This window comes from Nicotiana tabacum, unplaced genomic scaffold (assembly GCF_000715075.1).
Source record: "Nicotiana tabacum cultivar K326 unplaced genomic scaffold, ASM71507v2 Un00074, whole genome shotgun sequence".
NCBI lineage: Eukaryota > Viridiplantae > Streptophyta > Magnoliopsida > Solanales > Solanaceae > Nicotiana > Nicotiana tabacum.
This window is the reverse complement of record NW_027438312.1, coordinates 190,289-262,377: the sequence shown is the minus strand read 5'-3', so window position 1 is coordinate 262,377 and position 72,089 is coordinate 190,289. Positions and strand designations below refer to the sequence as shown.

Below are 72,089 nucleotides of genomic sequence, written 5' to 3'. Positions count from 1 at the left end.
ATTCTTGCTTGAAATACCCTGCTGCATATTTGCTCAAATTAACTATGTATTGCTTGGATGGTGATTCCGTTGGTTTATGCTTTAATCTATTAGTTTAGGTTTGAAGCACTTACTTAAGAATTCACTGTTTGAGCTCAAATATGATTATTTTTTTAACCTTTCCAATAATGACATGAATTTTTTATTGTTTAATGAATTTAAGTGACCAAGGATCTAGTCAGTGATGGTATGGAATAACTAAAGGGTTATTCCGCTCTCAATAACAAAAGCGGAAAGGAAGCAAAGATCTAGTCAGTTGCAATTCTTCTCACGTTAATATAATTAAAAAAAATATTTTAAAATATTGAATTTTGAGAAGCGAAAAACGACATAATTTGGGACGGATGGAGTATATCATACAATAATTTTCTTCATACATGGGTGATGTTTGGCCATAATTCATTATTTACCTTAGATTTTGGTGTTTTACTATTAAATTGTGCGACACTTGAGCTTAATTGAGTTATTTTTATGTGCAGTGTGGGGTCCATTCCATGAATGTGAAAGGAAGGCAAACTTCCTTTGACATAAAGTACCATGCTGCCAAATCTACAGGAAATGTGATTTGGGTTGGCAGATTTTTCATTGCTTTCTCAAGGTGAAAGTTTGACATTTATATTATGATAATGTCATCCATGATGCAAGCAAGGAGAATTAGACGTCTGTAAATAGATAGTTGAAGATACACAAAACAAAGAGAGAAAGAAAGAGTGAGGTTTCATAGACAAGGTATAAGAAAATAGTCTGTGAGAAAAATAGAGAGTGAGCGATATTATAGTAAGGTGGGAATATCAAAAGAGTTATATCTTTTGAGTGTTGTAGTGGTCTTTGGAGTATTTTACTCGGATCTACAAATAGTTAAATTCCTAGCTATAGTGATATCAGTTACTCATCTCGGGGTCATAGTTTTTTCCTTATCAAAAGGGTTTTCCACGTAAATATCTTAGTGTCGTTATCACTCTTTTATTCTTGCTAATTACCGTATCTCGGTGCTACATTATTATTTCTCTTTTATTACCGTGAATATTATTTCTGTAGGGAGTTTATTCCCAACAACTGGTAACAGAGCACAGGTTCTACTCGTTCAATGAAATACTATTCACTGTCAGTAGTACTATACTCGGTGAAAAACAAAAATGTCCGAGTAAAGTACGAGGTTGCAAAATTTAACGGAGATAGCGGTTTCTCAACATGGCAAATAAGGATGAGAGGTCTCCTCATCCAACAAGGATTACACAAGGTACTAGATGTTGATGCCAAAATGCCTGATACCATGAAAGCTGAGGATTGGGCTGACTTAGATGAAATGGCTGCTAGTGTAATCAGGTTGCACTTATGAGATGATGTGGTAAATAACATCATTGATGAAGATACCGCACGTGGCATTTAGACAAGGTTGGAAAGCCTATACATGTCCAAAACTCTAACAAATAAATTGTACATGAAGAATCAGCTATACGCCCTACACATGGGTGAAGGTAAGAACTTTTTGTCACATTTAAATGTGTTTAACGGACTAATCACACAACTCGCTAATCTCAGAGTGAAAATCGAGGAAGAATATAAAGCCATCTTGCTATTGAACTTGTTGTCATCTTTGTACGATAATCTGGCAACAAAGATCTAGCACGGTAATACTATCATTGAGTTGAAAGATGTCACATCGGTTCTTCTACTCAATGAGAAGATAAGAAAAAAGCCTGAAAATAAAGGACATACTCTCATCACAGAAGGTAGAGGCAGGAGTTATCAAAGGAGTTTGAGAAACTATGGTAGATCCGGAGCTCGTGGAAAGTCTAAGAACCAATCCAAATCAAGAGCGAGGAATTTCTACAATTGTGATCAACCAGGTCACTTAAAAAGCGATTGCCCAAATCCAAGGAAGGGCAAAGGTAAAACTAGTGGCCAGAAGAATGACGACAACATAATCGCCATGGTGCAAACCAATGATAATGTTGTCCTCTTTATAAACGAGGAAGAGGAATGCATACACTTATCAGGTCCAGAGTCGGAATAGGTTGTTGATACAACAACATCTTACCATGCCACACCGGTAAGAGATCTTTTTTGCAGATATGTAGCAGGTGATTTCGGCCTTGTGAGAATGGGTAACACAAGTTACTGAAAGATTACAGGGATTGGTGACATTTGTATCAAGACAAATGTCGGATGTACATTGGTTTTGAAGGACGTGCAATATGTACCTGATTTGCGGATGAACTTGATATCGAGAATTGCTTTAGACCGAGATGGATACAATAACTATTTTGCAAATCAATAGTGGAGACTCACCAAGGGATCATTGGTGATTGCAAAGGGAGTTGCACATAGTACATTGTACGGGACAAATGCAGAAATATGCCAAGGTGAATTGAACGCGGCACAAGATGAGATTTCTACAGATTTGTGGCACAAAAGAATGGGTCATATGAGCGAGAAGGGATTGCACATTCTTTCCAAGAAATCACTCATTTCTTACGCCAAATGTACAACGGTAAAACCTTGTGACTATTGTTTATTTGGTAAGCAGCATATAGTCTCATTTCGGACATCGTCTGAAAGAAAATTGAATATACTTGATTTGGTATATTCTGATGTTTGTGGTCCAATGGAAAATAAATCGATGGGCGGTAGCAAATATTTTGTTACTTTTATTGATGATGCTTCACGAAAATTATGGGTTTATATTTTTAATACCAAAGATCAGATGTTTCAAGTTTTCTAGAAGTTTCATGCTATGGTGATAAGGGAGACATGCCAAAAGCTAAAGCGTCTCCGAAGTGACAATGGAAGTGAGTACACTTCAAGGGAATTTTAAGAGTATTGTTCGAGCCATGGGATCAGATATGAAAAGACAGTTCCTGGAACCCCACAATACAATGGCGTAGCCGAAAGGATGAACCGCACCATTGTGGAGAAGGTGAGAAGCATGCTCAGAATGGTTAAACTGCCTAAGTCATTCTGGGGTGAAGCATTTTAGATAGCATGTTACCTGATCAATAGGAGTTTATCATTTTCGTTGGCGTTTGACATCCCAGAGAGAGTTTGAACCAACAAGGAAGTGTCCTACTTGCATCTGAATGTGTTCGGTTGCAGAGCTTTTGCACATGTACTAAAGGAGCAGAGAACAAAGCTTGATGATAAATCTGTTCCTTGCATATTTTTTTGTCTCGAGGAGAATAGTATGAAGGTATGTGAACAAAGAAAGTGTTCCAATTTCCAAAAGTTCTCTAAAAGCATTCTTTTTTTACAGTAGTAAAACAACTCTAACTTTTTAAGACCACTGCTTGATGCTGACTGTGTAAAGGTAAACTTCTGACTTTTTAAGGATCTTATTCTTAAGTTCTAGTCATTTTTTAGATGTTGACCGCAACTGTAGTAATTTCTGCCCTTTGACCTGTTCCTAGACTTTCCACGAGCTTTGGATTTATCACGGCTACTCGATGCTCTATAAAAACTTCTTTCCATGTTTTCCATGATAAGAGCATGCCCCTGATTTTTGGGCTTCTTCCTCTTCTTATCATTGAGTCGGATGTCTGATGTGACCTCCTTTAAATCGATGGTATCTCTACCATGCAGGAATGTTGTTTCCAAATTATCATAGGAAGATGGCAACGAGTTTAGAAGCATGATAGCCTTATCTACTTCAGTGATTGTTTCTCCAAGGTTTGCCAGTTGCGTGATTAATCCATTGAACATATTTAAATGGGACAAAAAATTTGTACCTTCACTCATATGGATGGCATAGAGTTGCTTTCTCAAAAACAACTTGTTTGTTAAGGATTTGGACATGTATAAAATTTCTAGTCTTTTCCAAATACCACATGCACTATTTTCATCCCCGACATTATTGAGTACTTCATCGGACAAGTGCAGTCTGATTGCACTAGCCGCCTTCTTATTCATGCCTGCCCATTCCTCGTCTTTCATGATTTCCGGCTTTGCCTTTTTTCCATCTAGTGAAATATCTAACCCTTGTTGGATGAGAAGGTCCTTCATCCTTCTTTGCAATATGGAGAAACCGTCATTACCGTTGAATCTTGTTACTTCATACTTTACTCCTGACATTTCTTTTTGTCACAGAGTAAAATTGACTGTAAAATAATATTTCTATGAATGAGCAGAACCTGTGCTCTGATACCGGTTGTTGGAAAAATTAACCCCCACATAAATAATATTCATGGTATACGACAATAATAAATGCGGATTACTAAAATATTGTAACCAACAGTAATAATAAGAGAAACAATGACACCGAATGTCACGACCCAAAATCCCACCACAAGCGTCGTGATGGCACTTAGTCTCTTAAGACTAGGTAAGCCGATTATAATAACAATTAAAGCCTCTTTTTTTAAATAGATAATCGAATTCACGTGTCGAAACCAACAACAGAAATATTCAAACAACCTCCCAAGACTGGTAATACTGAGTCATGAACTCTAACTGAATACATGGAACGATCTCGAGGACCGAATGTACAATACTGTTTGAATAGGAAATTAACAGTACAATAAAAATGGAAAGACTCCAAGGGACTGCGACGACCAAGCAGCTCTATCTTGAATACTTTCGATCACACTTTCACTCTATCCGAGTCCGATATCTCCAATACCTGGTTCTGCACAAAACAATGTGCAGAAGTGTAGTATGAATACACCACAGTCGGTACCCAGTAAGTATCAAGACTAACCTTAGTGGAGTAGTGACGAAGTAAAGTCAAGACACTCGCTAGTCTAATAACCTGTGCAATATAGTATACAAAATATAATAGGAAACAAATAACACTGATGGCAACATTAATCAACCAGTGATATACACAGCATGACAACAAGAACAACATTAATGTTGCTCAACAAATAATGAATATAACTGCAACCAATTATTCAAGTCCTTCAAATATAAATCTTTCACCAATATGCTTTTCAAATAATACTTTCCAATAAATATATCTCTAATATACTCCTTTCAAATAAATATCTTTCAAATATAACTCTTTCAAATAAATCTCTTTCAAATATAATTCCTTCAAATAAATATCTTCAAATATAATTCTTTCAAATAAATCTCTTTCAAATATAATTCCTTCAAATAAATATCTTCAAGTATAATTCTTTCAAATAAATCTCTTTCAAATATAATTCCTTCAAATAAATATCTTCAAATATAATTCTTTCAAATAAATATCATCAAATATAATTTTTTCAAATAAAAGTCACCATGTGACACCTCATTTAACTTTCCTCGTGTGAGAAATATATTCAATATATCACATCAAATGGAACTGAAATACATTCGAGCATTTGTCTCATTCTCACCCAATGTATATATGTAGATAAAATCAATTGGCACGACAACACCCTTCGTGCATTTGTCTCTTTCTCACCGTGCATACATATAACAATACCAAATAGATGGAAGAAATGCCAATAACAATAAAAGAAATAAAGTGGGAAGCACACATGAAGCAACAACGATTACAAATCACATAGAAAATATAGTTGCACAATAACATCTCAAGATAAATGACTGAATGAACACACAACAAAAAAATATCACAATATAATGTATGTCTCTTATCCTCGCCTGCACGGAAACACCCTTCGTGCCATGAACAAATGATGATATATATAAAAATAATGGCACGGCACCACCCTCCGTGCTTTTACTCTCAATTGGCATGGCATCACCCTTCGTGCTTTACACTCTCAATGGCACGACATCACCCTCCGTGCTTTACACTCTCAATTGGCACGACATCACCCTTCCTGCTTTACACTCTCAATGGCACGACATCACCCTTCGTGCTTTACACCTCAAATGGCATGGCATCACCCTTCGTGCTTTACACTCTTCCTTACCAAGCACATGTATATCGTTAACAAGCAAAGTAGGAAGCATAAATAACATCAAGGGGAGTGTTTAAACCACAACACAATGCAATAATTCATATCACAATTTGCCACTGACAACAAGCAAATTTCAAATATGTAGAAGAATCAATAAATTTCTCAACAAATAGCCCAAGGCTCCACACAATATATATAATATCTAAAAAACAACCACAAGGATGAGAAAATAACTCATCACGGGACGACGCCTTCTTTAATTCAACTTTTTGATAAAAAATATAAACGCCTCAATTTAATCTTATCTAATTAATTGTTTGATGATGAAAAATCCATAATATGATTATTTTCAAGAAATATCAATCAACAACACACGAAATTCACATAAAAATCTAAGTGACAGTAACACCAAATTATCATATAAATACAAATTCGACAAACGAGGAATGAGGCATGACAAATCAAGGATTTACTAAGTTCCAACGATTTTCCAATTTAATACATAAGGGCGTCTACGAATTTCAAACCGATATAATTTGCACATCTAAACCAAGTACGTACTCATCACCTTGCGTACATGGTTTTCAATTACACAATTTCCACACAAGACTCAATGCCTAAGAGGTAATTCCCCCACTCAAGGTTAGACAAGATACTTACTTCGGCGAAACTAAACCAAGTCTTTAAATGATCTTCGTGAGTGAAGCCACCTTCGGACAACTCAAATCTGAAATTCGACCCTTAATAATACTACTATGGTCCACCACACTAAACAAATTTCAATTCACAACAATGCAACACAATTGCACCAATATTAGTAAACAAATTTCTAGATTTTTGGTCATTTAGGCATTTTATCAAACACATAGAGTACATAGCATTTTACTACCTCTAGTAATGGTGTTTCTTCATCCAACAATCCCTCATTCCCACCAACAAGATATAATACAACATCCTTTGTACAATAACTACCTTCTTAGCATCGTTATAATTATCAATGAACTCACATCTACCAAATCTTACTAATTAACTCATTTCCAAATCTCTACAACACCCAATAATCTAGTTTAGTAATTATAGCTTCCAATCACCATCTTATAAGTGCTAGTACTTATTTATTTCTCATATATTCACTAACAATCCAAGCATGTAGGTTTAAGGGTGAAATATTACCCCTTGTAGACCAAATCTTGAAAGTCAACTTTTGGGGTGTTCTTGAGATTTTGAAGAAATCCTATGGAATCCAATACAAAACATTGTTGTAACTAGTGATTGAGAAGTGGAATAATCATAAAAACACACTTAGAAACTCACCTTAAGTGTGTATTGGAAGCCTTGACCGGATGTGTGATGGAGAGACAAGACCTAGTCTTGAAATCCCTTTATTCTTTTCTCTCCCCGCTCATGTATTAATAGGTCCATGTACAATATTTTTCCACTAGTGCTATCCCTGTGCTATAAGGCTTTAGCTCACTATTTTGCTAAAATCGGATACAATATATTTTTCACTGGTGCTATCCCTGTGCTATAAGGCTTTAGCTCACTGTTTTGCTAAAATTGGATACAGTATTTTTCCACTGGTGCTATCCCTGTGCTATAAGGCTTTAGCTCACTGTTTTGCTAAAATTTTCTGCTTCCCTCCTATGCTATAGTTGCGCTATGAGGAAATAGCTCACTGTATTTTCTTTAGTCTTATTGCTTTTTAATTAACATCCAAGGGTTCCCCTTTACTACAAACTCAAAGATTAATAAAACAATTATCCCCATATATCTGAATAACTTATCCACTCCAGAAATTCTCATGTGGTGCGGGTTTAAATTAAATTGTATTCCTAAGCTCGAAATTGCTAGAATTAGAATTAGAAATTCACGGGGCCTTACACATTAGCCTACTTCGGCACCACAAATCGAACTCATAAAATTTCAAATCTTCCAACTTCCAAACTCGATCGCACACGCAAGTCATAATACATGTTACGAAGTTACTCGGGACCTTAAGTCACTGAACGGGGCGTTAATTCTTAATACGACAAGTCGGGTCGTTACATTCTCCACCTTTTAAACATACGTTCATCCTAGAACGTGCCAAGAATCTTTCTAAGGACATTAAATTATTGAGTGTATTCTTACACACATACTCGTGGGTGATTCTATGTTCTGTAATTTAATATGGGTCCGACAACACCATCTCAGTTGAGATTATTTGCTTTATCCATACTTATAAACTTTAAAACCAATTTCTTACGCTCCAAACATTTTCAAAATGCCTGATTTTCACATCAACACACGGTATTAGTCGCAACTAGCTATAGCAACTCGTGCCTACGCACACATCAACTTTCTTGTTATTGTTAAAGTACTTCAAAAAAAATTCGGGGTGTTACATTCTACCCCACTTAGGATCATTCGCCCTTGAATGAGAAGTAGAGTCCGCCCTCAAATACATAACATAACTTATCTTTCTTCCGCACGTCTCAATCCCCCAAATTTTACTAACTCCGAAATATTTTAGAAATTTCAGCAGAGTCTCTCATATAATTGGGCCTATCCACCTGCCAGAGCAACACCAAAACAACTCTTAATAACACATCCACAACCAAACAAAGCACCACAATATATATATCAATAACACTAATCTCAGCATTACAAGCACTGCATTATCATAATGATATTTGGACATGAAACACATCATATGTATGCCCATAACCACATCTTTGGTCTTAATAGTTGTTCATAATCACTTACAACATCGCCAATTAACCTCATGTTTCCAACCCTCCACTTTACTAATAACGAGACACGAGGCATGAATACCTCATAGTTATTTACACAAATTAACGAGTCACATTTTTATGCTACCTGGGCACTCACCTCGTAAGCTAAAAATCCACAATTACAACACGAATTTGGCAAATTATGCATAGAGAAATTCATACAAGAATTTTTAAATAAGCCTAAAAGGTATGACTACCTATAAGTACTATAGTACAAGTTTAATTTCACAAGGGAGAATTTAAACACATTAATTTTCATCACAAGGATCTCGTCCTTATATAACATCCACCGTGGCTCGTAGCCCGGTTTAAACATATCCCATCATATTAAAATGCGAGGATCTCGTCCTCAGTTCTGAATCACAAGTAATATACACATCGTGCCAATCGAAACATTCCATTTTCTTCTTTTAAATAATTTCCGTTAAACAAAATCACAACACATAATGAACCCTCATACCGTTAGGGCATATAATTCACAATTGAAATCAATTATCCGGAAAATACATCAAACTCATCGAAATGATTAACAAAAGTCACTTTTAGCCTCACAACTATTTTTAGTGACCAACACATAATGATAGACATAATTATCTCCATATAATCTCCCAACAAGAGTATTCACATAAGTAGATTTCAGGATTACGAAGCTCACTCATGAGTGGAGCACATTAGGAGGACTTGCCTCAATACTCAGAACCGAATCAAGTTAAGGAAATTGTTACTTTATAATAACTCGAGATCGTACTTCTAATGACACTATCTGGTGTAGCGATCTCAACCATACTATAGCAAATATATCAATGGGTCGGGCCTCCACTTCTTGGGCGCCCTCTACCCGCCTGTCCTCCACCCCTAACTGGTAGTGTGGGTAGAGTAGTAACTATAATGGAGTCCGTGGCCTGAGTGTTCTGATGAAATATGCCTCTCCCAAGTCTGGGACAATCTCTCATGATGTGCCTAGTATCACCACACTAATAACAAACCCTCTGCAGGTTCGGCTGCTCATACTGAGTCTACGCCAGATAACTGGAATAACCATTATAGGAACCCTGTGTCGGTGGTGCATTAAAAGAACTTACTGGAGCACTCCGAGTATCCTTAAATTGTTTCTATGACCCCGTTGATACTGAAATGTAGAATTATTAAAGACGCGGGAATACCGCTAGTCCTAATATCATCCCGTACAAATATCGTCTCTTAATCATATACAAGTTTTGGAGAAGCTTTCAATACCACATATATACATCTCAGGCCAAAACTGATATAATACATGACCCTGCAATCTGATCATTTATAGTGGACTCCCTTCACTTGGCGTGAAGTCATAGGACACAATCCGATGTTCCACAATACTAGCCTTCATCGCTCGTACGACACGAATCATAAGACAATTCACGCCCTTTATTTGGCGCATGCCATCCTCGTGACAGTTAAACTCGTTTCCTCCAGTGCTATGGCTGCTAGTATGTACCCTTCGCTAAATAGAAATCCCGTATGAACCATATAATCTCTAATACCACCAACTATCTCCAGATCTACATCCACCTCGTGACCCTACCACGATTATGATGATTAGGAAACTAATTAAACCTTCTTAAGATCGTACTTATCAACCAGGTATCAGAACCTGTTACACCCCAATGTGCACAACTGAATGATCTCTCAATACTTTTGCATCCTCGATCTGGACGACATGTTGTAACAATGGTTGAGCAACCCTAGCTCCCTTATAACCCCCTCTGTAGTATCACGAACCGTCGGTGCATAGTTAATACCGAGTGCGCAATTTCATATACGAGTAGATATAAAAGAACATAAGATATATGCTTCAAGCTGAATAAATGCCGCACGATAAGGAATGAATGAAATGAAATTTATTTTTTCTACTAGCTCTGTAGCCTCTCGAAGATAAGTATAGACGTCTCCGTACCGATCCGCAAGACTCTACTAAACTCGTTCATGACTCGTAGAACCTATGAACCTAGTGCTCTGATATCATCTTGTCACGACCCAAAATCCCACCACAGGCGTCGTGATGACACTTAGTCTCTTAAGACTAGGTAAGCCGATTATAATAACAATTCAAGCCATTTTTTTTAAATAGATAATCAAATTCACGTGTCGAAACCAACAACGAAAATATTCAGACAACCTCCCAAGACTGGTAATACTGAGTCACGAACTCTAACTGAATACATAGAATGATCTCGAGGACCGAATGTATATTACTGTTTGAATAGGAAATTAATAGTACAATAAAATGGAAAGACTCCAATAGACTGAGACGACCAAGCAGCTCTACCTTGAATACTTCCGATCACACTTTCACTCTATCCGAGTCCTATATCTCCAATACCTGGTTCTGCATAAAAGAATGTATAGAAGTGTAGTATGAGTACACCACAGTCGGTACCCAGTAAGTATCAAGACTAACCTCAGTGGAGTAGTGACGAGGTAAAGTCAAGACACTCACTACTCTAATAACCTATGCAATATAGTATACAAAATATAATAGGAAACAAATAACACTGATGGCAATACTAATCAATCAGTGATATACACAGCATGGCAATAAGAACACCATTAATATTGCTCAACAAATAATGAATACAAGCGGAACCAATTAATCAAGTCCTTCAAATATAAATCTTTCACCTATATGCTTTTCAAATAATACTTTCCAATAAATATATCTCGAATATACTCCCTTCAAATAAATATCTTTCAAATATAACTCCTTCAAATAAATCTCTTTCAAATATAATTCCTTCAAATAAATATCTTCGAATATAATTTTTTCAAATAAATCTCTTTCAAATATAATTCCTTCAAATAAATATGTTCAAATATATTTCTTTCAAATAAATCTCTTTCAAATATTATTCCTTCAAATAAATATCTTCAAATATAATTCTTTCAAATAAATCTCTTTCAAATATAAATCCTTCAAATAAATATCTTCAAATATAATTCTTTCAAATAAATCTCTTTCAAATATAATTCCTTCAAATAAATATCTTCAAATATAATTTTTTCAAATAAATCTTTTTCAAATATAGTTCCCTCAAATAAATATCTTCAAATATAATTCTTTCAAATAAAAGTCACCATGTGACACCTCATTTAACTTTCCTGGTATGAGAAATATATTCAATATATCACATCAAATGGCACGGAAATACCTTCGTGCACTTGTCTCATTCTCACCCAATGTATATATGTAGATCAAATCAATTGGCACGGCAACACCCTTCGTGCATTTGTCTCTTTCTCACCATGCATACATATAACAGTACCAACTAGATGGGAGAAATGCGAATAACAATAAAAGAAATAAAGTAGGAGGCACACATGAAGCAACAACGACTACAAATCACATAGAAAATATGGGTGCACAATAACATCTCAAGATAAAGAACTGAATGAATACACAACAAAACGATATCACAATATAATGTATGTCTCTTGTCCTCGCCTGCACGGAAACACCCTTCGTACAATGAACATATGATGATAATATAAAAATAATGGCACGGCACCACCCTTCGTCCTTTTACTCTTAATTGGCACGGCATCACCCTTCGTGCTTTACACTCTCAATGACACGGCATCAGCCTTCGTGCTTTACACTCTCAATTGGCATGGCATCACCCTTCCTGCTTTACACACTCAATGGCATGGCATCACCCTTCGTGCTTTACACTCTCAAATGGCACGGCATCACCCTTCGTGCTTTACACTCTTCCTTACCAAGCACATGTATATTATTAACAAGCAAGGTAGGAAGCATAAATAACATCAAGGAGAGTGTTTAAACCACAACACAATACAATAATTCATTTCACAATTTGCCACTGACCACAACCAAATTCCAAATATGTAGCAAAATCAATAAAGTTTTCAACAAATAGCCCAAGGCTCCACACAACATATAAAAGATCTAAAAAAAAACAACCACAAGGATGGGAAAATAACTCATCACATGACAACGCCTTCTTTAATTCAACTTTTTGATAAATATATAAACACCTCAATTTAATTTTATTTAATTAATTATTTGCTGATGAAAAATCCATAATGTGATTATTTCCAAGAAATATCAAATCAACAACACACGTAATTCACATAAAAATCCAAGCGACAATTACACCAAATTATCATATAAATACAAATTCGACAAACGAGGAATGAGACATGACAAATCAAGGATTTACTAAGTTCCAACGATTTTCTAATTTTATACATAAGGGCGTCTACGAATTTCAACCGATATAATTTGCACATCTAAACCAAGTACGTACTCGTCACCTCGCGTACATGATTTTCAATTACATAATTTTCACACAAGACTCAATGCTTAAGGGGTAATTCCCCTACTCAAGGTTAGGCAAGATACTTACCTCGGCGAAACTAAACCAAGTCTTTAAATGATCTTCGTGAGTGAAGCCACCTTTGGACAGCTCAAATCTGAAGTTCGTCCCTTAATAATACTACGATGGTCCACCATACTAAACAAATTTCAATCTACAACAATGCAACACAATTGCACCAATATTAGTAAACAAATTTCTAGATTTTTGGTCATTTAGGCATTTTATCAAACACCTAGAGTACATCTTCGCTTCTTTCATTAGCTTTCTTGTTTTTGACGTTTCTTTCCTCCCGAGATGCATAGAAGTAGATAAACAGGAATTAGCATTTTACTACCTCTAGTAATGGTGTTTCTTCATCCAACAATCCCTCATTCCCACTAACAAGATATAATACAACATCCTTTGTCCAATAACTACCTTCTTAGCATCGTTATAATCATCAATGAACTCACATCTACCAAATCTTACTACTCATTACCAAATCTCTACAACACCCTATAATCTAGTTTAGTAATTATGGCTTCCAATCACCTTCCTATAATTGCTAGTGCTTATTTCTTGCTCATATATTCACTAAATCCAAGCATGCAGGTTTAAGAGTGAAAGATTACCTCTTGTAGACCAAATCTTGAAAGTCAACTTTTGGGGTGTTCTTGAGATTTTGAAGAAATCCTATGGAATCCAATACAAAACCTTGTTGTAACTAGTGATTGAGAAGTGGAATAATCATAAAAACACACTTAGAAACTCACCTCAAGTGTTTATTGGAAGCCTTGGCCGGATGTGTGATGGAGAGACAAGCCCTAGTCTTGAAATCCTTTTATTCTTCTCTCTCCCCGCTCATGTATTAATAGGTCCAGGTACAGTATTTTTTCACTGATGCTATCCCTGTGCTATAAGGCTTTAGCTCACTATTTTGCTAAAATCGGATACAGTATTTTTTCCACCGGTGCTATCCCTATGCTATAAGGCTTTAGCTCACTGTTTTGCTAAAATCATATACAATACTTTTCCACTGTTGCTATCCATGTGCTATAAGGCTTTAGCTCATTGTTTTGCTAAAATTTTCTGCTTCCCTCCTGTGCTATAGTTGCGCTATGGGGAGATAGCTCACTGTAGTTTCTTTTTTCTTATTTGTTTTTAAATTAACATCCAACGGTTCCCCATTACTACAACACTCAAAGATTAATAAAATAATTATCCCCACGTATCTGAATAACTTATCCACTCCAGAAATTCTCATGTGGTTCAGGTCTAAATTAAATTGTATTCTTAAGCTCGAAATTTCTTGAATTAGAATTAGAAATTTACGGGGCCTTATACATTAGCCTACCTCGGCACCACAAATCTAACTCATAAAATTTCAAATCTTCCAACTTCCAAACTTGATCGCGCACGCAAGTCATAAAACATGTTACAAAGTTGCTCGGGACCTTAAGTCACTGAACGGGGTGTTAATTCTTAATACGACAAGTCGGGTCATTACACCGAGATTTTTACCTGAAAAACCCTTATGAATAAGGGAAAAACCACGGCCCGAGAGAAGCAACTGAGTTCGCTATAGCGAGGATTTCACACTTTGTGGTACCAAGTATGTAACGATCCGACTTGTCATTTTGAGAATTAGCGTTCCGTTCGGTAGCTTAAGGTCTCGAGCAGTTTTGAAATGTGTATTATGACTTGTGAGGGTGGTCAAGTTTGGTTTTTCAGATGATTCGAGATTTAATTGAAAGAACAATTCTTGTTTTGGAAGCTTAAGTTGAAATAATTGTCCGGATGGTGAATTATATCAAAACTACCCCAAAATGGAGTTTTGATTACTCTAATAGCTCTGTAGGGTGATATGGGACTTAGGACCGTGTCCAAAACAATTTTGGAAGTTCGTAGTGGAATTTGGCTTGCAATGGCAAAATTTAAATTTTTGGAAAGTTTGACCGGGGAATTAACTTTATGATATCGGGGTCGAAATCCAGTTCTGAAAATTTTCATAGCTCTGTTATGTCATTTATGACTTGTGTGCAAAATTTGAGGTCAATCGAACGCGATTTGATATATTTTGGCATTTAATGTAGAAGTTGAAATTTCTTAATTTGATTAAGCTTGAATTGTGGTATGATTCGTGGTTCTAACATTGTTTGATTTAATTTAAAGTCTCTACTAAGTTCGTATGATATTTTAGGACTTGTTGGTATGAATTGATGGGTCCCGAGGGGCAGGGTTGAATTTTAGGATCATTGGTTGAGAGACTAGTAAAGTTAAGAATTTTGGGGGTTTGACCATGATCAATATCGGGTCAAGACGACCTCTTTTCAGTACTTTGAGTCCGCGAGCAGGTCCGTAGCATATTTTATGATTGAAATTCATATATGGTTTGTGTCCAGGAGGTTCCGGATGAGTTTCGGGGTGGTTTCGGATCATTTCGGGGAAGTTTGAGTCTGCTGGTTTCTAGTGAGGTACTGTTCATTTGCAATTGCGAACCATTTATCGCAATTGTGAACCATTTATTAGAATTGCAAAAACACTGTTCATTCGCAATTGTGAAAACACTGTTCATTCGCAATTGCGAACCATTTATCGCAGTAGCGAAAACACCGTTCGTAAGAGGTACTGTTCATTCACAAATGCGAACCTGAACAGAATGTTTAAGATCTGAAAATGGGACTTTTCCATTTTTGATGAATTGGAGCACGGGAAGAGGCGATTTTGGGATATTTTCAAGGAAAACCACGGGGTAAGTGTTCTTAACTCAATTTTGGTTAAAATACCTGAATCCATTGCTGTTTTTATCCCGAAATCAGTGAATTGGGTTGAAAATAGTAGAAATTTTATAGACTTTAACTGAGGTTTTGGAGGTCGAGTTGATGTCGGAATTTGATAAAATTTATATGGTTGGACTCGTGGTTGGACGAGCGTTCATATTTCATAACTTTTGTTGGGTTCCGAGATGTGGGCCCCACTGTCAATTTTTGGGTGAAATTTCAGATTTTTATGAAAAATTTGTATTTTTATATGGAATAATTCCTATAATTTTTATGGGCTGAAACGAATTAATTCTTACTAGATACGAGGCTTTCGGAGAACAATTCTTGAGGCAAGGGCATAGCGGAGTGAGAATTACATTGTTCGAGGTAAGTGACACTTCTAAACTTGGTTCTGAGGGTATGAATCCCCGAATTGGTGTTATATGAATTTCTTGGAGGTGACGTGCACGATAGTTGACGAGCGTGTGGACGTGCACCATTGAAACTGTGACTTGAATAAATTCTATGAAGTTGTAAAAATTAAAGAATCATGTTATTATCTGAACATTTCCCACGTGCTAGAGAAATTGAGTTGAGGCACTTATTAAAAATCACGTTTAGGCTACGTGCCGATATTTTGGGACCCATGGGGTCGTGTTGCTGTTAAATTAATTGTTTTCAAATATACATTTCATACCCAGTCATGCTCATCCATTGTGAGGATATTTATGGGATCGGGCTGCCCGCCTGTAACAGACCTTATTGGCTTTATTATTATATAGATCGGGGCTGCCCGCCTTTAGCAGGCCTTGTTGGCTTTATTATTATATTGACCTGGGCTCCCCGCCTGTAGTAGATATAACGGCCTGGCCGATCTTTTTGAGAATTCCAACCTCGCTTCCCCATTTACTGCTCAAATTGTACTTTACAGTTGTTGTGTGAATTGTCGGGGTAATTGGTTTGGGTCCGGTGAGGTTTTGGAATGAATTGGAACACTTAGTTCCAAGGTTTGAAGCTTAAGTTAAAATAGTTATCGGATGTCAACTTATATGTAAATCACCCCGGAATGGAGTTTTGATGATTCCAATAGCTCCGTATGGTGATTTTGGACTTAGGAGCATGTCCGAAAAATATTTTGGAGGTACGTAGTGGAATTTGGCTTGAAATGCCGAAGGTTAAATTTTTGGGAAGTTTGGCCGGGGGGGTTGACTTTTTGATATCGGGGTCGGAATCCGATTCTGGAAATTTGAATAGGTCTGGAATGTGAAATGTGACTTGTGTGCAAAATATTGAGGTCAATCGGACTTGATTTGATAGGCTTTGGCGTCGTTTGTAGAATTTGGAAATTTTGAAATTTATTAGGCTTGAATCCGCGTGTAGTTCGTATTTTTGAGGCTGTTTGATGTGATTTGAGTCCTGGATTCTGGAAATTTGGTGTATTTGGTTGAGGTCCCGGGGGCCTTGGGTGAATTTTGGATGGTTAACGGATCAAATTCGGACTTAAAAAAATGCTGGAACTGCTGCCTACTGGTGTGATCGCACCTGCAAAGCTTTTGATCGCAGGTGCGAAGCCGCACGTGCGTGAGATCAGTCACAGAAGAGACCAAGAGTGGAACTGGGCAGTGCTCGCAGGTGCAAAAATTTGCTCGCATGTGCGAGGCCGCATGTGCGAAGAGTATTGCGCATTTGCGCGCCCGCAGATGCGAGAATGGCGCCGCAGATGCGAGATTTTAGAAGGCCGGCTATTTTTGCAGGCGCGCATTTTTAAGCGGATGCGCAGGTGCGAGCCCAGGCACCGCAGGTGCGAGCCCAGGCACCGCAGGTGCGGAAATACCTGGGCAGTGTAAAAAATGAGGGTTCCGAGATTTTTCTTATTTTGGACATTTTGGAGCTTAGTTTGGGCGACTTTGGAGAAGAAGTTTTCCACACAACTTGTGGTAACTAGTTCTTGACTCCCTTGTGATAATATTCCATGAATCTATCTTCATTTTTAGCAATTGGTTGATGAATTTAAAGAGAAAATTGGGGGTGTTGGCCTAAAGTTCATAATACGAATTCTTGAGTTTTGAACATCGAATTGGAGTCGGAATTGAATGAAATTAGTATGGTTGAACTTGTAATGGGATGGGTTGTCTTATTTTGTGAGTTTCGTTGGATTTTGAGACGTGGGCCCCACGGGTGATTATTGGGTCATAATTTCGGATTTTTGTGGAAAATATTAGTATTTTGATATGGAATTAATTCCTATAAACTTTGTGGGCTGAATCAAATTAATTGTGATTAGATTCGAGCCGTTCGAAAGTTCATACGCGCATAATGGGATTTCTGGAGCATTGTTTGGCTTGCTCGACATTGGATTTGGCTTGTTCGAGGTAAGTAACTCTTTTAATCTTGGAGCTGAGGGTTTAAACCCCGATTATACGTGTTATGTATTTTGTGTTGAGGTGACGCACATGCTAGGTGATGGACGTGTGGGCGTGCACCGTGTGAACTGTGTAGTTATTTGTACTTGTCTGAAATCTCTACATACTAGAGTTATCAAAATGTAATTCATGATATAAACGATGTTTAGACTACATGTCTATCCTGTTGGGACCCACTGAGGTCATTTCTGCTATTAAGTTATCTGTTTTCATTGCATGTCATACTAAGTCATATGCATTCATATGCATATCATATCTCAGTCTCTGTTGTTATTTATTGATACATTATATCATCATTTTCGGGTTGTTTTTATGACATTGTGACCCCATGAGAGAGAGACTGGAGAGGTTGATGACTGAGTGAGGCCAAGGGCCTGATTGATTCTGATATTGATACTATGGCATGTAAGTTGTCCGTGCGGTTATTAGCGCTTGGGCTGAAGGAGCCCCTCTGAAGTCTGTACACTCCCAGTGAGCGTGGTTGATTATATTGAGGGATGGATCTTCCCTAGACATAGATCTTGTCCGAAGCAATTATATACCTGGAGATGGATCTTCTTCATGGGGCCTGATTGGCCTTCCTTGGTACTGAGTGACTGATGGTCAGTGATGTATATATTCCGGGATGGATATTCCCTGGGCCATATACAGTACCGAGTGGTTTGAGCATGATGAGTGGAAAGTGTGAGGCAGTGAGATTGAGTACTTTGAGAGTGTGAGTACATGATTCATTTCTGGGATACATTGCATTTACATGCACACATGACATACATGCATTGAGATGTATTTCCCTCATGTTGTACGGTATTACATCACTCATGATTTATCACACATGTTGACAAATGGGCATAATGATGCATTTGTTTTACACTGGTTATCTGGAAATCAAATGAAACATCTTATTTATTATTATTGAAAGGATTTTTGGGGAAAAAATATTGTTTTCAAACTTATTCATATTTTTCGCAACTTCGGTAAACGATTTGGGTTTCACTGATGTACTTGAAAAGGCAGAACAATTTTTGAAAATCATGATTTTGCTGAGCATCTTATCTCTGAGATTACTTCTTGTATTATTTGCCTTACGTTATTATGAACTGTTGTTAGTATTTGGTGGTGGACCCGACCTTGGTAAAATCTCGTCACTACTTTCAACCTAAGGCTAGGTTTGTAACTTACTCAGTACATGGGGTCGGTTGTACTGATACTACACTTCTGCACATTGCGTGCAGATGTTAGCTGTTGTTGTTGCTGTGCTCGATGGTTGCGGGATTTGAAGATCTACGTGCGTTCATGTTGTAGCTGCCTCATGTTCATGGTAGCCTTAGATTTATAAAATCTCTGTTTATGTACTATTCAAACAGACTATGTATTTATTTCATTTCTGCTTTGGAAACTCTATTCTTAGAAGCTCATGATTTGTACTACCAGTTCTTGGGGATTGTATAAGATTAAAAATGTTTATTTACTTAAATTGTTTTAATGATTATTATTGGAATTGGATAGTTGGTAATTGGCTTACCGAACGGGTTGGGTTAGGTGCCATCACGACTAGTTGGAATTTGGGTCATGACAAGGTGGTGTCAGAGCTCTAGGTTTATAGGTTCTACAAGTCATGAGAAAGTGTCTAATAGAGTCTTGCGGATCGGTATGATGACGTCCACACTTATCTTCGAGAGGCTACAGGGCATTTAGGATATATACTTCTCCTCTTTCTTTCCTTGTCATGAGAGATTAATTGAGCTTGAGATATAACTCTTTGAATTTCTTCCACGTATTCATATGCGCACATGAGCGCTCGGTATCAGCTGTGCATCGTCGGCTTGTGATTCTATGAACGAGATTCGAGATGTGTATTTTATGTTTTGGTGATGGGCTAGTCTGGAGGACTTGAGGCCATGGTTAGACCGTAGCTTGAGCTCGGTAGCTTTAGTTGTAACTTGTACAATTGGACTCATATATCCGGTAATGACCCTACAATGGAATTTGTGGCTCGATGAGCAGTGGAATGGCTTTGTGATGAGTATGATGTGACCACGGTATGTGTTAAGAATATTTGAACATAACGAGAAGTGTTTCCTTGAAATGTAAAGGAAAGACCATTGGGTGCTTGATTTTTTATTTGATGTGACGTAAAGTCTCGAGTATGAATGCTTTGAAGGATCTTTCACGTGTTTAAATTTTGGGACAAATTAAACTCTCGTGCCTGGTTGATGAGTTTGGACTCAGATAGACTAAGTGATTGCATAGTAATTATGATTGCAAAAGGGTATAACAAGATACCAGTTTGAGCCTAAGCATGAGGGTTATCCCCTACGGAGTAATCTACGTATGTGTATTCCTTATGACGTGAGTAGAGAGTTTCTTTTCTGCCTACGGGATGTATATGTGGAGATTTGAATTTGAATCTAGCTGAGAAGGTTGACTTGATTGTCAAGAAAATAAATGCGAGCTTAGCGGATGATTGGGGTATTTTTATGGTTGGCGTTGCATGAGTTGGAAAAGAAGTTTCGTTGAACTGACTGTGGCATTATGGCAAGAATATAGTATGGGTATTGTGAGTTGTGGAATGTTTTAATCTATGGCTTTGAGCCAAGTGGGGGAGTCTGCTATTGACAATTTGATTTCATGATTATGTGTTAAATTTTAATTTTGGTCTGAGGCATACTTATGGGTTAGTTATGACTTGCAGAGGTGGAGTTCGAGAATGACTCGAGTAAGGGAATTTCTGGATACGGGTTATGGCACTTGAAGAGTACATGAAAATCATGGGATGAGTGCGTTGTTATTTCTGAAGAATGTAGTGCACAGAGTATGAATTTGATATGTGATATTAAAGTAGAGTTACTTCTTTGAGTGTTGTTGTGCTAATGGGGCACGTGTCTTTTGGCCCATTTGGGCGGTGCAATTATATTTGAGCAAAGTGGGTGACTCCCGAGAAAATTCTAGTGGGGTTGAGAATTATATATAACAATTGAGAATGTTTTCGGACTTGCGTATGGATAAAATCTGAGATTTTCATATGATGGTGCCTGGACTTGAGGAAATTTTGTATGACTATGGATTCTACATTTTTGTATAAGGAAGATAAGAAGAACAATTTTAAATTCACATAGGGTATTCTCCGAGTGAGTGTTACAATTGCGGTGTTTTTGAAGGTTCTTAAGATGAATACAGTTGCTTATGGGCCGTAGGGCTTTGTGGTTCTATGCTAGGTTTGTGGGGTGAGTTGTGGTTAAAGATCGTGGTGTTTTAGCAAGGAGAAGTATCAATTTGAAGATAAATTCGGAAGAAACTCTGAGAAAATAAGACAACTGGGTAGTAGGGTGGATCAGTATGTTAGGTAATGGATATGATCGGTTCTTTGGGTGCTTATGATGTGGGGGGTTTCTACAGGTGCTTTGTGGTAATACACCTGGGTTTGGCGACCTGCGTGGCTTGGTTGATCTAGATAGATTCACTCTGATGGCTTGATTATGTGCAAATGAGTTTCGAAGAGTTTTCAATAGTTACTACCATGGTTCGAGGTGTATATTTCCTACCGGTGTGTGGAACATGTTGCGAATAGGGATTTTCTCCCGGGTGAGATCAAATGGAAGGTTTCTAACTGATTGAGTATGTAGTTTACTGTGACTCGGAATAGATTATGAGATTTTCGTACTTTTCATACGATGGCATGGTATATACAATGTGTTTTGATTTATGAGTACTTCATCGGTATTGCGGCACTCTCATGGTTGATAGACTGCTGATATTAAAATTATTGCTATGTGGCACGAAAGAATTATAGGAGTATTTCTTGTGGAATGATCGTGCATGAAAGATGTGTTAGTCATTCGAAGGCTAGAATTGGGATCAGTTATGATGATTCACGTGTTCTATGAATTTGGAATTTTGGTGTTTCAGGAGCAAATTGTTCATGGTTACTGACTGTGAAGTCGTGGCCAAAGCTAGTCAGATGATAGGATGTATTATGAATCAGTCGCGGTGAATTTTTGGAGGGTTATTTGTCTATTTATGGTCGACCAGAGTTGATTTGGGGGTCCATTGGTAGGCCCAATTAAGATGTGTATTCTACACCGAGCCGGAATGGTTGGCTCCATACTGCTATTGTTGAAGGATATGTCATTCGGTTGATATTGAACTTATTCGTATTCTGAAATGATCTGGGAGTTACTCATTTATGCTACGAGGAGTTGTGATTCATTGGTTATGTGCACACATGGTGCGGTTCTATTTGAGCTTTATAGCGGAATTTGAGCGTGATGAGTATTTGGGTATTGCATGATCGATTGTGTAATGGTTATGTTCTTTCAGGTTTTATGTGGCATTTTTGCCATTTGCCTCTCAGTCGTTATTGATTTTTTGAGCAGGGTGACTCGGGGTAGATGATATGGACCAGCATTTGGATGGGGTCACGCATTGCAGCGGAGTTATGTTAAGATATGAACCTTGTGTTAGAATCGTGTGATGGTTCTACGGTGTGTGCTGGATTTTCAGCATTTCGTTGTGGCGGTACTTGTTAATCTTGTGGGGCAGTTCTCTCATTTGAGTCATTTTTTTTCATGACTGAGTACATTTGAATTGTTGCGTATTGGTGCACGGATGGCATGGTTTGTGGCTCTGAGTTATATTGGTGTGGCATGTCCGTGGAGTAGTTGTGTTTAGTAATATAAGGTCATTGGACCTAGAATAGGTACTATCAGGTTTGGTTACGGTATGTTCAGAAGGATAATATTGAAAGTCAGCTCAGAAAGTGATTATGGTTCTGGTTAGGGCGAGGGAGATCCGTGACTTGTTGATCTGGTAAGTGATCATGAAATTTCGCATGTTTCTTTTATTATCAACAGCGTACGAAGGTTTTGGGATGAGGTTTGGTTCGATATGGGTTTAATACTAGTATTTGGTTGGTTTTGGAGTAGTCACTGTGATCAGGAATGGTGCTACGAGCATGCGAGTTGTGTAATATGTTAGGTGATTATGTCTGTGGTTATGGTTATGGTTATGGCTTGATACAGCTATTCAAACTCATACAGGGTGTAAATGTAAGATTCATATCGTGAAAGAAATTCTAAAGGTTGGAAATTAAATTCCAAGGTTTATGGGCTAAAGTTAAATCAATGATTTCAGTTGTATTGTATTGTCAAGCCTATATGGAATAGGGTGACGTGGGTTCACCCCCGGGTACGTGTGGGGTAAAATGGAACATTGATTTGATGGATTGGAAACAACTCTTGGCACGTTCGAGGACGAACATATGTTTAAGTGGGGAGAATGCAACGACCCGGCCGGTTGTTTTGAGTATTACAACCTCGCTTCTCCATTTACTGCTCAAATTGTATTTTACAGTTGTTGTGTGAATTGCCGGGTTAATTGGTTCGGGTCTGGTGAGGTTTTGGAATGAATTGGAACACTTAGTTCCAAAGTTTCAAGCTTAAGTTAAAATTGTGACTGAATGTCAACTTATGTGTAAACGACCCCGGAATGGAGTTTTGATGATTCCAATAGCTCCATATGATGATTTTGGACTTAGGAGAGTGTCCGAAAAAGTTTTTGGAGGTACGTAGTGGAATTTGGCTTGAAATGCCGAAAGTTAAATTTTTGGAAAGTTTGACCGGGGGTTGACTTTTTTATATCGGGGTTGGAATCCGATTCTGGAAATTTGAATAGGTCCGTAATGTGAAATGTGACTTGTGTGCAAAGAATTAAGGTCAATCAGATGTGATTTGATAGGCTTTGGCGTCGTTTGTAGAATTTGGAAATTTTAAAATTTATTAGGCTTGAATCCGTGTGTATTTTGTATTTTTGAGGTTATTTGATGTGATTTGAGGCCTCGAGTAGGTCTGTGGTGTGTTTTAGGCTTTGTTAGTGTATTTTGTTGAGGTCCCAGGGGCCTCAGATGAGTTTCGGATGGTTAACGGATCAAATTCGGACTTAAGAAAATGCTGGAACTACTGCCTACTGGTGTGATCGCACCTGCGAAGCTTTTGATCGTAGGTGCAAAGCCGCATGTGCGCGAGATCAGTCGCAGAAGCGACCAAGAGTGGAACTTGCCAATGCTCGCAAGTGCGAAAATTTGCTCGCATCTGCGCGCCCGCAGATGCGAGATTTTTGATGGTCGGTTGTTTCCGCAGGAGCGCATTTTTGTCCCCAAAAGTGGATGCGCAGGTGCGAGCCCAGGCACTGCATGTGCGTAAATGCCTGGGCAGTGTTAAAAATGAGGGTTCCGAGAGTTTTTTCATTTTGGACATTTTGGAGCTCGGTCTGGGTGACTTTGGAGAGGAATTTTTCTACACAACTTGGGGTAAGTGTTCTTGACTCCCTTGTGATAATATTCCATGAATCTATCTTCATTTTTAGCAATTGGTTGATGAATTTAAACAGAAAATTGGGGGTGTTGGCCTAAAGTTCATAATACGATTATTTGAGTTTTGAACATCGATTTGGAGTCAGAATTGAGTAAAATTAGTATGGTTGAACTTGTAATGGGATGGGTTGTCGTATTTTGTGAGTTTCATCGGATTTTGAGACGTGGACCCCACATGTATTTTTGGTGCGTAATTTCGGGTTTTTGTGGAAAATATTAGTATTTTGATATGGAATTAATTCCTATAAATTTTGTGGGCTGAATCAAATTAATTGTGATTAGATTCGAGCCATTCCGAAGTTGATACGCACATAATGGGATTTTCTGGAGCATTGTTTAGCTTGCTCGGCATTGAATTTGGCTTGTTCGAGGTAAGTAACTCTTCTAATCTTGGAGCTGAGGGTATGAACCCTGATTATACGTGTTATGTATTTTGTGTTGAGGTGACGCACATGCTAGGTGACAGGTGTGTATGCGTGCACTGTGTACTGTGTAGTTATTTGAACTTATCTGAAATCTCTACGTACTAGAGTTATCAAAATGTGATTCATGCTATAAACTATGTTTAGACTACATGTATATCCTGTTGGGACCCACCGAGGTCATTTCTGCTATTAAGTTATAGGTTTTCATTGCATTTCATACTCAGTCATACGCATTCATATGCATATCATATCTCAGTCTCTGTTGTTATTTATTGATATATTGTATCATCATTTTGGGGCTGTTTTCATGACATTGTGACCCCATGAGAGAGAGACTAGCGAGATTGATGACTGAGTGAGGCCGAGGGCCTGATCGATTATGATGTTGATACTATGGCACGTGAGTTGTCCGTGCGGTTATTAGCGCTTGGGCTGAAGGAGCCCCTCCTGAGTCTGTACACCCCCAGTGAGCGTGGTTGATTATATTGAGGGATGGATCTTCCCTGGACATGGATCTTGTCCGAAGCAATTATATACCTAGAGATGGATCTTCTCCATGGGGTCGGATTGGCCTTCCTTGGTACTGAGTGACTGATGGTCAGTGATGTATATATTCCGGGATGGATTTTCCCTGGGCCATATACAGTACCGAGTGGTTGAGCATGATGAGTGAAAAGTGTGAGACAGTGAGATTGAGTACTCTGAGAGTGTGAGTACATGATTCATTTCTGGGATACATTGCATTGACATGCACACATGACATACAGGCATTGAGATATATTTCCCTCATGTTGTACGGTATTACATCACTCATGATTTATCACATATGTTGACAGATGGGCATAATGATGCATTTGTTTTACACTGGTTGTCTGGAAATTAAATGAAACATCTTATTTATTATTATTGAAAGGATTTTTGGGAAAAATTATTGTTTTCAAACTTATTCATATTTTTCGCAACTTCGGTAAACTATTTGGGTTTCACTGATGTACTTGAAAAGGGAGAACTATTTTCGGAAATTATGATTTTGCTGAGCATCTTATCTCTGAGATTACTTCTTGTATTATTTGCCTTTCGTTGTTATGAACTGTTGTTGGTATTTTATGGTGGACCCGACCTTGGTAAAAGCTCGTCACTACTTTCAATCTAAGGCTAGGTTTGTTACTTACTCAGTACATGGGGTCGGTTGTACTGATACTACACTTCTGCACATTGCGTGCAGATGTTGGTTGATGTTGTTGTTGCGCTCGATGGTTGCGGGATTTGAAGATGTAGTTGCGTTCCTGTTGTAGCTGCCTCTTGTTCATGGTAGCCTTAGATTTATAAAAACTTTGTTTATGTATTATTCAAAAAGACTATGTATTTATTTTATTTCCACTTTGTAAACTTTATTCTTAGAAGCTCATGATTTGTACTACCAGTTCTTGGGGATTGTATAAGATTAAGACCTTTATTTACTTAAATTGCTTTAATTATTATTATTGGAATTGGATATTTGGTAATTGGCTTACCTAACAGGTTGGGTTAGATGCCATCACGACTAGTTGGATTTTGTGTCATGACAGCAAGCCTTATTGGCTTTATTATTATATGGTTCGGGACTGCCCGCCTGCAACAGGACTTATTGGCTTTATTATTATATGGATCGGGGTTGCCCGCCTGCAGCAGGCCTTATTGGCTTTATTATTATATGGATCGGGGTTGCCCGCCTGCAGCAGGCCTTATAGGCTTTATTATTATACGGATCGGGACTGCCCGTCTGCAGTAGGCCATATCGGCTTTATATTACGCTTGGGCTGAAGGATCCCCTCCGAATTCTGTACACACCCCTAGTGAGCGTAGATGATTATATATATTCATAGATTTTCCCAGGGCATGGACATGCCTTACTTATTTATATTGTGATGAATTTACCTGGACATGGATCTTGTCCGTATCTTTTACATTTGAGGATAAATTTCCCAGGGCTGGATTGACCTTATACGGTACTGAGAGACCGACTATTAGTCGATGTGTATATATATATATATATATATATATATATATATATATATATATATATATATATATATATATATATATATATATATATATATATATACGGGATAGAATATCCCTGGGCCGGATTAGCCATAAACAGTACTGAGTGACCGAATGATTTGTGAATAGTATTACACGAGATCTTTTTACTAAGATGTCATATTCCTCATATCATGCAGTATTGATCTATTTCACTTGTATTGAGTTTAACTGTTGAACTTAAAAGCATGCCTACATTTCTGTACCATTATTTATACTGGACTGTACCTACGGAGTTCATCATTACTTTCAGCCTAGAGGTTAGTCTTGTTACTTATTGAGTTGGTTGTACTCATACTACACTGTGCACCTCGTGTACAGATCCAGGTGTGTTTGGACACGAAGACTGTTAGATTTTAGAGTACTATTAGTTGGAAACTATCAAGGTAGCTGCTTGGCGTCCACTGACCTTGTCTCTCTTTCCTTCAGTTATTGTACTGTTCAATACTTTCAGACAGTGGTTTTTATCAGTCAGACATTGTATTCATATTAGATTCTCATGTACTCGGTGACACCGGGTTTTGGGAGTGTTATATTTGTATTTGTGAGATTTCTTCTGCTAAATGTAATTATTATGTTTTCAAATTTAAAAGATATGGTGGTTTATTGAGATTGTTGGCTTGCCTAGTATTGAGATAGGCGCCATCACGACATGTGAAATTTTGGGTCGTGACAAGTTGGTATCAGAGCCTAGGTTACATAGGTCGTATGAGTCATGAGCAAGTATCTAGTAGAGCGTTGCGGATCGATATGATGACCTCCATACTTATCTTTGAGAGGCTACAGGGCATTTAGGATAATTTTCCATCTTTCTTTCCTTATCATGCAAAATTGATTCAGCTTGAAATATAACTCTTTAAATTCCTTCCACGCATTCGTATGCGCACATGAGCGCTCAGTATCAGTTGTGCATCGTCGGCTTATAATTCCATGAACGAGGTTAGAGATAAGTATTCTATTTTTTGGTGATAGGCCAGTCTGGAGGACTTGAGGCCAGGTTTAGACTGTAGCTTAGGCTCGGTAGCTTCAGTTGTAACTTGTACATTTGGACTCATATGTCCGGTGATGTCCCGATGAGTGAAATGTGTGGCTCGATGAGCGGTAGAATGGCTTTCTGATGAGTATGATGTGACTGCGGGATGTGATAAGATTATTTGAATGTGATGAGAAGTGTTTCCTTGAAATATAAAGTAAGGGCCATTGGGTGCTTGATTTTCGTTTTTTATGTGACGTACAGTCTCGAGTATGAATGTTTTGAAGGATCTTTCATTCTGTTAAATTATGGGACAGATTAAAGTCTCATGTCTTGTTAATAAGTTTGGACTCATAAAGATTAAGTGATTGCGTAGTAATTGTGGTTGCGAAAGTGTATAACAAGATACCAAATTGAGACTAATCTACGTGGATGTGTTTCTTATAATGTGAAAAGAGCGAGTTTCTTTTCTGCCAGCGGGGCGTATGTATTGAGACTTGAATTTGAATCTGGTTGAGAAAGTTGACTTGAGTGTTAAGAGAATGAATGTGAGCTTAGCGGGCGATTGAGGTATTTTTATGATTGATGTGGTATGAGCTTGAGAAGAATTCTCGTTGAACTGATCGCGGTGTTATGGAAGTAATAGAGTACGGGTACTGCGAATCATCGAGTGTTTTAATTTATGGCTTTAAGCCAAGTGCAGGAGCCTGCTATTGACAATTTAATTTCATGGTTATATGTTAAATTTTAGTTTTGGTCTGAGGCATATTTGTGGATTAGTATGACTTGCAGAGGTTGAGATCGAGGATGACTCGAATACTGAAATTCCTAGATACGGGATATATTGCACTTTATGAGTATATGAAAATCATGGGATGAGTGAGCTGTTATTTTTAAAGGATGTAGTGCGCACAGAGTATGAATTTGATTGGTGGTGTTAGGACAGGGTTACCTCTTTGAGTGTTGTTGTGCTAATGAGGCACGTTTCGTTCATCACATTTGGGTGGTACAATTTAGATTTAAGCAAAATGGGCGACTCCCGAGAAGGTTCTAATGGGTTCGATAATTATATATTGCAATCGAGAAGATTCATGTATTGATAGAATATGGGATTTTCATTTGATGGTGCCAGGACTTGCGGTAATTCTATATGACTATACCACTCTTAAGGTACTTTCAGAGTGGGCGTTTCAGTTGTGGTACTTATGGGGGTGCTTAAGAAGAATACAAAGGTTTATGGTCATTAGGGCGGTGTGGTTTTATGTTAGGATATCTTGTAGTGAACTTTGGGTAAGGGTCATGAAGTTCTGACAGGGAGAAGTATTCTTGATGGTTTCTACCATGGTTTGAGTCGGTTATTTCCTACAGGTGTGGGGAACATGTTGTGTATTGTGATTTCCTCTTGGAAGGGAGCAGATGAAAGATTTCTAACTAATCGGGTATGTATTCTACCGGTGACTCAGAGTTGATATGAAATTCTCGTACTTTTTGTATGGTGGTCTAATAGAGGCAGTGTGTCCCGTGGGATTGAGAATTGCATGTACAAGGTGGAAGTTCAGTTTTGAAGGAAAGGTCATGAATTATAGATAACATGGTCAGTTTCAGACATTTAGATGAATGTTATAACTGCTCAGTAATTCCTGAGAATGGTGCGCATTTCAAAAGGCGCATTGTGTTTTGACTTTCAGATATCATTGGTATTGCGATACTCACCTAGTTAATAGACTGCTGATATTCAAATTATTGATATGTGGCACGGAAGAATTATAAAAATATTCCTAGTGGGATGATCGCTCATGAAGGATGTTTTAGTCATTCGAGTACTGGAGTTATGATCAGTTACAGTGGTTCATGTGTTCTACGACTTTGGGGATTTGGAGTTCTCAGAAGCAAATTGTTTCGGGGCCGCGGACTGTGAAGGTGTGGCCAAGTTAACTAAATAATAGTATGTGTTATGGTTAAGTCATTAGGGACTTTTTAGAGGGCTATTTATCCATGCTCATATTGCATTTGGGCTATAATAAGCCTGGAATCGACTGTTGAGCTTTAAGCTATGATGTTTCTCATATCTGTAACCTTGCGTAAGCTATTTAAGCCGTGATTGAGGCTACATAGGAGTTAAATCCCTGAATGAACTTGATAAATGCCTCAGTGATGAAAGATTATTTATTTGAGCTACGATAGCACACTTTGTACATGCCTACACTTTAGTATGTCATTTATACCAGTCCAGGAACATGAAAATCTTATCATACTCATCATATACCTATATACCTATTTAAATGCTCCCATATGATATATTTGGACTGGAGGCCTGGGACTATACCGGGCGGGTTTTATCTGATTAATTGTTTCATTCCTCTACATGCTATGCTATCGCCTAATCAGGGCAATTTGAGAAGAAAAACAAATGTGCACATGCACACATATATGTTCTTTTCACAGAATTTGATGAGTTGGTTTTAAATAATGTTCTGTGCTGGAAAGGCAGGATTAGCCTAGAATAGCTAGAATAGTTATGTTTGATGATATAAGGTCATTGGACCTGGAATGGATACTATCAGGTTTGATTACAGTGTGTTGGAAGAATGATTTAGAATTCGTCTTAAATAAATGGCTATGGTACTTGTTGAACGAGGGAAAACTTTGTGACTTGTTGATCTGGTAAGTGGTCTTGAAATTTCGCGTGTTTCTTTCATTATCGGCAGTGTACGAAGGTTTTGGAATGAGGTGTTGTTTGATATGGGGTTTAATACCGGTATCGAGTTTGTTATTTTTGCAGCTACAGTGAATAGAAACTATAGCGAGTATGCGGGTTGTGTGGTGTATCATGTGACTACATTTGGAGTTATCGCTAAGGCCTAATACAGCTTGTTAAGACTCATAGAGAGTGTAGATGTGAGATTCAGGTCTTGAAAAGAAATTTTTGAGAGTTGGAAATTGGATTCCAAGGTTTATGGCCTACTGCTAAATTAGTAATTTATGTGGTGTCGTCAGGCCTATATGGAATAGGGTGATGTGGGATCACCCCCGGGTACGTGCATGATAAGGTGAAATAGTGATTTGAAGGTTTAGGAACAACTCTTGGCACATTCGAGGATGAACGTATGTTTAGGTGGGGAGAATGTAATGATCCGACTTGTCATTTTGAGAATTAGCGTGCCGTTCGGTGGCTTAAGGTCTCGAGTAACTTTGAAATGTGTATTATGACTTGCGAGGGTGGTCAAGTTTGCTTTTTCGGATGATTCAGGATTTAATTGAAAGAACAATTCTTGTTTTGGAAGATTAAGTTGAAATAATTGACCGGATGGTGAATTATGTGAAAACAACCCCGAAATGGAGTTTTGATGATTCCAATAGCTTCGTATAGTGTTTTGGACTTAGGAGCGTGTCCGAAATTTGTTTTGGAAGTCCGTAGTGGAATTTGGCTTGAAATGACAAAATTTGAATTTTTGGAAAGTTTGTCCGGGGAGTTAACTTTTTGATATCGGGGTCGGAATCCAGTTCTGAAAATTTTCATAGCTCCGTTATGTCATTTATGACTTGTGTGAAAAATTTGAGGTCAATCAAACTTGATTTGATAGGTTTCGGCATTTAATGTAGAAGTTAGAATTTCTTAGTTTCATTAAGCTTGAATTGGGGTATGATTCGTGGTTCTAGAATTGTTTGATGTAATTTGAAGTTTTGACTAAGTTCGTATGATATTTTAGGACTTGTTGGTATGAATTGACGGGTCCCGAGGGGCTTGGTTGAACTTTTGGATCATTGATTGAGAGACTAGTAAAGTTAAGAAATTTGGGAGTTTGACCATGGTCAGTATCAGGGCAAGACGACCTCTTTTCAGTGTTTTGAATGCGCGAGCAGCTCCGTAGCATGTTTTATGATTGAAATTCATATATGGTTTGTGTCCGGGAGGTTCCGGATGAGTTTCAGGGTGGTTTCGGATTTTTTCGGAGAAGTTTGAGTTTGATGGTTTCTGGTGAGGTCCTGTTCATTCGCAATTGCGAACCATTTATCGCAATCCCGAAAACACTATTCATTCGCAATTGAGAACCATTTATCGCAATAGCGAAAACACTGTTCATTCGCAATTTTGCGAACCATTTATCGCAATTTGCGAAAATATTGTTCATTCGCAATTGCGAAACACTGTTCATGGGAGGTACTGTTCATTCGCAAATGCGAACCTGGAGAGAATGTTTAAGATCTAAAAATGGGACTTCGTCCCATTTTCCATTTTTGACGACTTGGAGCTCGTGAAGAGGCAATTTTTGGGAGATTTTAAAGGAAAACCACGAGTAAGTGTTCTTAACTCAATTTTGGTTAAAATACCTGAATCCATTGCTGTTTTTATCCCGAAATCAATGAATTGGGTTGAAAATGGTAGAAATTTTCATAGATTTAAACTGAGGATTCGGAGGTCGAGTTGATGTCGAAATTTGATAAAATTTATATGGTTGGACTCGTGGTTAGACGAGCGTTCATATTTCGTAACTTTTGTCGGGTTCCGAGACATGGGCCCCACTGTCGATTATTGGGTGAAAATTCGGATTTTTATGGAAACATTGTATTTTCATATGGAATAATTCCTATAATTTTTGTGGGCTGAAACGAATTAATTGTGACTAGATAGGAGGCTTTCGGAGACCAATTCTTGAGGCAAGGGCATAGCGGAGTGAGAATTATAGTGTTCGAGGTAAGTAACTCCTCTAAACTTGGTTCTGAGGGTATGAATTCCCGAATTGGTGTTATATGAATTGTTTGGAGGTGACGCACACGGTACACGAGCGTGTAGACGTGCACCATTGAAACTGTGACTTGAATAAATTCTATAAAGTTGTAAAAATTAAAGAATCATGTTATTATCTGAACATTTCCCACATGTTAGAGAAATTGAGTTGAGGCTCTTATTAAAGATCATGTTTAGGCTACGTGCCGATATTTTGGGACCTATATGGTTTTGTTGCTATTAAATTAATTATTTTAAAATATACATTTCATACTCAGTCATGCTCGTCCATTGTGAGAATATTTATGGGATCGGGTTGCCCGCCTGCAACAGGCCTTATTGACTTTATTATTATTATATGGATCTGGGCTATGATGGGATCGGGTTGCCAGCCTGCAGCAAGCCTTATAGGCTTTATTATTATACGGATCGAGACTGCCCGCCTGCAGTAGGCCATATCGGCTTTATATTACGCTTGGGCTGAAGGAGCCCCTCCGGAGTCTACACACACCCCCAGTGAGCGTAGATGATTATATATATTCCGGATGGATTTTTCTAGGGCATGAACTTGCCTTACTTATTTATATTGTGATGAATTTACTTGGACATGGATGTTGTCCATATCATTTACATTTGGGGATAAATTGTTCAGGGCTGGATTGGCCTTATACGGTACTTAGTGACTGACTGTATGTATGTATGTATGTATGTATGTATGTATATATATATATATATATATATATATATATATATATATATATATATATATACGGGATGGAATATCCCTGGGACGGATTGTCCATAAACAGTACCGAGTGACCGAATGATTTGTGACCAGTATTACATGAGATCTTTCCACTGAGATGTCATATTTCTCATATCATGCAGTATTGATTTATTTCACTTGTACTTAGTTTAACTGTTGAACTTGAAAGCATGCCTACATTTCTGTACCATTATTTATACTGGACTGTACCTGCAGAGTTCATCATTACTTTCAGCCTAGAGGTTAGTGTTGTTACTTATTGAGTTGGTTGTACTCATACTAAACTCTGCACCTTGTGTGCAGATCTAGGTGCTTACGGACACGGAGACTGTTACATTTCAGAGTACTATCAGTTGGAGACTATCAAGGTAGCTGCATGGCATCTGCTGACCTTGTCTCTCTTTCCTTCAGTTATTGTACTGTTCTATGCTTTCAGACAGTGGTTTTTATCAATCAGACATTGTATACATATTAGATGCTCATGTACTCAGTGACACCGGATTTTGGGAGTGCTATACTTGTATTTGTATGATTTCTTCCGCTGAATTTAATTATTATATTTTCAAATTTTAAAAGATATGGCAGTTTATTGAGATTGTCGGCTTGCCTAGTATTGAGATAGGCGCCATCACGACATGTGAGATTTTGGATCGTGACAGAGTAAAATACTCCAAGACCACTAAACACTCAAAAGAAATAACCCTCTTTTGATTTTTTTCACCTCACTAAAATACCGTTCAAACTCTCTATATTTTTCCTCACACAATATTTTGCTTCTTACTCTGTAAATCACTCTCTTTCTCTTTGTTTTGGTGTGATAACAAATGAAGGTAGAGGCACCTATTTATAGTTGAAGAATGCCCATATTGATGTATGCAATGACATCAATATTCACTTCAAAAGCTAGTTTCCCAAATTGAACTTCTAACTTGGTTGGCTTGACAAAGCCAAAAGGAATCTTCATCTTCGGCCATGGGATGGATCCAATAGTACTACCGCAACAAACCTTCATCAACGTCTTACTAGTCTTGAATCCCAAGAGTGCATTGATTGCGAACAATAGCCATAAATGCCTTGTAATAATCCACATATATAATCTCAACTTCAGGGTACTTCAATCGCAACTCCTCCAACGCTTGCCACAGATGATCATTGTTACAATCAGATGACTGTTTTTGACATGATAATTTGCTTATAAACTTCCATTTTATTTCTGTTTCTATGTCAGGTTATACGTCATAACGCCTACGCTAATTACCCATATGCCAAGGAGTTTGGCATTAAGATTATTGACAAGTTGGCACAAGTTGAGGCTCCTCACTGCGTTTTAAAAATTGATTCTTCTCATGGTTGAGGGGGGGATAGTCTTACTACCCCTGGGTATACCATTCAAGAATTTCAAAGGGTCCGATATACCTAGGGCTCAACTTGCCCTTCTTTCCGAACCTCATTACACCTTTTACAGGTGAAACCCGGAGCAATATTCGTTCTCCAACCATGACTGCAATATCACGAACTTTACGGTCGGTATAACTCTTTTGCCTAGACTGAGCTGTGCGAAGTCGATCCTAAATAATCTTGACCTTATCCAAGGCATCCTGTACAAAATCGGTACCCAACAATCGAGCCTCTCCCGGTTCAAACCAACCAACTGGCGATCGGCATCGCCTTCCGTATAATGCCTCATATGGAGCCATCTGAATACTCGACTGGTAGCTATTATTATAAGCAAACTCCGCAAGTGGTAAGAAATGATCCCAAGAACCTCCAAAGTCTATAACACAAGAGCGAAGCATATCTTCCAATATCTGAATGGTGCGCTCTCACTGTTCGTCTGTCTGTAGATGAAATATTCTACTCAACTCCACTCGCGTGCCTAACTCACGCTGTAAAACCCTCCAGAAATGTGAGGTAAACTACGTACCTCGATCTGAAATAATAGACATGGGCACACCATGAAGGCGGAAAATCTCACGAATGTAAATTTCAGCTAACCTCTCTGAAGAATAGGTAACTGCCACTGGAATAAAATGGGCTGACTTGGTCAACCTGTCCACAACGACCCAAACTGCATCAAATTTTCTCTGAGTTCGTGGGAGCCCAACAACAAAATCCATTGTGATACGCTCCCACTTCCACTCAGGAATTTCTAACTTCTGAAGCAAACCACCAGGCCTCTGATGCTCGTACTTAACTTGTTGATAATTCAGACACCGAGCTACGTATGCAACTATATCCTTTTTCATTCTCCTCCACCAATAATGTTGCCGCAAATCTTGATACATTTTAGCGGTACTTGGATGAATAGAATACCTGGAACTGTGTGCTTCTTTAAGAATTAATTCACGAAGTCAATCCACATTTGGCACACAAATACGACCATGCATTCGTAGAACCCCGTCTTCCCCCACAGCAACCTGTTTTACATCACCGTGCCACACTGTGTCCTTAAGGACAAGTAAGTGAGGATCAGCATACTGCCTCTCTTTGATGCGCTCATATAAAGAAGACCGAGTGACTGTGCAAGCTAGAACTCGGCTGGGTTCTAAAACATCTAACCTTACGAACTGATTGGCCAAAGTCTGAACATCTACAGCTAGATACCTCGCACCAACCGGAATATATGCAAGACTGTCCATACTCACAGCCTTTCTACTCAAGGCATCGGCCACCATATTGGCCTTTTCGGGGTGATACAAAATGGTGATATCATATTCTTTCAACAACTCCATCCATCTTCTTTGCCTCAAATTAAGATCCTTTTGTTTGAACAAATACTGAAGGCTGTGATGATCAATAAATACCTCACACGAGACACAGTAGAGGTAATGCCTCCAAATTTTTAGCACATGAACAATGGCTGCCAATTCTAAGTCATGAACAGGATAATTCTTCTCGTGAACTTTCAACTGCAGCGACGCATATGCAATTAATTTGCCATCTTGCACTAATACTGCACCAAGCCCAATGTGAGATGCGTCACAATATACCGTATATGATCCTGAACCTGTGGGTAATACTAATACTGGCGCCGTAGTCAAAGCGGTCTTGAGCTTCTGAAAGCTCAACTCACACTCGTCTGACCATCAGAATGGAATACCATTCTGAGTTAGTCTGGTCAATGTGCTTGCTATAGGTGAAAACCCTTCCACGAACCGACGATAATAACCTGCCAAACCCAGGAAACTCCGAATCTCTATAACCGAAGTAGGTCTAGGCCAATTCTGAACAGCCTCAATCTTCTTGGGATCTACCTTTATGCCTTCTGCCGATACAACATGTCCCAAAAAGGCAACTGAGTCTAACCAAAACTCACATTTTGAAAATTTGGCATATAACTGATTATTCTTCAAGGTGTGAAGCACACTTCGAAGATGCTGCTCATGCTCCTCTCGAGTGCTGGAGTAAATCAAGATATCATCAATTAATACAACCATAAAAGAATCCAAATAAGGCTTGAACACCCAATTCATCAAATCCATAAATGTTGCTGGAGCATTTGTCAATCCAAATGACATCACTAGGAAATCGTAATGCCCATACCGAGTCCGAAAAGTTGTCTTAGGGACATCAGATGCCCTAATCTTCAACTGATGGTAACCATATCTCAAATCAATTTTCGAAAATACCTTGACACCCTGAAGCTGATCAAATAAGTCATCAATTCTTGGCAGCGGATATTCGTTTTTGATAGTGGCCTTGTTCAACTGCCGATAGTCTATACACATCCGCATCGAGCCATCTTTCTTCTTTACAAATAATACTAGTGCACCCTAGGGCGAGACACTAGGTCTAATGAATCCCTTATCAAGCAAGTCTTGTAACTGCTCTTTCAATTCTTTCAACTCCGGCGGGGCCATACGGTATGGTGGAATAGAAATGGGTTGAATGCCCGGAGCCAAATCAATACAGAAGTCAATATCTCTGTCGGGTGGCATCCCCGGCAAATCTGTAGGAAACACTTCTAGAAATTCACGAACAACTGGTACTGAGTCCATAGAAGGGACATCCGCACTGGGATCGCGAATATAAGCCAAATAGGGTAGACACCCTTTCTCTACCATACGTCGAGCTTTCATATAAGAAATAACTCTACTGGCAGAATGGCCAGAAGTTCCTTTCCACTCTAACCGAGGTAACCCCGCCATAGCTAGGGTCACTGTCTTGGCATGACAGTCCAATATAGCATGGTAAGGAGACAGCTAATCTATACCCAAGATGACATCAAAATCTACCATATCAAGAAGTAGAAGATCCACACTGGTCTCAAGATTACCAATAGTAACACACACGAATGATAGACATGATCTACTATAACAGAGTCTCCCACCGGTGTAGATACACACATAGAAGCACTCAGAGAATCACAAGGCACAACCAAATATGAAGCAAAATAGGAGGACACATAGGAATACGTAGATCCTGGATCAAATAGAACTGAAGCATCTCTATGGCAAACTGGAATAATACCTGTGATCACAGCATCCGATGACTCGGCCTCCGATCACGAGCTAGCTGGAAAAGCATAAAATTGGGGCTGGGCCCCGCCACTCTGAACTGCATCTCTGGGACGGCCTCTAACTGGTTGGCCTCCAGCTCTAACGGTCTGACCTCTACCTCTAATGGCCTGACCTCCACCTATAATGGCCTGACCTCCACCTCTAACTGCCTGACCCCTGCCTCTAGCTGGCTGAGCAAGCGGTGAAGCAACCGGTGCCGGTATGATAGCACGAGAATATTGCCGAGATCTGTTACTCGCCAATCTAGGGAAATACCTCCTGATATGACCAATGTTCCCACACTCATAACACCCATCCTGATGCCGTGGCTGCTGAAGCTGAAGCTGACCCGGATGGGCCGGATAACCACTGTAGTAACTCTGGAGTGGTGGTGCACTGATAGGGGCTGAATGTGCACTGAATACTGGCTGCCCAGAGTAAGGCATAATAGGACCGTGACTCCCCGAAGCACTGGGAGATACATGAAGTGTTGAATGAAACGGTTTGGGAGGATGACCCCTACCAAAATTACCCTGGCCTCCAGACGAGGCACCACTGTAACCACCGAACTGACGAAGCCTCTTATCGGACCTTTGCCCTCTTTCCTATGCAAGAACCATCTCGATCCTCCTTGCGACATTAGCAGCCGCCTGAAAAGAAATCTCACTTCCAGTCTCCTTGGCCATCTGAAGTCTGATAGGGTGAATGAGTCCCTCAATGAACCTCCTCACTCTCTCTCCCTCCGTAGGTAGTAAAAGGAGAGCATGACGGGCCAAATCCACAAAACGGGAGTCATACTGAGCAACAGTCATATTGACCTGCTGTAGACGCTCGAATTACTTGCGGAATTCCTCTCTTGATGTGATAGGGAGGAACTTCTCCAGAAATTGCTGAGAGAACTGCTCCCAGGTAAGTGCAGGCGATCCGACTGGTCGGGTCAATGTGTAATCTCTCCACCACCTCTTGGCGGAACCCGTCATCTGGAATACAGCAAAATCAACTCCATTGGTCTCAACTATACCCATATTTCGCAGCACCTCATGGCAGCGTTTAAGATAATCCTATAGGTCCTCAGAAGGTGTACCACTGAAGTGGACTGGAAAGAGCTTAGTTAACTTATCCAGTCTGAATAAGGCCTCCAAAGACATGGCGGACCTATCACCGGTTTGTGCTGCAACAACTGGCTGAACTACCCCAACTGGCGGGGCTGCTGGAGCCTGATTCTGGGGAGCCATCTGCTCCGGGGCGGGAGTAGTGGGAGTTTGTGCTCCTCCCCCAGCCTGTGAGATGGCTGGTGCCACTGGAAATGTACCATTCTGGGCCACACCCTCCATAAGACTCACCAATCGGACTAAAGCATCTTGAAGCACTAGAGTGGCTATGAATCCTTCCGGGACATGAACTGGTCCAACTGGTACATTCTGAATTGGGACCTCCTCTTGAAGGTCTACCTGAGGTTCTACAACAGGTGCAACTGCTCGAGCTCTGGACTGAGCTCTACCTCGGCCTCGACCTCTGCCCCTGGCCATAGTTGCCACCGGGGGTTCTGGTCCCTGTCCATCGGTAGAGGTATTATGCGTTCTCACCATCTGCGAGAGAATAAGAGTAGAATGGTTCAATCACCTTTGATAGAATAAAATCGCACGATAGAATAATAAAGAAGTGATATTGTTCCTAAACTTCATAGCCTCTGAGAGATAAGTACAGACGTCTCCATACTAATCCTTCAGACTCTACTAAGCTTGTTTGTGACTCGTGAGACCTATGTAACCTAGTGCTCTGATACCAACTTTCACGACCCGAAATTCCCACCTTCGGATCGTGATGGCGACTAACATTTCACTTACTAGGCAAGACAACGTTAGAATAACATTATCCATTTTTAAAACAATTTTAAATTTATTAATAACAAGGAAATAAATGCAGAAGCAAAGTTTGAAATATAGTGAAATAATCCATCAAACAACGGTGTCTAAATACCATCCCAGAATTGGTGTCACAAGTGCACGAGCTTCTAGAATAAATACAAATAAAGGTCTGAATAATATAAAGCTGTCTGGAAATAAACACACAGTTAAAATACAATAGACGGGGACTTCAGAACTGCGGACGCCATGCAGTTATACCTCAAGTCTCCTCTGATAGCTAACATCCGAGCAAGTATATGGTACGCCACTGGGACCAACTCCAAAAACTGCACAAGAAGTGCAGAGTGTAGTATCAGTACAACCGACCCCATGTACTGGTAAGTGCTGAGCCTAACCTCGGCGAAGTAGTGACGAGGCTAAGGCCGTTCACTTACGTTAACGTGTACGCAATATTAGTAACAACAACAATAATAGGAATAAATCAGGTAATTCATTTATAATAATTGAAAGCAACTCAGCAGTCATAACCAATCATCATTTTCATTATTTTTGTTGCAGCGTGCAACCCGCTCTCACAATATATCCACATTCAGTTCTGTTGCGGCATGCAACCCGCTCCTCCAATATTGACTTTTAATAAGTCTGTTGCGGCGTGCAACCCGATCCTCCAATATTGACTTTTAATAAGTCTGTTGCGGCGTGCAACCCGATCCTCCAATATATTCATTATAACCAATCTTGTTGCGACGTACAACCCGCTCCTCCAACATATTCATTTACCAATCAATTCTTATAGAAGAAATTCCCCAATAAACGCAACAATTAACATAAAATCAAAAGACAACAAGCATACAATAATTATGATTTAATTATGAAGCAAACAATGACAAATAGCAATTTATTATGGAAATCAGGGAGCAAATAGGCAGTTTAATATTTAATATGCTAAATGTCAAATAACAATTAAGGCACATAATTCAAATAACATGTAACAATTAATGCAGGAATTCAAGAATTACTATTTGACAAAGAATAAGAGAAACAATTATTATAATACTTAATTTATGATTAAAAATAATTTATGATTTTTCAGGAAAGCAGGCAAACAATTAATTTGACGACGTATAGACACTCGTCAACTCGCCTATACGTCGTTCACATGCAATTCACATAATAAATAATTTAAGGGTTCTATTTCCTCTAGTCAAGGTTAACCCCGACACTTACCTCGCTTTGCAAATTCCAATCAATTATTCAACCACAGCTTTGCCTTTTAAATTTGCCTCCGAAAGCTTCAAATTTATTCACAAACAATTCACTATATTCAATACTAATCATAGGAATTAATTCCATATGAATTTATAATTTTTCCGGATAAAAATCCGAAATTCATTAAAATATTCGGCAGTGGGACCCACGTCTCAAATCCCAGAAAAACTCACGAAATTCGAACATCCATTCCGACACGAGTTCAACCATACCAAATTTGTCCAATTCCGATATCAAATGGACCTTCAAATCTTAATTTTTTGTTTTTGGAAAGTTTTACAAAAATTTCAATTTCTTCCATCTAAATCCGAAATAAATGATGAATATAGACATGGATTTGTGAAATACAATCAATATATGATAAAGAACACTTACCCAGTTCAAATTCATGAAAATTCCCCTTGAAATCGCCCAAATCCGAGACTCAAAACTCAAAAATGAGTAAAAATGGCTAAGACCCGATTTTATGTATTCTGCCCCAGCATTTTCGCATCTGCGGTGCCTGGGCTCGCACATGCGAGCTCGCATCTGCGCAAAGGGGCTGCCAGGCAAGGTTTTGCATCTGCGGACAAAATGTCGCACCTGCGACGCCCGCTTCTGCGCAAATGGGCTGCACCTGTGAAGGCCGCATCTGCGATGGAAGTCTCGCTTCTGCGAGCTCGCACCTGCGGTCAAAATTCCACAGGTGCGATTATACCAGAACCCAAATTTCAGATTTGTTTTTGCTTAAGTCCAATTCTTGTTTCGATATCGATCCGTTTCACTTTTGGGGTATTAGGGACACCGTTCGAATATACCAACAAGTCCCGTAACCTAATACGGACTGACTCGGGGTCTATAATCACGTCAAACAACACTGAAATTACAATTCACATCCCGATTCGAACTTTGAGTTTTAAACCTTCAATTTGCAAATCTCGTGCCAAAACATATTAAATGAATCCGGAATGACTTCAAACTTGGCACACAAGTCATAAATGACATAACGGAGCTGTTCAAATTTCCAGAATCGGATTTCGGCTCCGATATCAAAAAGTCAACCCCGTGGTCAAACTTGGAATATTTAGCCTTTAAATTGCTAGTTCCGTTAAATGGTCATAACTTGAGCTAGGGACCTCCAGATTAAATTTCGGGCATATGCCCAAGTCCCAAATCACGATACGGAGCTACCGGAACTGTCAAAATACTAATCCGGGTTCGTTTGCTAAAAACGTTGACCAAAGTCAACTCACTTGAATTTTAAAGCTCTATTTCATATTTTAATTTATTTTCACATGAAAATATTCCAGAAAATTTTACGGACTACGCACACAAGTCGATGAAGGATAAATGGTATTTTTTGAGGTCTTAGAACATAGAATTACTTATTAAATTTAAGGATGATATTTTGGGTCATCACACGGAGTGAGAATTACACTGTTCGAGGTAAGTAACACTTCTAAACTTGGTTCTGAGGGTATGAATTCCCGAATTGGTATTAAATGAATTGTTTGAAGGTGACGCACACTATAGTTGATGAGCGTGTGGACGTGCACCATTGAAACTCTAACTTGAATAAATTCTATGAAGTTGTAAAAATTAAAGAATCATGTTATTATCTAAACATTTCCCACGTGTTAGAGAAATTGAGTTGAGACTCTTATTAAAGATCATGTTTAGGCTACGTGTCGATATTTTGGGACCATGGGGTCGTGTTGCAGTTAAATTAATTGTTTTAAAATATAAATTTCATATGCAGCCATGCTCATCCATTGTGAGAATATTTATGGGATCGGGTTGCCCGCGTGCAGCAGACCTTATTGGCTTTATTATTATATGGATCTGGACTGCGCGCCTGTAGCAGGCCTTATAGGCTATATTATTTTACGGATCGGGACTGCCCGCCTGCAGTAGGCCATATCGGCTTTATATTACGCTTGTGCTGAAGGAGCCACTCCGGAGTCTGTACACACCCCTAGTAAGCGTAGATAATTATATATATTCGGGATAGATTTTCCCAAGGCATGGACTTGCCTTACTTATTTATATTGTGATGAATTTACCTGGACATGGATCTTGTCCATATCATTTACATTTGGGGAAATAATTTTCAGGGCTGGATTGGCCTTATACGGTACTGAGAGACTGACTATTAGTCGATGTGTGTGTGTGTGTATATATATATATATATATATATATATATATATATATATATATATATATATATATATATATATATATATATATATATATATATATATATATATACAGGATGGAATATCCCTGGGCTGGATTGGCCATAAACAGTACCGAGTGACCTAATGATTTGTGACCAGTATTACATGAGATCTTTCCACTGAGATGTCATATTCCTCATATCATTCAGTATTGATCTATTTCACTTGTACTAAGTTTAACTGTTGAACTTGAAAGTATGCCTACATTTCTGTACCATTATTTATACTGGACTGTACCTGCGGAGTTCATCATTACTTTCAGCCTAGAGGTTAGTCTTGTTACTTATTGAGTTGGTTGTACTCATACTACACTCTGCACCTCGTGTGCAGATCCAGGTACTTTCGGACACGGAGACTGTTAGATTTCAGAGTACTATCAGTTGGAGACTATCAAGGTAGCTGCTTGGCATCCGCTGATCTTGTCTCTCTTTCCTTCGGTTATTGTACTGTTCTATACTTTCAGACGTTGGTTTTTATCCATCAGACATTGTATACATATTAGATGTTCATGTACTCAGTGACACCGACTTTTGAGAGTGTTATATTTGTATTTGTGAGATTTCTTCTGCTGAATTTAATTATTATGTTTTCAAATTTTAAACGATATGGTAGTTTATTGAGAATGTCGGCTTGCCTAGTATTGAGATAGGCGTCATCACGACAGGTGAGATTTTGGGTCGTGACAGAGTAAAATACTCCAAGACCACTAAACACTCAAAAGAAACAACCCTCTTTTAATTTTTTCACCTCACTACAATACCGCTCAAACTCTCTATATTTTTCCTCACAGATTATTTTGCTTCTTACTCTGTAAATCACTCTCTTTATCTTTGTTTTGGTGTGATTGCAAATAAAGTTAGAGGCACCTATTTATAGTTGAAGAATGCTCATATTGATGTATGCAATGACATCAATATTCACTTCAAAAGCTAATTGCCCAAATTGAACTTCTAACTTGGTTGACTTGACAAAACCAAAAGGAAGCTTCATCTTCTTTCACATGGGTCATGGGATGGACCCAATAGTACTACCGCAACAAACCTTCATCAACGTCTTACTAGTCTTGAATCCCAAGAGTGCATTGATTGCGAAGAATAGCCATAAATGCCTTGTAATAATCCACATATATAATCTCAACTTCAAGGTACTTCAATCGCAACTCCTCCAATGCTTGCCACAGATGATCATTGTTACAATCAGATGACTGTTTTTGACATGATAATTTGTTTATAAACTTCAATTTTATTTCTGTTTCTATGTCAGGTTGTACGTCATAACACCTACGCTAATAACCCATATGCCAAGGAGTTTGGCATTAAGATTATTGACAAGTTGGCACAAGTTGAGGCTCCTCACTGCTTTTTAAAAATTGATTCTTCTCATGGTTGAGGGGGGATAGTCTTACTACCCCTGGGTATACCATTCTTGCTTAAATTTGATTTGTGCAGTGAAAATGTTTATGTTAGTTAGGATTTCAGTAATGAGTATGTATTTCTGCAGCCTATGTATCATGATAACGGCCGAGAAAAAGACTGCCTGCCACAAGTTGGCCAATGGAATATGAAGAATAAGGTATCTAGTGCTGTTGACATTGTTTAAATCTCGTCTCATCTGTTGTTTTTCATTTATGTTCATTTTGGCACCTACTGGTGTGTACCGGTAGAAAGTTTGCGTTGCTTTTTCCTTTCATTATTTTGATTCAATGAAAACCTTGGAGGTGCACTGTTACACAGCATCCTGGCATTTTTTGTGAGACTTTTTGTGTGGCTATTGTTCTTTTCTCGAAACGTGCAAGACAGTGTTGCACATGAATTTTGTTATGAGCATGGTAAATGAGCAGTTTCCAGTTTTCTTTTCTTGTCTATTCGGTCTTTCAACCCAATATTGACTTTACTGTCTTGTCTTTTTAGAACTTCATTCCAAATCCTGTTCTGCCACTTTCGAGTACACGCCCTGATCAGGTCGAAAGAGTCTTGAAAACTCGATTTCATGATGCTATGACAAAGTTGAAGATGCATGGGAGGGAGCTTTATCTCCTGGTTGTTATCTTGCCAGACAATAATGGCTCTCTTTATGGTATAAATGAAAATAAAACTTCTTATCTTCTTTAGCAGAAGTTTGCAATATGCTGTCTCTTTATGGTATAAATGAAAATAAAACTTCTTATCTTGCCACAAAAATGGCTAATCTTTTTTTATTTCTTGACCAGGTGATCTGAAGCGAATTTGCGAGACTGAACTAGGAGTTGTCTCACAGTGCTGTTTGACAAAACATGTATCTAGCCAATGTAGCGCCGAAACACTGTGCTTGTTGATGCAATATCGAGGCGAATTTCCCTTGTCAGCGACAGTCCTACCATTATTTTTTGGTGCAGATGTCACCCACTCTCACCCTGGGGAGGACTCAAAATAGGAAACTTAATGACAAGGCAACAACATGCCAACCAGCAAAAACCACATATATGTTCATTTGTGGATATTCAACGAGGTAACGAAAAATACAACATCCAGACTTTACAAAGTAGATGCACAAAAACCACCGAAAGCTTTAAAGCTTATCATTAAAACCAGGCTGATCCATAAAGACGATAGCTTTCTGAAGGACCTTGTTCCTGTCGCAGTCATGAAAAGAGAAGCAATCCTTATAGAAGAGTTTCATAAGGATAAGGATTACGAGTGTTGTTTTTAAACAGCTCCAATTCCAAATGTGCTTTCTAAGGAAGTTCTATCGGGTTGATGGAGACCGTTATTCAACTGAATATTTCATGTTTTTAGTTTGTAATCCAAATATCAAGTGGTAAGAACATTTAAAGTGACAGAAATCTAGATTGCGATGAACTTGAACATTTTGTGAATACATTGTAGGACGCCTATCTATTGTGGAGCTTTAAAATGTTTTCTTTATTTCCTTCTTTTCTGCTACTGTATCTTTTGAAAATTGAATTTTCTATCAGTATTTCATGTTCTTTCTTTCTTTTAACAATAAAATCACTAATTATCCTTCTTTCCTCCTAATTGATGATGTTGTCTAACTCTATAGTATTAGTAAATTAAATAAATACATTAGCGTTTCTGCTTTAGTATTAGTACTTAAAGGGAATGTTCTTCATGAAGTGCGGCAACGCTGTGGAAGAAAAAACCAAATAGCAACCAGAATATGGCTAGTGCAATCACTTAAATAACGGTCTGCGGGTACGGTACGATATTTAGACATTTCGATTCGGTATTTTCGGTATTCGATTTCTTAAAATCCTATACAAATACCGTACCTAATTAAATTCGGTATGATTCGTTTTTTCTCCTTTCAGTTTCGGTTTATTCGATTCGGTAACTTTGATTTATTCGGTTCAAATACTAACTAGTGCATAGTGCAATAGACTCTAATATTCTTAATTAAAATACTCAAAAATACAAAACTGAAAATGTTTGTTGACAATATTTTTGTCCAAAACCAGCAAATATCGACCCACAGAGAGAAAAATGTACATAAAAGAATAATTTTGATCATTAGAAATATCTTGTTACTTGTTTAGAGATAATTGATGAACTTAGAGAATAAAGGAAAGTAAAATTTTAGATTTTTTATATTTATGTTATAATTGATAATATGTGCTTTGTGTTATATAATATATATTTCGGTATGGTATCGATATTTCGGTAATTTGTTTTAAAATATCAAATACCATACCTAATACCATTTTTTTTTAAAATTAAACCAAATACCATACCAAATACCAAAATTGTCGGTTTCGGTACGGTAATTCGGTATTTACCAAATTATGTACATCCCTAAGATGCTAAGTCTACCCGGACATAAACATGATATAGCTACGTACGGACTTTCGTCACCTCGTGCATACGTAGCACCCACAACTAGTCGCACATAAATTGAAACGGAGGGAGTAATAATTATCATCTAGGGGTAGTTTTCCCCTCACAAGGTAATACATGAAACTTACCTCGCTCCGAAGTTCCAAAACCAGCTCCAATGCCTCTCCAACTATTCAATCCAAGCCAAACGACCCGAGACTAGTTAAACAATGTGCAACCAATCAAAATACACTCTAATACCCATAATTAATAAATTTAAACAAATTCTCATCTCCGCTCGAAAAGTCGTTAAAATCAACTCCCGGGCCCACGTGCCCGGATTCTGAATTTTTTTGAAGATAAACATTACCAACAGCACCACAAACTCAAATATATAATTTATTCCCAGTTCCAGGTGCAAATTTCGTGGTCAAAATTCAAAAACGCCAATTTCTAGATTTTTTCTTCAAAATCCCAAATTTCTACTAATTTTCATGTTTAAATCTATACATAACCATATATTTAACTCACAACGTGAAGCAATCACTTACCTAGTGATGGGTGACGAAGAATCTCCTCCAAAATCTCCCCAAGGTCGGCTCCCATGGAAGATATGAGATAAAATGAGCCTAAAACCCGTTTTTGCTAACTTATACACTGCCCAAGTGATCGTCTTCGCGAACGCGGCAAGCCCCTCGCGTTCGTGAAGCAATACAAGCTCCAACTCAAAAACTGCCTTTCGCAAATGCGAGTCACAGCTCGCGAACGCGATGCTTTACCAGGCGAACCTTTGCGAACGTGGTTCACCCTTCGCGAACGCGAAGGCCAAAATTCTCACCAGCCCAGTTCCCTTTCGCAAACGCGATGCCCCAATCGCGAATGCGTAGCTTCACCTTCTTCCCTTACGCGAGGCCCCAGTCGCGAACGCGATGCCCCAATCGCGAATGCGTAGCTTCACCTTCTTACCTTATGCGAGGCCCCAGTCGCGAACACGTAGCAGAAAAGTCAGTAACCAACAGATCCTTCTTCGCGAATGCGTGAACACCTTCGCGTTCGCGAAGAACAAAACCAGACCTTAGACATCAACAACATCAACTCACCCAAACTTGATCCGAAACCACCTCGAATCACACCCGAGGCCCCCGAGACCTCGCCCAATCACACCAACCAGTCCCAATACATAACACAAACCTGCTCAAGGCCTCAAATCACATCAAACAATGCTAAAATCACGAATCATACCCAATTCAAGCTTAGTGAATTTAGAACTTCAAACTTCTACATTTGACGCCGAAACCTATCAAATCAAGTCCGATTGACCTCAAATTTTGCAAACAAGCAATAATTGACATCAGGGACCTACTCTCACTTCCGGAATCGAAATCCGATCCAATACAAAAAAGTCCACTCCTTGCCAAACTTTCCAAAAATTATCAAATTTTCAACTTTCCCCAATTGACGCCGAAATGACCTACAGACTTCCAAATCAACGTCCAGACACGCTCCTAAGACTAAAATCACCATACCGAACTATTCCCAAGCTCGGAATCCCAAACGGACATCGATAACATTAAAATCCACTTCAAGTCAAACTTAAAAAATTCTTAAGCTTTCAAAATGATGACTTTCCATAATAGGAGCCCAAATACGCCGGAACAATCCGATACTCAACCCGAACATACGCCCAAGTCCGAAATCATCATACGAACTTATTGGAACCTTCGAATCTCAATTCCGAGGTCGTTTACTCAAAAGTCCAATCTTAGCCAATTCTTCCAACTTAAAGCTTTCGAAATTAGAATTTTCTTTCCAAATCCAACCCGAACTTTTCGAAATTCAATTCAGATCACACGTACAAGTCATAGCACCTGAAGTGAAGCTATTCAAGGCCTAAAATCGCCAAACGACATACTAGAGATCAAAATGACCGGTCGGGTCGTTACAAATACCGCTCAAACTCTCTATAGTTTTTCTCATAGATTATTTTGCTTCTTACTCTATAAATCACTCTCTTTCTCTTTGTTTTAGTGTGATTACAAATGAAAGTAGAGGCACCTATTTATAGTTGCAGAATGCCCATGATGATGTATGTAATGACATCAACACAAAAGTCAGCCCAAATATTTTCTAGTATTAATTGGTTGGCTGAAGTTTTCAAAGCAAAAGAAAACTTTCCTTCTTACAAATGCCCATGATGATGTATGAAATGACATCAACACTACTGCAAAAGTTTTCCCAAATATTTTCTAGTATTAATTGGTTGGTTTGAAGTTTTCAAAGCAAAAGAAAACTTCCCTTCTTTCAAATGCCCATGATGATGTATGTAATGATATCACTACTGCAAAAGTCTTCCCAAATATTTTGTAGTATTAATTGGTTGGTTTGAAGTTTTCAAAGCAAAAGAAAACTTCCCTTCTTTCACATATGGGATGGACCCAACATTTTTTTGTTTTCATTTTCATTTAGGCAACAATATAATCACGAACTTTGGGTGTTACTTTCACTTCCTCGTTCTATAGTTAAACTGATATCAAGTTGTAGGCATATTTTCACTCCTTGTGTTTGGTGTTTCAATTCTCTAGTAATTTCTTTAGTTCACCTTGTTCTAATTTCGTTCTTAAAAAATGAGGCAAGGCAAGGTATATAGTTTGCACGTGAAAGCACTGCAATCAAAGCCATAAGATGCAACGTCACTATCAAATCCATATGAAGCAACAGTTTAGACAAGACCGGTACACTATTATTTCATATATATATATATATATACGCGACTTACATAATACATATCGGTGACTTTATGAAACTAGGCACATAAAGAGACAAAATCAAAGTGAACCGACTCTGATGTTTATATGATGCAACTTTCATATAAATACATAAATTACCCCCTAAACTATGGACCAAATCCCCGTTATACATTTTTTGCGGATGAAAATTATTTTTACATACTCAACCTTTCCAAAGTGCAACTAAGACACACCACTTTTGTTACGTCACACGCGCGTGTTAACCAAAAAAAATGTAAGCGCGTAGAACTGTGAATTTTCTGTCTCAATCATTATTTAAATGACATAGTGCCAAACTTTCAATATTTTCTTTTTTTAAACACTATTTGGTTCCTTAACTTTGACCCCATCCCTTCCCCGGTTTATCTTATCAAGAGCCCCTCCCCTTTGTGTTAGTCCACTAAAACTCCCCCTCCCCTATTTCCGTCTTCTTCCACACTCTTTTTTTCCATCTTCTCTCTCTCGATAATTTTAAGATAAACAATAATGTAAAAGGATTTGGAAGGAATTGATAAAGAAAATTAAGTGGACTCTATAACTAAGAAAATTCTGTAGATCTGGGTTTGATTGCTTATTTTTTCTAATTTTTGAAGTGTATATTAGGATCGTTTTCTTTGACCTCTCGTCAGGTTGAGCAAAATAATGTCCTCTACTCTATTTTAGGAAATACATGAGACCTTCCTCTGCTTGATATGTTATGAAAGATCTCTGTTGTGAAATGATCTCTTACACAGTCAACATTTATTAAGAGAATTTAGAGAAAAGTTAAAATTGATGAAAACTCCGACAACGAATTTCTTTAATGTTGATTGGAGTTTTGGCTCATAATTTGTGTTAGATTCGAATTCCGACTCCAAAACTTGGGATTAATCTGCTTGGGCATCTAATTTTGATTTGTAATTGGAAGGTGATAATTGTGGTTTTTTTATGGTGGTCGGCGTCAATGGCGATGAGGCGGAGAAGAGAGATTGAAAAGGAAGGTTGAGGGGTATATTTGTAATTTTAAATTGTTTTATTCTTAAAAAATTAATGACACATGGCATAATATTATTGGTGCGTGATATTACACATGTTTTAAAAAATTGGTCAAAAAGAAAGTGGTGTGTCTTAGCTACACTTTAGAAAGGTTGAGTGTATAAGGTGATTTTTGTTCGCAAAAAGTGTGTAACAGAGATTTGGTTCATAGTTAGAGTATAACCTATGTATTTTGTCTATTGTCTCGAGGAGAATAGTATGAAGGTACGTGAACAAAGTGTTCCAATTTCCAAAAGTTCTCTAAAAGCATTCTTTTTTGACAGTAGTAAAACAACTCTAACTTTTTAAGACCACTGTTTGATGCTGACTGTGTAAAGGTAAACTTCTTACTTTATAAGAATCTTCTTCTTAAGTTCTAGTCATTGTTTAGATGTTTGTAGTCCTATATCTAGTTAGCGTGGGAGATTGTACTTTCTTGATATGTTGTCTTACTTCGGCAACTTGCTTCTTTATGAATGTTGTTTCTCTGACTCTGTAACTGGTGATTTTTGAGTTGCAGATCAAAAGAGCACTGAGAGGTGTGAAGGTGGAGGTTACTCATAGCGGAAATATGTGGAGGAAGTATTGCATTTCGTGTTTATTAACATCTCAAGCAACAAGAGAGTTGAGGTATGTAGGCTTTTGTATTAGGTCATACCATGTCTAGCTGCAAGTAGTGGTGTTCCTACATGCTGGCCTTCCGTTTCCTGTCAAAAATTAATTTAAATAAAATTTTCTGTTTTCTTCATTTATGGTGAGGGAACGTCTGTCCTGCTTTGCCACGGGCTATATTGGTGAACGATAGCCATTTTTGAGTCCCGTGTTATGATCCCTCTTCCATCTTTAACACATTTCGAAAATAATGTTAGATCGTTAAGGCTAAGCATTTGCTATGATCACTGACAGAGGATTGTTCTTTTTGTCTAGATTTCTTTTAAGGCTAGACAGTAGTCATTTTTGACATGTTGAGACACGGAAAAGAAATCATCGTTGCTGTGTTTTACTTCTTCACAATATTTATTAGCAGTGAGCCAGTCACTGTTTATGACATGGTAATTTACTTATAAATTCACTTCCATTTTATTTCCATTTCTATATCAGACTGTGGGGCTGTTGTTCGTTGTTCAGCTAAGATTAACTCTGTATCTCTTATTGACTGAATGGTAAATGGAGGAACAGTTAACAATTGGATCTGAATACACTTTTCTGGCAAGGAGCAAGACAGTGTTGCACATGAGTTTTGTTCTGAGCTTGCACAAATGTGCCAGATATCTGGCATGGTAAATAAGCAGTTTGCAGTGTTCTTTTCTAGTCTGTTTGGTGTTTCAACCCAATATTGACTTTACTATTTTGTTTCTCAATCCAAATCCTGTTCTGCCACCTTCGAGTGCACGCCCTGATCAGGTCGAAAGAGTCTTGAAAACTCGATTACGCGATGCTATGACAAAGTTGCAGCCTCATGCTATGACAATAAAGTTTTATCTTTATGGTATAAATGAAAATAAAACTTCTTGTCTTCTTTAGCAGAAGTTTGCAATTTGTGGTGGCTAATCTTTTTTATTTCTTGACCAGGTGATCTGAAGAAGCGAATTTGTGAGACTGAACTAGGAGTTGTCTCACAGTGCTGTTTCACAAAACATGTAAGAGTATATAAGATGAGCAAACAGTATCGATCTAGCCAATGTAGCGCTGAAAATCAATGTGAAGGTGGGAGGAAGAAACACTCTGCTTTTTTATTCTATATCAAGGGGAATTCCCCTTGTCAGCGACAGTCCTAGCATTAGTTTTTGGTGCAGATGTCACCCACTCTCACCCTGGGGAGGACTCTAGCCCATCTATTGCCGCAGTAGGAAACTTAACCAGCAAAATGAACTCCCCGCAGCAAAACTACTGGGGTGAAAACTGAAGTGGCTCCAGTTCAAAGCTTTTCCAAGAGAACATGCAGAGTAATCCAGCTCCAATACATTACAATCAACCATCTCAATATGTTAGAGAACAGAAAGCAGAAGATGGCTACAATTGGAGGAAATATGGGCAGAAGCAATTGAAAGGAAGTGAGAATCCTCAGGATTTCGCAAACCATACCAAGATTCTTTTCTAGACTTTGAAGACGAGTACATGAAAAGCATCACTTTCTGTGCGAGTAGCTAAATACATTAGTTAAGCTTTGTCCTTCGTGTGCATCTGAGTTGGCTACTTTACAAAAACACTAACGTCAAACATTTCCATGTGCATTTGTTATACAAAAACAGCCAGCTTTAAGGCCACAACATCCACATATAGTCATCTGCGTCATATTTGCGCTAATCCGAGCTGTATAACTCAAATGCTGAGGATCCAAGGATAGAAAAGATCTTACCACGAATATCAGATAGGTCACGCTCCCCTAACTTGTCAATTAAAGAACCCATTCCCCTTAATTTATGTACTCAATTTTCAAATTTTCAGTGTCAGAAATTAAGCATAGAAAAACAAAAACAAGAGACACTGCATCATTCGAGACAAATCAAAGAATTGCTTATTGATTAGTAAACACGAAAGGTATACAGTGAGAAGAGGAAATCAGCCTCTGTACATACAAAACAATATTTGAGGGCCTACCCAATATATATCAAAGTACAAAACTCTTTGTTTGTTCGAACCTCATCAGCAAAATTAAAGCGACTCAGATTGGACAGAGCAAAACAAATACTAGTATTTCAGTAGTCCACTACGTTATTAGCATGCAACTCCAATAAATGCCTTAGACCATCTCTAAATCGTCCATAAACCTTGGAACGGTGCCTTTCTGCTGCAGCTGTATGATGATTTGTTGAGAACTTAAACTCTGGAAATACAAAACCGTTTTTGCTGAAGAGAGTATCAATCATATTCTTCGAATCCTCCGGTGTCAGTCGAAATCCATCCCAATGTATATGCGAAGCCCTATCAGAACATGCTACAACTCCTTCCGTTCCACACTTCTTATGCGGATCAAAATTAAACGGACCGCTGTCAGTACTACCACAACAAACCTTCATCAATGTCTTAGTCTTGAATCCCAAGAACTCATGATTGCATAGAACTGCCATAAACGCCTTGAAATAATCTGCATATATGATCTCAACTTCAGGGTACTTCAATCGTAGCTCCTCCAACGCTTGCCATAGATGATCATTGTGCAATGTTGCGAACAAATTTAGTCCTTTGTGACATTGAATTTTCCTGCTATTATCGGGAAACATCGTTCGAAAACCTGGAAGGCAACCAATTGGAATAATTCCAGAAACCACCAAGTGTTTGGCCTCTGCATCTTTGATCAGTTGTTCGATAGAACTCTTGATTGTCTCCACAACATCAGGGACAATTTTGGACACTTCGGAAATAAATTTTGTATGCAAAAGAGAGTGCTTGTAATCATTAAAACCAGGCTGATCCATAAAGACGATAGCTTTCTGAAGAATCTTGTTCCTGCCGCAGTCATGAAAAGAGAAGCAATCCTTATAGAAGAGTTTCATAAAGGCGGAAATCTGCGAGTGAAAAGAGGAGATCACTAATAGAAAGATGAAGAAACAATGGTTGGTAAGGGAAGCCATTGAAAGAGAAGAAACAACGATCAGGGAATTAAAGAAGGCAGGGGAAAACTTAGTTTAGGTTAGTGGTAGTATTTATAGAGGTCCCTCATCCGTGGAGTTTAAGCAATGTTACAGAAACCTAGAAGTAATAGGAAACATTCTTTTATTCTGACTGCGGCAGATTTTCATATATTCTTTATTTTGTTACTTTTGCTTCAAGTTTCTATTAGAGAAAGGGCACCTATGATTTAGGTGGGGTGTATTTTTTGCTTGATGTTTCCATATTCAATTTTGAAGCAGAATTTAAAACTATAAGGTAACTTTATTAAATGCCAAGAATTAGGAAAAAACTTCTATATGGATTTCATTTAAGGAAACTTTCATAAGTATCACATTTTTAAATAATAGTATATACAGAACCCTAGCATCATAAAGTATATATATCAAATGAGACAGTGTATTGTTTACATTTGTAGATACCTAAAAGAATTTGGCATCTCTTTAATGTCCGAGAATGTCGCAATTTCATCCCAAAAATCTCTCCTAAAAATTAGGACTTAACTTTTATCTCCTTAATTCTTGCCATCATCTCCTAATTACATTCATTGCTAACACATCATTCCCCTCCCGCCCATAAATCATGTTTAACTTCTCCTATATTCTTTTCCAAGCCTCTTAATAAAATGTACAAAATATATTAAGTATATTATACATATATATCTGTCTATTATATGTATCCATATCTTCCATTTTCACACTCAAACTCGACACCCAAGTATTATACCTAACCCCAAGTAAATGCTAATCAGGTTGCAGATAAAGTGCATACCATTTTTATATCTTCCATTTTCACACCCAATCTCGACACCCAGGTATTATACCTAACTCAAGTAAATGTTAATCAAGTGGCAGATAAAGTGCATACCATTTGTATACCTAAACACAATTAAGTAAACAAAATATCCATGTATTTTTAAGATGAAGTACATACCATTTTTATACCTAAACACAATTAAAATCCATGGTATATTTTGGCTATCTAATTGTGTTTAGGTATAAAACTTTTATGCACTTTATCTTCAAAATATCCATTAGTATAATTTTAGTATGATTCAATTCACTCTTCATAGGACCATAGATAACTTCCACGAGTTTTATAATATAATTCAGTATAATTTATTATATTCACAGTATACCTTCAATATAATTTATTATATTCACAATATAATTTTTATAAAATTTATGATCCATAGTAAAATTTTAATATAATTTTTATAGCCAGTGTACAATTTCAAACATGATTCACTTAAATAAACTCCCCAAAGATTGCAATTGTATAATTTCAATATAATTTAATTATATTCACAATATAATATTAATATAATTTATTATATCACATTAATTATTACGAGCATCAGAGACCGGGCGGATTGCTTCGGATTGAAATTCTGGAGTGGAAGTGGGAGCGTATTACCATGGACTTCGTAGTTGGGTTCCCACGGACTTTGAGGAAGTTTGATGCTGTTTGGGTGATTGTAGATTGGTTGACCAAGTCCGCGCATTTTATTCCAGTTGGTACTACTTATTCTTAGGAGCGGTTGGCTGAGACTTATATCCGCGAGATTGTTCTCCTACACGGTGTGCCAGTGTCTATCATTTCAGATCGGGGCACGCAGTTTACATCACAGTTTTGGAAAGCAGTGCAGCGAGGTCTGGGTACACAAGTTTAATTGAGTACAGCATTTCACCCTCAGATGGACGGACAGTTTGAGCGCACTATTCAGATATTGGAAGATATGTTGCACGCTTGTGTTATAGATTTGTGGGGTTCTTGGGATCAATTTCTGCCACTCGCGGAATTTGCCTACAACAATAGTTACTAGTCGAGCATTCAGATGGCTCCGTATGAGGCTTATATGGGAGACGGTGTCGGTCTCCTCTGGGTTAGTTTGAGCTTGGTGAGGCTAGGCTATTGGGTACTGATTTGGTTCAGGATGGTTTGGAGAAGGTTAAATTAATTCAAGAGCGGCTTCGTACGGCGCAGTCTAGACAGAAGAGTTATGCCGACAGGAAGGTCCGTGATGTCGCTTACATGGGTGGGGAGAAGGTTCTGCTCAAGGTTTCACCCACGGAGGGTGTGTTGAGGTTCGGAAAGAAGGGCAAGTTGAGCCCTCAGTATATTGGGTCGTTTGAGGTGCTTAAAAAGACTGGAGAGGTGGCTTATGAACTTGCTTTGCCTCCTAGTTTATCGAGTGTCCATCCAGTGTTTCATGTATCTATGCTCCGGACGTATGTCGGGGAATTGTCTCATGTTTTGGATTTCAGCACAGTGCAGTTGGATGGTAATTTGACTTGTGATATGGAGCTGGTGGCCATTTTAGACTGACAGATTCAAAAGTTGAGATCAAAGAACATAACTTCAATGAAAGTGCAGTGGAGAGGCCAGCAAGTCGGAGAAGCTACTTGGGAGAATGAGCAGAAGATGCGCAGCAAATATTCACACTTATTTGAGGCTCCATGTATAATTCTAAACCCGTTTGAGGACGAACGTTTGTTTAAGAGAGGGAAAATGTAATGACCCGACCGGTTATTTTGAGAATTACAACCATGTTCCCCTATTTACTGCTCAATTTATATTTTTTACAGTTGTTATAAGACTTGCCGGGGTAATTGGTTCGGGTCCAGTGATGTTTTAAAATTAATTGAGACACTTAGTCTCCAAAATGAAAACTTAAGTTGAAAAGGTTGATCGGATATTGGCTTATGTGTAAACGACCCCAGAATAGAATTTTGATAGTTTCAATAGCTCTGTATGATGATTTTGGACTTAAGAGCGTGTTCGAAAAATTATTTGAAAGTTTATAATTAAATTAGGCTTGAAATGGCTAAAATAGAAATTTAAGTTTGGAAGTTTGACCGGGGAGTTGACTTTTTTATATCGGGGTCGGAATCCAATTCTGAAAATTGAAATACCTTTGTTATGTCATTTATGACTTGTGTGCAAAATTTTAGGTCAATCGTACTTGATTTGATAAGTTTCGGCGTCGAATGTAAAAGTTAAAATTTACTAATTTCATTAGGCTTGAATTGGGGGTGTGATTCGTGTTTTTAGTATTATTTGATGTGATTTGAGACTTCGACTAAGTTCGTATGATATTTTGGGACTTGTTGGTATATTTGGTTGAGGTCTCGGGGGCCTCGGGTGTGTTTCGGGGTGGTTTCGGACCAAGTTTGGCTGGGTTGCTGGCACTGATGTTGTTCTTCACGAACGCGAAGGGACTCACGTGTTCGCGAAGGTTCGGGGGGGGGGGGGGGCAAAGCTACGCGTTCGCGAAGGGGAAAGCCGCCCTGGGGGAAATTGATCTTCGCGTTCGCGATGGAGAGGACGCGTTCGCGATTGAGCTGCCCGGTGAAGCATCACGTTCGCGAGGTAAGGCTCGCGTTCGTGAAGAAGGAAACGCTGGCAGAGAGTTTAAGTTCTGAAAATGGGACTTCGTCCCATTTTCTATTTTTGACGAATTAGAGCTTGGGAAGAGACGATTTTCGGTAGATTTTCAAGGAAAATAACGGGGTAAGTGTTCTTAACTCAATATTGGTCAAATTACCTGAATTCATGGTTGTTTTTAACATTTAATCGGTGATTTAAGTTAGAAAATTTTAAAAACCCTCTTGGTTTAATTTGAAGATTTGAGGGTGGAGTGGATGTCGGAATTTGGTAAAAATTTATATGGTTGGACTCATGGTTGAATGGGATTTCGAATTTTGTAACTTTTGTCGGGTTCCGTATCGTGGACCCCATGGACGATTTTTAAGTGCAATTTCAGATTTTTGTTGGAAATTTAGTATTTTCATATGGAATTAATTCCTATAATTTGTATTGACTTAACCGAATTATTTGTGACTAGATTTGAGGCGTTTGAAGGCCGATTCGCGAGACAAAGGCATTGCAGAATAAAGAATTTCACGGTTTGAGTTAAGTAACAGTTCTAAATTTGGTCCTAAGGGTATGAAACCCCGAATTTTGTGATATGTGATTGTTTTGAGGTGACGCACATACTAGGCGACGGGCGTGTGGGCGTGTACCATAAGAATTGTGACTTGATAAATTTCATGTAACTGTATGATTGAATAATATGTTGATATCCGTACATTTTCCATGTATTAGAGAAATCGAACTATAAATCACGTTTAAACCATGTGTTAACACTGTAGGGACCCACAGAGGTCGTGTACATATTGAGTTATCTGCTAAATTGTAATTTTATACTCAGTCACAGTTTTACTTGCACATTACATCTCAGTCTCTATTGGTCATTATTGATGCATCATATCATTGTTGTTTGGGCTGTTTATAATAATTGAAGCCAACTCCGCAGTCATAATCCATTATTATTTCACCCAAATCTGTCGCACCGTGCAACCCGCTCTCACAATATATTCACATTCAATTCTGTTGCAGCGTGCAACCCGCTCTCCCAATATATTCCTTTTAATCAAGTCTGTCATATATTTATTTCAATCAAGTATATATATATAGACTTTTAATTAAGTTTGTTGCGACTTGCAATCCGATCCCCCAATACTGACTTTTCAATAAGTCTATTGCGGCGTGCAATCCGATCCCCCAATATTGACTTTGAAATAAATCTATTGCGGCGTGCAATCCGATCCTCCAATATTTTTATTTATCAATCAATTCTTATAGAAGAAATTCCCCAATAAACGCAACAATTAATATAAAAATCATAAGACAACAAGCATACAATAATTATGATTTAATTATGAAGCAACCAATGACAAATAACAATTATTATGGAAATCAGGGAGCAAATAGACAGTTTAATATTTAATATGCTAAATGTCAAATAATAATTAAGGCACATAATTCAAATAATATATAACAATTAATGCAGGAATTCAAGAATTAACATTTGACAAAGAATGAGAGAGAAATAATTATTATAATAATTAATTTATGATTAAAAATAATTTATGATTTTTCAAGTAAGCAGGCAAACAATTAATTTGACGACGTATAGACACTCGTCACCTCACCTATACGTCGTTTATATGCAATTCACATAACAAATAATTTAAGGGTTCAATTCCCTCAAGTCAAGGTTAACCGTGACACTTACCTCGCTTTGCAAATTCCAATCAATTATTCAACCACAGCTTTTCCTTTTAAATTTGCCTTCGAAAGCTTCAAATCTATTCAAAAATAATTCAATATATTCAATACTAATCATAGGAATTAATTTCATATGAATTTACAAATTTTCCGGATAAAAATCCGAAATACATTAAAATATTTGGTAGTGGGACCCACGTCTCAAATCCCGGAAAAACTTGCGAAATCCGAACATCCGTTCCGATACGAGTTCAACCATACCAAATTTGTCCAATTCCGATATCAAATGGACCTTCAAATCTAAATTTTTTATTTTTTAAAAAGTTTTACCAAGATTCCAATTTCTTCCATCTAAATCCGAAATAAATGATGAATTTAGACATAGATTTGTGAAATATAATCACTTTATGATAAAGAACACTTACCCAGTTCAAAGTCGTGAAAATCCCCCTTAAAATCGCCCAAATCCAAGACTCAAAACTCAAAAATGAGTAAAAATGGCTAAGACCCGATTTTATGCATTCTGCCCAGCATTTTCGCATCTGCGAGAAAAATCTCACATCTGCGAAAAGGGCTGCCAGGCGAGGTTCCGCATCTGTGGACAAAATGTCGCACCTGCGACGTCCGCTTCTGCACAAAAGGGCCACACCTGCGAAGGCCACATCTGCGATGAAAGTCTCGCTTCTGCGAGCTCGCACCTGCGGTCAAAATTCCGCAGGTGCGATTATACTAGAACCCAAATTTCAGATTTTTGCTTAAGTCCAATTCTTGTTCTGACTTCAATCCGTTTCACTCTCGGGATACTCGGGACCCCACTCGAATATACCAACAAGTCCCGTAACATAATACGGACTGACTCGGGGTCTAAAATCACATCAAACAATACTGAAATTATAATTCACACCCCGATTCGAACTTTGAGTTTTAAACTTTTAATTTACAAATCTCGTGCCAAAACATATTAAATAAATTTGGAATGACTTCAAATTTGCCACACAAGTCATAAATGACATAACGGAGCTGTTCAAATTTCCAGAATCGGATTCCGGCTCCGATATCAAAAAGTCAACCCCGTGGTCAAACTTGGAATATTTAGCCTTTAAATTGCTAGTTCCGTTAAATGGTCATAACTTGAGCTAGGGACCTCCAAATTAAATTCCGGGCATACGCTGAAGTCCTAAATCACGATACGGAGCTACCGGAATTTTCAAAACACTGATCCAGATCTGTTTGCTCAAAATATTGACCAAAGTCAACTTAGTTGAGTTTTAAAGCTCTATTTCCCATTTTAATCCATTTTTCACATGAAAACATTCCGAAAAATTTTACGAACTATGCACGCAAGTCGAGGCATAATAAATGGTGCTTTTACAGGTCTTAGAACACAGAATTACTTATTAAATTTAAAGATAACATTTTGGGTCATCACATTCTCCACCTCTAAAACAAACGTTTGTCCTCGAACGGAGTTAGAGAAAAACAAATACCTGAGCTGGAAAAAAGGTGTGGATATTTACTCCACATGTCCGACTCAGACTCCCAGGTAGATGCCTCTACTGGCTGACCTCTTCATTGCACCCGAACTAAAGGATAACTCTTTGACCTCAACTGTCGGACCTGTCGGGCTAGAATAGCCACCGGCTCCTCCTCGTAAGTCAAATCTTTGTCCAATTGGACTGAGGTGAAATCTAACACATGGGACGGATCACCATGCTATTTTTGGAGCATAGACACATGGAACACCGGATGAACCGCTGATAAACTAGGTGGTAATGCAAGCCTGTAGGCTACTTCACCCACCCTTTCAAGAATTTCAAAGGGTCCGATATACCTAGGGCTCAACTTGCCCTTCTTTCCGAACCTCATTACACCTTTCATAGGTGAAACCCGGAGTAATATTCGTTCTCCAACCATGAATGCAATATCACGAACTTTACGGTCAGCATAACTCTTTTGCCTAGACTGAGCTGTGCGAAGTCGATCCTGAATAATCTTGACCTTATCCAAGGTATCCTGTACCAAATCGGTACCCAACAACCGAGCCTCTCCCAGTTCAAACCAACCAACTGGTGATCGGTATCGCCTTTCGTATAATGCTTCATATGGAGCCATCTGAATACTCGACTGGTAGCTATTATTATAAGCAAACTCCGCAAGTGGCAAGAATTGATCCCAAGAACCTCCAAAGTCTATAACACAAGCGCAGAGCATATCTTCCAATATCTGAATAGTGCGCTCTGACTGTCCATCTGTCTGTGGATGAAATGTTGTACTCAACTCCACCTGCGTGTCTAACTCACGATGTACATCCCTCCAGAAACGTGAGGTAAACTGCGTACCTCGATCTGAAATAATAGACACGGGCACACCATGAAGGCGGACAATCTCACGAATATAAATTTCAGCTAACCTTTCTGAAGAATGGGTAACTGTCACTAGAATGAAATGGGCTGACTTGGTCAACCTGTCCACAATGACCCAAACTACGTCAAATTTTCTCTAAGTCTGTGGGAGCCCAACAACAAAATCCATAGTGATACGCTCCCACTTCCACTCAGGAATTTCTAACTTCTGAAGCAAACCACCAGGTGTCTGATGCTCGTACTTAACTTGCTGACAATTCAGACACCGAGTTACATGTGCAACTATATCTTTTTTCATTCTCCTCCACCAATAGTGTTGCCATAAATCTTGATAAATTTTAGCGGTACCTGGATGAATAGAATACCTGGAACTGTGTGCCTCTTCGAGAATTAATTCATGAAGCCCATCAACATTAGGCACACAAATACGGCCCTGCATTCGCAGAACTCCATCTTCCCCCACAGCAACCTGTTTAGCATCACTGTGCCGCACCGTGTCCTTAAGGACAAGTAAATGAGGATCATCATACTGCCTCTCTCTGATGCGCTCATATAAAGAAGACCGAGCGACTGTACAAGCTAGAACCCGACTGGGTTCTGAAACATCTAACCTCACGAACTGATTAGCCAAAGTCTGAACATGTGCAGCTAATGGCCTCTCACCAACCGGAATATACGCAAGACTGCCCATACTCACAGCCTTTCTACTCAAAGCATCGGCTACCACATTGACCTTTTCGGGGTGATATAAAATGGTGATATCATAGTCTTTCAACAACTCCAACCATCTTCTCTGCCTCAAATTAAGATCTTTTTGTTTGAACAGATACTGAAGGCTACGATGATCAGTAAATACCTCACATGAGACACTGTAGAGGTAATGCCTCCAAATCTTCAGTGCATGAACAATGGCTGCCAATTCTAAGTCATGAACATGATAATTCTTCTCGTGAACTTTCAACTGCCGCAACGCTTATGCAATTACCTTGACATTTTGCATTAATACTGCACCAAGCCCAATATGAGATGCGTCAAAATATACCGTATATGATCCTGAACCTGTGGGTAATACCAATACTAGCGCCGTAGTCAAAGAGGTCTTGAGCTTCTGAAAGCTCAACTCACACTCGTCTGATCATCTGAATGGAACACCCTTCTGGGTTAGTCTGGTCAATGTGCTTGCTATAGATGAAAATCCTTCCACGAACCGACGATAATAACCTGCCAAACCTAGGAAACTCCGAATCTCTGTAACCGAAGTAGGTCTAAGCCAATTCTGAACAACATCAATCTTCTTAGAATCCACCTTTATGCCTTCTGCCGATACAACATGTCCTAAAAAGGCAACTGAGTCTAACCAAAACTCACATTTTGAAAATTTGGCATATAACTGATTATTCTTCAAGGTGTGAAGCACACTTCGAAGATGCTGCTCATGCTCCTCTCGATTGCTGGAGTAAATCAAGATATCATCAATGAATAAAACCACAAAAGAATCCAAATAAGGCTTGAACACCCGATTCATCAAATCCATAAATGTTGTTGGAGCATTTGTTAACCGAAATGACATCACTAGGAACTCGTAATGCCCATACCGAGTCCGAAAAGCTGTCTTAGGGACATCAGATGCCCTAATCTTCAACTGATGATAACCAAATCTCAACTCAATTTTCGAAAATACCTTGGCATCCTGAAGCTGATCAAATAAGACATCAATTCTTGGCAGCGGATATTTGTTTTTGATAGTGGCCTTGTTCAACTGCCGATAATCTATACACATCCGCATAGAGCCATCTTTCTTCTTTACAAATAATACTGGTGCACCCCAGGGCGAGACACTTGGTCTAATAAATCCCTGATCAAGCAAGTCTTGTATCTGCTCTTTCAATTCTTTCAACTCTGGCGGGGCCATACGGTATGGTGGAATAGAAATGGGCTGAGTGCCCGGAGCCAAATCAATACAGAAGTCAATATCTCTGTCGGGTGGCATCCCCAGTAAATCTGCAGGAAATACTTCCGAAAATTCACGAACAACTAGTACTGAGTCCATAGAAGGGACATCCACACTGGGATCGCGAATATAAGCCAAATAGGCTAGACACCCTTTCTCTACCATACGTCGAGCTTTCATATAAGAAATAACCCTGCTGGCAGAATAGCCAGAAGTTCCTTTCCACTCTAACTGAGGTAACCCCGGCATAGCTAGGGTCATTGTCTTGGCATGACAGTCCAATATAGCATGATAAGGAGATAGCCAATCCATACCCAAGATGACATCAAAATCTACCATATCAAAAAGTAGAAGTTCCACACTGGTCTCAAGATTACCAATAGTAACCACACATGAATGATAGACATGATCTACTACAACAGAGTCTCCCACCAGTGTAGATACATACACAGAAGCACTCAGAGAATCACAAGGCACAACCAAATATGAAGCAAAATAGGAGGACACATAGGAATAAGTAGATCCTGGATCAAATAGAACTGAAGCATCTCTATGGAAAACTGGAATAATACCTGTGATCACAGCATCACATGACTCGGCCTCAGGCCTAGCCAGAAAAGCATAAAATTTGGGCTGGGCCCCACCACTCTGAACTGCATCTCTTGGACGGCCTCTAACTGGCTGGCCTCCACCTCTAACGGTCTGACCTCCACCTCTAATGGCCTGACCTTCACCTCTAATGGCCTGACCTCCAACTCTAACTGCCTGACCCCTACCTCTAGCTGGCTGAGTAGGCAGTGAAGCAACTGATGCCGGTATGATGGCACGAGAATCTTGCCGAGATCTGTTACTCGCCAATCTAGGTCAATACCTCCTGATGTGACCAATGTTCCCACACTCATAACACTCATCCTGATGTCGTGGCTGCTGAAGCTGAAGCTGACCCAGATGGGCCGGATAACCACTGTAGTAACTCTGGAGTGATGGTGCATTGATAGGAGCTGAATGTGCACTGAATACTGGCTACCCAGAGTAAGGCATTATAGGATCGTGACTCCCTGAAGCACCGGGAGATACATGAAGTGCTGAATGAAATGGTTTGGGAGGATGACCCCTACCAAAATTACCTCGGCATCCAAACGAGGCACCACTGTAACCACCGAACTGACGAGGCCTCTTATTGGACCTCTACCCTCTTTCCTGTGCAAGAACCATCTCGATCCTCCTTGCGACATTAGCAGCCGCCTGAAAAGAAATCTCACTTCCAGTCTCCTTGGCCATCTGAAGTCTAATAAGGTGAGTGAGTCCCTCAATGAACCTCCTCACTCTCTCTCCCTCCGTAGGTAGTAAAAGGAGAGCATGACAGGCCAATTCCACAAAACGGGACTCATACTGAGTAACAATCATACTGCCCTGTTGTAGATGCTCGAATTGCTTGCGGAATTCCTCTCTTAGTGTGATAGGGAGGAACTTCTCCAGAAATAGCTGAGAGAACTACTCCCAGGTAAGTGCAGGCGATCCGACTGGTCGGGTCACTGTGTAATCTCTCCACCACCTCTTGGCAGAATCCGTCATCTGGAATACCGCAAAATCAACTCCATTGGTGTCAACTATACCCATGTTTCGCAGCACCTCATGGCAACGTTAAAGATACTCCTGTGGATCCTTAGAAGGTGTACCACTGAAGTGAACTGGAAAGAGCTTAGTGAACTTATCCAGTCTCAATAAGGCCTCAAAAGACATGGTGGGCCTATCACCGGTCTGTGCTACCACAACTAGCTGAACCACCCCAACTGGCGGGGTTGCTGGAGCCTGATTCTGGGGAGCCATCTACTCCGGAGTGGGAGTAGTGGGAGTTTGTGCTCCTCCCCCAGCCTGTGAGATGGCTGGTGGCACTGGAAATGTACCATTCTGAGCCACACCCTCCATAAGACTTACCAAACGGACTAGAGCATCCTAAAGTACTGGAGTGGCTATGAATCCTTCCGGGACCTGAACTGGTCCAACTGGTACATTCTCAACTGGGACCTCATCCTGAAGGTCTACCTGAGGTTCTACAACAGGTGCAGCTGCTTGAGCTCTGGACTGAGCTCTACCTCGGCCTCTAGCATGACCTCGGCCTCGACCTCTGCCCCTGGCCATAGTTGTCACCGGGGGTTCTGGTCCCTGTCCATCGGTAGAGGTATTACGTGTTCTCACCATCTGTGAGAGAATAAGAGTAGAATGGTTCAATCATCGATGATAGAATAAAATTGCACGACAGAATAAGAAAGAAGTGATATTGTTCCTAAACTTCGTAGCCTATGAGAGATAAGTACAGACGTCTCCGTACCGATCCTTCAAACGCTACTAATCTTGCTCGTGACTCGTGAGACCTATATAATCTAGTGCTCTGATACCAACTGTCACGAACCGAAATTCCCACCTTCGGACCGTGATGGCGCCTAACATTTCACTTGCTAGGCAAGCCAACGTTAGAATAATATTATCCATTTTTAAAATAATTTTAAATTTATTAATAACAAAGAAACAAATGCGGAAGCAAAGTTTGAAATATAGTGAATAATCCATAAAAATAACGGTGTCTAAATACCATCCCAGAATTGGTGTCACAAGTGCACGGGCTTCTAGAATAATACAAATAAAGGTTTGAATAAAATAAAGCTGTCTGGAAATAAATACACAGTTAAAGTAAAATAGACGAGGACTTCAGAACTGCGGACGCCATGCAGTTATACCTCAAGTCTCCTCCGAATAGCTGAAATCCGAGCAAGTCTATGGCACGCCGCTCGGACCAACTCCTAAATCTGCACAAGAAGTGCAGAGTGCAGTATCAATACAACTGACCCCATGTACTGATAAGTGTTGAGCCTAACCTCGACGAAATATTGACGAGGCTAAGGCGGTTCACTTACATTAACCGGTACACAATATTAATAACAACAATAAATAATAGAAATAAATCAGGTAACTCATTTATAATAATTGAAGCCAACTCAGCAGTCATAATCCATTATTATTTCACCCAAATCTGTTGCAGCGTGCAACTCGCTCTCACAATATATTCACATTCAATTCTGTTGCAGCGTGCAACCCGCTCTCCCAATATATTCCTTTTAATCAAGTCTGTCATATATTTATTTCAATCAAGTATATATATAGACTTTTAAATAAGTCTGTTGCGGCGTGCAATCCGATCCCCCAACATTGACTTTTAAATAAGTCTATTGCGGCGTGCAATGTCTATTGCAGCGTGCAATCCGATCATCCAATATTTTCATTTACCAATCAATTCTTATAGAAGAAATTCCCCAATAAACGCAACAATTAATATAAAAATCATAAGACAACAAGCATACAATAATTATGATTTAATTATGAAGCAACCAATGACAAATAACAATTATTATGGAAATCAGGGAGCAAATAGGCAGTTTAATATTTAATATGCTAAATGTCAAATAACAATTAAGGCACATAATTCAAATAACATGTAACAATTAATGAAGGAATTCAAGAATTAATATTTGACAAAGAATGAGAGAGAAACAATTATTATCATAATTAATTTATGATTAAAAATAATTTATGATTTTTCAAGTAAGCAGGCAAACAATTAATTTGACGACGTATAGACACTCGTCACCTCGCCTATACGTCATTTACATGCAATTCACATAACAAATAATTTAAGGGTTCTATTCCCTCAAGTCAAGGTTAACCCCGACACTTACCTCGCTTTGCAAATTCCAATCAATTATTCAATATATTCAATACTAATCATAGGAATTAATTCCATATGAATTTATAAATTTTCCGGATAAAAATCCGAAATTCATTAAAATATTCGGCAGTGGGACCCACATCTCAAATTCCGGAAAAACTTGCGAAATCCGAACACCCGTTCCGATACGAGTTCAACCATATCAAATTTGTCCAATTCCGATATCAAATGGACCTTTAAATCTAAATTTTTCGTTTTTGGAAAGTTTTACAAAAAATCCAATTTCTTCCATCTAAATCCAAAATAAATGATGAATTTAGACATGGATTTGTGAAATATAACCACTTTATGATAAAGAACACTTACCCAGTTCAAAGTCGTGAAAATCCCCCTTGAAATCGCCCAAATCCAAGACTCAAAACTCAAAAATGAGTAAAAAAGGCTAAGACCCGATTTTATGCATTCTGCCCAGCATTTTCGCATCTGCGGTGCCTGGGCTCGCACATGCGAGCTCGCATCTGCGAAAAGGGCTGCCAGGCGAGGTTCCGCATCTGCGATGGAACTCTCGCTTCTGCGAGCTCGCACCTGCGGTCAAAATTCCGCAGGTGCGATTATACGAGAACCCAAATTTCAGATTTTTGCTTAAGTCCAATTCTTGTTCCGATTTCAATTCGTTTTACTCTAGGGGTACTCGGGACCCTGCTCGAATATACCAACAAGTCCCGTAACATAATACGGACTGACTCGGGGTCTAAAATCACATCAAACAACACTGAAATTATAATTCACACCCCAATTCGAACTTTGAGTTTTAAACTTTTAATTTGCAAATCTCGTGCCAAAACATATTAAATAAATCCGGAATGACTTCAAATTTGTCACACAAGTCATAAATGACATAACGGAGCTGTTCAAATTTTCAGAATCGGATTCCGGCTCCGATATCAAAAAGTCAACCCCGTGGTTAAACTTGGAATATTTAGCCTTTAAATTGCTAGTTCCGTTAAATGGTCATAACTTGAGCTAGGGACCTCCAAATTAAATTCCGGGCATACGCCCAAATCCCAAATCACGATACGGAGCTACCGGAATTTTCAAAATACTGATCCGGATCTGTTTGCATAAAATATTAACCAAAGTCAACTTAGTTGAGTTTTAAAGCTCTATTTTCCATTTTAATCCATTTTTCACATGAAAATATTCCGAAAAATTTTACGGACTGTGCACGCAAGTCGAGAAATAATAAATGGTACTTTTCGAGGTCTTAGAACACAAAATTACTTATTAAATTTAAAGATCATATTTTGTGTCATCACATACGAGGACCGAATATACAATATTGTTTGATTACAAATTAACAATACAATGAAATAAAAAGACTCTAAGGGACTGCGACGACTAAGTAGCTCTACCTTGAATCCTTACGATCCCGATTTAACTCTTCTCAAGCCCGATATTTCCAATACCTGGCTCTGCACAAAAATATGCAGAAGTATAATATGAGTATACCATGGTCGGTACCCAGTAAGTAGCAAGACTAACCTCAGTGGAGTAGAGACGAGGTACAGTCAAGATACTTACTAGTCTAATAACCCGTGCAATATAATATACAAAATAATAGGAAACAAATAACAATAAGGGCAACATAAAACAACCAGTGATATGCACAACAGACAACAATAATACCATTAATATCGCTCAACAATTAATAAATATAATTACACCCAATTAAATCAAGTTTTTCAAATAAATGTCTTTCACATATAATTCTTTCGAATAACTCTCTTTAAAATATAATTTGCTCAAATAATTACCTTTCAAATATAATTCTTTCAATAAATCTCTTCAAATATAATTTTTCTCAAATAAACATCTTTCAAATACAATTCTTACATATAATACTTTCTAGATAAAAATCCTTCAAAAAAATAATTTTTAAATATAATTCTTTCAATTAAAAAGTCACCATGTGGCACCTCGTTTCATAATCATAAAAATACGGGTCTCAGCCAATTTTCATATTTTTCGTAAATATGGGTCTCAGCCCATTTTTTCATATTTCCACGGCACCTCGTGCCCATAATTAAATCATCATATTTTTCCGACACCTCATGCCCTCGTTTCATATCACAACTGCACGGATAATTCACGTGTCAAATATCATTATCATTTAATCACAACACCTCTTGCCCACATTTCATATCATAACTGCACATACAATTCACGTGTCAATATCCTCATTATTTACTCACGACACCTCGTGCCCACATTTCATTTTGTAATCCGCCTGGCAATAGCCACAACTTCTCATTTTCAACATAAATCAGATTGTTATCAATTTACCAACAACAAGACAAATTGCAAAAGGTATAAAATAAACACAAGAAAATCACAACATCACATGAAAATCACCAACACCACAACTCCACATCATCACATATCATCCCTAACAATAGCAACCCTTATCTCTCCTATAGCCACCCTTATCCCTCCGCCCTCACAATATCAATAGCCACCCTTATCGCTCCTATAGCCACCCTTATCTCTCCTATAGCCACAACTTCTAAATAAGAATTATTTTTTCAATTTATTTCCGAATCTACCGAAAATCAAACTCGACCACACCCGCGGGTCATAATATATATTATGAAGCTGCTCGAGACCTTAAATCACTGAACGGGGCGTTAATTCTTTAAACGACAAGTCAGGTCGTTACATGTTAACATTTATATTTAGGTCCTTTTGGTTGTCTAGTAAGCAAAGTTGTCCAATATTAATGCTCAAATTTGGATTCCTAACCCAGAAATTTCTTTGTTTATTTATCATTATCATTTTTATCATCTGTTACGTTCTCTTCCCCACTCTAATCTATCTAGTTCCTTCTTATACAATCATATGATGAAGTCTCATCAAATGTGTGCATTTAGAGAAAAGGAGGAGTATTGCTAAATTTTTACGTACTTTATTCCTTGCGATTTACGACCAAACACATTAATCTCTTCAATTAATGAGAGCATAAGGCCTGGCTGGGCGCGAGCACCATTTCACCTCTGGCCAGGTGAGGCGAGGTCTGGGGCGAGCTCCTTCTTGCCTGATTTTTTCTTTCGTGCTCTTTTCAACTATTTTTAAGATCCTTTTGTGCAACTTTCATTCCTCTTCACATTCCAATGGTCCTACACATAAAAATAACTCAATTAAGCTCAAGTGTCGCACAATTTAATAGTAAAATACCAAAATGTAAGGTAAATAATGAATTATGGACAAACATCACCCATGTATGAAGAAAATTAATGTATGATATACTCCATCTGTCCCAAATTATGTTGTTTTTCGCTTTTCAAAATTCAATATATTAAAATATATTTTTTATTATATTAACGTGAGAAGAATTGCAATTGACTAGATCTTTGCTTCCTTTCCGCTTTTGTTATTGAGAGCGGAATAACCCTTTAGTTATTCCTTACCATCACTGACTAGATCCTTGGTCAGGTTATGAAAGTGATAGTAGATCTTGTAATCCCTACAATTCTTGATCAGCTTGCTAAGTTGGTTGGAGATCGAGATGATTACTTCAGCATTCCCTTGAAGAATCTGAAGAAGGTTAGCACCAAGTTCTTAATTGTTTCACAGAAGAGAAACATCAAAAGACAAGCCTACTTGAATGAAGTTTCTCAGAGGAATGACTCAGTATCCTTTGCTACAATTGAAAATTTCGTCATCCTTACACCCCTTGTCACTTTAGACATTGCAATTGCGACAGGTTATGTGTAGCTACTTCCATGACTTGTATAAAGATCCACTGTTTCTGTTACTAATATAGTGAAATATTTTAATTTTTGAAAGTCCTGCTAGTTCTCGAGATGAATGGTCTTTTGGAGTTGTTCATTAACAGATCATTACTACTAAAAGGTGATCGAATGGGCACTTTTCTCTCGCTTGAGTCTTTTTCATTTGTAGGTGTCACCACAAGAACTAGCAATGTGATGGTGTTGGATATTCTTAACTCATTGATTGAACCTCTCACGATAGTGAAGCCGGTTTTGTTTAGTGTAACTTCAGATCAAATGCAGATAAAACCATTCGTTACATTTCCACATATATCACCAATGCAGCGTTAGTTACAAAATTTAAACCACATGTAAAAAGGTGGCCCCAAAATTCTCTTTTCGTGGCTTAATATAGTTTGTTATTCCGTGCGTCAAATGTACCTTTTTGTCGCAAGTTAATACCGTTTGTTATTCTATAGTTTTCTGTAGACGTGCCATACCAGGTGCAGTCAGAAAGTAAACTGACCGAAGACACACAACAACAACAAAACAAATTCAGTAAATTTTCTCAAATAGGGTCCGGGGAAGGTAACA

General features: G+C 38.5%; 2 protein-coding genes and 1 long non-coding RNA gene across 7 annotated transcripts; 2 read left to right on the top strand and 1 right to left on the bottom strand.

Annotated features, from left to right (window-relative positions):
• The first annotated feature begins 44,365 nt into the window (after positions 1–44,365).
• Positions 44,366–46,361, top strand: LOC142178932 (protein argonaute 1C-like). Its single transcript, XM_075248750.1, has 5 exons — positions 44,366–44,540; positions 44,660–44,737; positions 44,897–44,968; positions 45,307–45,472; positions 45,606–46,361. Exons 1-5 carry the CDS (start codon positions 44,397–44,399, stop codon positions 45,806–45,808), a joined length of 663 nt encoding a protein of 220 aa, XP_075104851.1. The 5' UTR covers positions 44,366–44,396; the 3' UTR covers positions 45,809–46,361.
• Positions 46,362–50,750: 4,389 nt separating this feature from the next.
• Positions 50,751–53,370, top strand: LOC142178936 (uncharacterized). 5 transcript variants are annotated; one of them, XR_012707100.1, is made up of 5 exons: positions 50,760–51,343; positions 51,526–51,635; positions 51,933–52,057; positions 52,179–52,494; positions 52,578–53,370. It is a non-coding gene; the product is annotated as an uncharacterized LOC142178936 (long non-coding RNA). The 5 variants fall into 5 exon arrangements; XR_012707101.1 differs by lacking the exon at positions 51,933–52,057 and having other exon boundaries at positions 50,751–51,343; positions 52,107–52,494; XR_012707097.1 differs by lacking the exon at positions 50,760–51,343 and having other exon boundaries at positions 51,378–51,635; positions 52,185–52,494.
• Positions 53,371–53,511: 141 nt separating this feature from the next.
• LOC142178934 (GDSL esterase/lipase At5g45910-like) lies at positions 53,512–54,787 on the bottom strand. Its single transcript, XM_075248752.1, has one exon. The coding sequence runs from the start codon at positions 54,578–54,580 to the stop codon at positions 53,705–53,707; it is 876 nt and encodes a 291-aa protein (XP_075104853.1). The 5' UTR covers positions 54,581–54,787; the 3' UTR covers positions 53,512–53,704.
• Positions 54,788–72,089: the final 17,302 nt, after the last annotated feature.

Excerpts from the sequence above, each read along its gene's own strand:
- LOC142178934 (XM_075248752.1), bottom strand. The coding sequence starts at position 54,580 with ATGGCTTCCCTTACCAACCATTGTTTCTTCATCTTTCTATTAGTGATC.
- LOC142178932 (XM_075248750.1), top strand. The coding sequence starts at position 44,397 with ATGGGTCATGGGATGGACCCAATAGTACTACCGCAACAAACCTTCATC. Across the intron at positions 44,969-45,306 it reads AATGGAATATGAAGAATAAG|AACTTCATTCCAAATCCTGT; the intron begins GTATCTAGTGCT and ends TTGTCTTTTTAG. Across the intron at positions 45,473-45,605 it reads CAATAATGGCTCTCTTTATG|GTGATCTGAAGCGAATTTGC; the intron begins GTATAAATGAAA and ends TTTCTTGACCAG.